We start from the raw sequence: 71,933 nt of genomic DNA, 5'->3' as shown, positions 1-71,933 counted from the left end.
AAATGTTTTTGTTAAGGCACAAGGAAGGTTCTTATATGGAGAGAAAACATGAAAAAGGGGCAATAGGGCAAAATAACGTCTGCCGGGGCAGCTAGTATTGTATATTATCTGTAATGTAGAGTAAAAAATCTAAGTCCGTTTTTTTATTTGTGGTCTGTGGTTAAAAAGTTTGTACAGTGAAGTCCTGTATGCGGGTTATGATTACAAGGTAAATGTAAGGTTTTATGTAATATAATCTGTGTAATAAGTATCAGTGAATCAGTTCACTTAAAACATCTTAGAGCAAGAATAAATCGTGTGGATGAGCCTTAAAATTTTTCATCTCTGCTCGTCCAGTGTGACCCGCGCCTAACATCTAATTTTCATTCAATAAAACATGTACGGCCAGTGTCGCTTTGTACAGAAATTTTGATCTCGAATTTATGTACCGCGGCGTTCTTGCATATTGTATAACGGACTTTACTATGTACATTTTAGAGTAGACTTTGCCGTGCGGTAGTTTTAACAATACCTTGTGTTTTATGGTTGAGGTTGTGTGGATTATATATCATATTGGTTCTGTAAATTCTATGTCTAATCCGTATTGAGTGAATCTTCAATAGTATGTAAATTAAAAGGTCAAATAATTGAGATTCCGATAGAACTGTTAATGTTTATGTACAAGATTCTGGTCTTAGGTACAGTGTGGACGATCGAAACAGCTTGTGTTATGTATTATATATTTATTTGTGTATAAATGTAGGTCTGAAACTTACTTTTATTTATATTAGTAAATTTAATTATATCTGTAAATGATATGGGTAAAAAACGTTTGTTGGTTGTTTGTCGGATAAACTGTATTTCCATAATTTTAGAAATATGTATTATCTATGCCAGAGGAACTTATCAAATATTTCATGAATTTTCACGTATAATATGTGTTGAAATAAAGATGCGAGACTTTCTCATTTAAATAAGTTCACCTTCATCATTGAATCATTTCTTATAATCTAAAAAGATAAGATTATGTATCAATATTACTATCTTCAACATAGCTATTAAATTATGGCAGGCGTTAAATTTTTGTTCATTATTATAATGAGACATGAAATATTCAGTATTCTTTTACAGTACATTTGAAAACTTTTATAAATACTATATTTAAAGATATTGCTACTATAAAATTTTATTGAATTCCAAATTCAAAAATTAAAAAAAAAATCAAAAATTAAAATATGTAGGTAAGTAGGTAGGGTTAGTGTACCACTAGCTGACCAAGCGCCAATACATGACCGAAATTCAAATATACGCGCCAATTAAGAAAATACGGCAGCCCCAGATGATAGTTTATTGTTTTTTCTGTATATCAACATCATCTATAAAAAAAAACAAATCTTGCTGCAATTGGTCAGAAATATTGACATTTTTTCAACACGAAGCTGGCGCCCCGTAAGTAATCACATTTTTTACTAAGAGATTTATATCGGGAGTTGATTGGGAAATCTTAATTAATCTTGAATGCAATCGATTACTTTTTATATCTCTTGTTATAGGCATAATGTTAAACCATTCTGTTATAGACTTTCGGCTTCATTTTTGGCATGAACAGTTTTTCATGATTTTTAGCGGCCTGGTTATCTTTTAGAGCAACGAAAACAATTTTTCGCCTATTGTTGACCAGTATGGTCAGCTCTTGGTTCTTTATATTTTGCTAAGAAAGACTTGCTTTGTTTTGTGCTTATACCTAATTTAACAAACCATATAAGCCGTAGTTCAGTCATAGCTTTATGTTGCATATTTCCAAAAGCTGACCACCGTAAGATTTTGTACCGAACTTAATTGGTCAGGTTTCGGGGCCGAGAATATTATTAACCTTGAGTTGTCCACAGTCCACTTGATTTACGTGACCAAGTGGTTTGATTTCATCAACCTATCTACAGACCTGAAGATGGTTTGTCAGCCAGCTGATGTTTCAGTATTCAAATGCCTCAAAAGCGGGTGGTCAAAAACAGTCCACCAATATAAACAGACGAGTGGAAACCGTCAAATTACTCGCGCAGGATTTGCACCTCTTTTAGTAAAAGTATTTAAGGAAAAAGTCACGACAACTGTAGTAAAAAATGGTTTTGCCAAGTGTGGAATTTATCCATTTAACATTTCTGCAATAGACTTTATGAGATGTATGGACCACGAAACTAGAAAATTTGCGCCTGTCATGCAATCTACATTGGAGACTGAAGTTGGCGTAGAATATAACATTTAATAAAAAAACCTTCAATTTAAATACAGACTTTTTTTATTCATTAAACAAAACTAATGTTCGAAGAAGGACATTTTATCCATTTTGAAAATGGTCAACTTTTAGAGTAATGATGGTCAGATATTGGTGATCAGTGGTCAGGTAATGGTATTTTTAGCAGAAGTAACTTTCAGAGTAGTTTTCATAAAACCTTTAAAGGCTATCAAATTGATACTAAGAACAATAGTTGCAGTGAGTATTCAATTATCTGTGTCCCAAAAAATAACATTGAACGTAAAACAAATAACCCGTTTTTTATATATAGCTAAAGATAAAACCGCTTAAATGGTCAACTAGTGGTACATCCACCCTACTTATTTAGGTATTAAAAATATACCCAATAACAATTTAACATGTTAAGATACAACTTTTCTTAAATAATTTAAACATTATTGAAGCGTAAATCGAAGTCTCCAATAAATGATAAACTCCAATCTCTTATGGTATTTAATTTCGCTAACCTTTCAACAGATTAGAGATAATCTGCTTATTAATCTGCTCACCTTGAGTTGTTAAGGGGAAGATTCAATACATTTATTCCAGTAATATTTACTATAAGTATGCTTTAAATCGTTATAACCAATTAGTGTGGAGACATGACGATCAATTTATTACTTTTAAGTTTTTCAGAGATAATATAGAGCATTTGTCGAGTAGACAATCCATCTTTGTGTAGTGTAGGTAGTCATTTTCACATCTGTATCACAGTATTACCATTATTTCCTACAGTAGTGCGACGAATGTACTTGTGCAGAGAAACGGAGGGGAACTGGCGGGGGTCGGGCGACGCGGGCCGCGTAAAGCAAACACGCTTAGTTCGCTTTACCTAGCGCGAAAGGATGACGCAGTCGTATTTTTTGTGTAATAATTTTATTATACATAGGTACTTACATATTCTATTATGGCGCGCACAAACTGTTCGGTTTACGGATGTAAATCTACATTGAAATCCCAGAAGGAAACAATATTTCAGAAAGATTGTATTAATTGTATCTGTTGAATTAAAATCAAAGCTATGTATATGTTGTCCTCATTATTTTCTAATCAGATTGTACATCCCAATGCGAATGCATTACTTAGTTAAATGTTATAATATACAATTAAGAACATCCAAGAGAGATATACAATTAAGAACATCCAAGAGATGCCTGGAAGAGATCACTTCTAAGTGATAAGGCCGCCTAATAAACTATACTGTTTTTTTTGTTTTGTATACTTATATTAGCAATAAGTTTTATATGTATAGTTTTATTGAAGAGTAATAAATAAAAAAATAAATAAAATCCAAAAATAAAGTGTCCACGTAATATTTAGTTTGTTTAGTGTGTTCGACAAGTTTGTTGAAACTTGTTGGAACTTGTCGGCGCCGATCAGCGCTTATAAGCGCATGTTCATATATTTTCCTGCGCGGGTTACCAGCGCTTATAAGCGCCGATATGCGCTTATAAGCGCTTATAAGTTTCAAGCTTTCTTTCTGAATACGCCCTTAAGAGTTTAAATTATATTCTTATGTTGTTAAATTAAGGAAATAGTACCTAATAACAATAGTAAATTATGAAATAAAAGGTGTCACATATAAATAATAGATAATATATCTAAATAGGCGATACAATAGATTAAAAATTTGTAAAATTAAAAGTAACGCTTCTAGAGCTTTCAAATGGTACGTATACAATTTTTATGCACAAGTAAATAATCCAATTCCTCATTTATTTAAGTCTATATTATAGAGATAAAAGTATATATATTATTTTTATCACGTAGTTCTTGTTACATTATGTTGTTTTTTACTCAAATACCTAGTACTCACACTTCACAGCTATATTTCACGTCGTAGCAGCTATTTTCTATTACCTATGTTTGGATAAAAGAAACCAACAATATATTTTAATAAAAGTGTCACGTTTCAACCGCCCATCAATCACAATATATCACCATTTTACTTTTAAGCTCCAGAGCGATCTATCATCAAAACTATTCTGGTATTAGAATACGAAATCTTTGGTATTTTATTGCTTATTTCTTAATGTTTTTTAAACAGTAGTTAATGTAAACAAGGAAATTATATGATTCAACTATCTTCTTTAATTTCATTTTCTCACTTTATTTTTATGTATGAAAATATTAAGATAAATAGCACGATATATTTTTATCGTTTCAGAATCATTTATTCACTTCAACTTTTAAAGTTAATTTTTTACAAAAAAACATTACCAAAATAAATGCTAACTCTTAAACTAATAAATTGTGTTCATTTTGCGCACGTATAATTAATAATTTAAAAGTCGACGTTTGTGAGAGAGCTTATCATAGGTTTAAAAATAAAGCCCTAAGTTTACAATTTAGTTGCCTTTCTAAGTGGTTAATCTTCAACACGCGTGATACAAGTCCATCTCTATAAAACACACACGCGCACGGTACCAGAATTAAACACTGACATTCGAAGGAAAAACTGCTTAAAGTTGTTCATTTATACATACATTCAATACATATGTTATTCATGAAACGTATCAATCGCTTCTAGCAGCACGTGGTGGGAATTTTAAGAAACTATTACAGCGGTCAAAACCGTATTTCCCTACTCGATAGTGTAATCTTATTTCAAGTGGATATAAGTGGAAATGTAACTTTCATTCCGCGTTCTATTTTAAGATTGAAAACGTTTCTAGAAGTTTCATTTTTTCTTTAGGTGTATGTGTCTTTTCCTATTATTCATGTAATGAATTCTGACTGGTCTTCAACACAAATAATTTAAATGAGATGATATAAATCGATTATCGCGATATATTTTGACCACCTACTTAATTTTTTATTATTATTATCAGAAACAATAAGGTTTACAAACATAAGTGTACAGTTGTGACCATTGAGGTTTATAATCTTGTTCGTTTACAATAATTTCAATAGTGACAATTTCTTCAGGTACTTCTTTTCTTTAATAAGATTTTGATATACCTAGGTACGTTATTGTAGCTCTGGAACCTTCTACGTATATTCAGCGCTCGATACTTAAACATAATCGCTGTAGGTTATAGACTGTCTTAACGTTCTCTATCACTACCAACTAATAGTTCGCTTCACTGACTAGAAATAGATGTAATAGATATTAATACCCTGAACCCTAGGTCCGATATTGCTGGTCATTTGAAGTTTTATACCGGCGGTTTATTAAATTCCGCATCGGAATAGATTCCTAAACGTTCGTGCATTCCGCGCCGTGTAAAGCATTTTTAAATGACCTGAAATTGCGTACCTGACGCCTACGTCATGTGAGGTACGGGAATGGCGGGAACATTATGGGAACCGAATTTATAACATAAAAATTGATATATTGCTCTAGAGTTTGTCATATATTTGTGTAGGCTGCCTATGTTCAAAGAAAAACTAAACACTTGGCATGTTGTATTCAATCGTTAGTGTTGAAGTACATCTTATAACTTTTGAGTAAGTATAACCACTCGTAAATATAACTTTCATGTTATAACCTTTGCGTAAGTTTAAACTTTGTGTTTATACTGATAATTCGGTTTAAAACTGCATTTGTCCATATATTTTAATTCCTTAAATCATAACTCGAACCTAGGTGATACGAATCTACAATAAAGAAATTGAGACTAGTAAAAGTTGAAGAAATAAGTTATGATATTTCTGACAGTTGGTAAGTAACGACATCAAACATGACATATAGGCAATTACGATGAAATGGTATTATCTAGCATCGCTTGAGTTAGTTATATTTCGTTTCCACTTGGTTTCCACAGTTCAACGTATTGTTCTATTTGTCAAATATAGTCTGTGGACACACTGGGAGCTCAAGCAAGCAAAAATCCTAGTACTCTTTATTTAATCTTCAAAATAATCAAGTACCTAGTAAAATTATCAAATTATCTCTATATAGTACTGGTAATGCATTAAAAAAATATACCTAGAGCAACGTTGAATTTGTTGTTTTTATTTTTATGGTCTTCAAATGCATTATAAATATAAATTTCTAAAAAATAAAAAGAAATTGATCACGAAGCGATAGATAGAGCAACGTTACACCATCTTTCTTAGATGACAAAACGCTATATTAATATTACACAAAGTACAAACTACATGAAAATATTATATCAATTATAACGATTTTAGAAAACCCTATGTATTAGAGATACCTAATCTAGGGACGATGCCGAAGCTTTTGCTCTGCAACTGTATATGTTATTATGTCCAAACTTTTTTATTACATTTCTCTAATTGCATCGCTTCAATGTCTTATACATAGTTAAGTCCATGATGATGTTTATATATTAAAGTGAAACTTTTATTACATCGTCTCAAACTTTTTGGTCTGTGTAGCGCATGTCGCGTGTATCGCGGCTGCCGAGTAGGTATACCTACTCGGCAGCCGACCGTCACGCGACATGCGCTACACAAAGCAGTGTTCGGAACCGTTCGAACAGTTTCACTTTTACCGTGGTTTCATAAAACCACACAACATTTTTTTAATATTATTATTAAATCTATTAAATAAAAATCCATTCAGTGTACCCACAACTTGACAAAGATGGTCCAGTATTTCTAATGGCCACGATGTATGTGATGTACGTTAGCGAAATGATGAAATATTATATTTTGATCGGGCTATTTTTCCCACTGTAACAATAATGTTTTTTTAAAACATAAATATCCTAACGATAATTGTATAAAAATAGAAAATATCAAACAATATAAAAACTGAATAAGTGAGGAATTGAATACAATTTGTTATTTATTTGAGATAGTCAATTATATTAGAAAAAAGGTTGGTCCACGGAGAGTAAATAGGTATCTAATTATTTATTCGTTTCTATGGTTGTTCATAATATGAATACTAAATAACTAAAAAAAAAGAAATAATATAAATAACTAGCTTTCTGCCCGTGGCTTCGCCCGCGTATTCATAGAAAAACCCGCATAGTTCCCGTTGCCGTCCGATTTCCGGGATAAAACCTATCCTGTGTGTTATTCCAAGTTACCCTCTATATGTGTGCTAAATTTCATTGTAATCGGTTTCGTAGTATATGTGTGAAAGAGTAACAAACATACACAAACACACAAAACAATCCTCACACACTTTCGAATTTATAATATTAGATGGAAGGATATGATTTATTTATGTATTAACATAACAAATTCATTAGAATCGGGAATCATTAACAGTAAATACCTCCCTAGATCGGCATGTTTCTATCAAAATATTGAGTGCGAATTTGATTAATGACAATATTCATTGATTAATTATTATGGATAGAGGCTAGAGCTATATTGGTTATTATTATATAATTAATCAATATAATAAATAACAAGGATTAGTTTCTTCCTTGTTAATAATTACTTTTATAAAAGCTATTGCTACTGTTGACTGGTGAGTGGTCAGTTTATTGATCAGCTATAACCTAAGAATGCAGTAAAAGCAGAGGATCATGTAGGTTCATTTTGTGAAAAATAATATTTATTATCAAATTTAACTGCATTCTCAATTTATCACGTGACTGATCATAGAATCCAGGACCCCTCGGTTCTATGATTAAGCGTTAATCACTATATCAAGGATGCGGAAAAAACATATTACGGATTAGTTTATTTATTAGGATTCATAATATAATTATTGTTTAAGTAGTATAAGCACAGACATATAATAAGCAACATGATGTTAATTAAATAATTATATTTTTTATTGCGTCTAATTTGTCTTTCCTTTATTGCCTATCCCATTGGTAGAGCAAGGCTACATTCACTCATCTTTACCAGATGAAAATTATGTTTTATAATATAAGAAATATAATAATTTCTGAACGTTTTAAAATAGGTTTGCCATTTATTATATTGGCTTATACATATTGGCTGTATATCATCACGCTAGGACTAATAGGAGCAGAGCAATGCACAACAGAGCTAGTATTATATCAAAATGGAATAAATTTAATAACAGACAAGTTTGCACGTAAATAGCATATTAGCAGCAAAATAAACCGAGCTAACTTCAGTCACATTACAGATAAGGTTGGCATCCGGTATATCGGCACCGGAACACGCCCTTATCGCCACGCGTTAACCAAGAAATAATATTTTGCACTGCATTTTAGAATATATCGGAGAATATAGGTGCTAGTCAGGTAAATGGATATAATTTGATGTGATTTTAGGCATATTTTAGCTTATATTATATTGACTGGCTCCTCGGTAAAAACTCAAAGTCAAACTTTTGTTCAATTAGGTTTTTCCTTAAAAAATGGATTCCCTAGTAAATGGATGCAATTTTGACGTGATTTTTGCTCATTTTATATTGACTATCTTCTCCGTATCAAACTTAAACTTAAATCTCGATATGGCATAACACAGAAGATATATATTAATGTTCCTTGAAAACCTTTACTTTTATAAAACATTCGTTCGCTTTAATTCGATTAATAAAAAATATTTTTTTTTTAATTTTTTAAAACATTTATAATGATAATAAAAATACTTTGTTGGTCACGTACCTTATAGGCGGATACTAACACTATACTAAACTCGACGAAAAGCACTTCTATCTATATACATACATATTTAAATAATTTTTATTCATTTATCATGCTCCGAAAATTTTTCCTCAATAAAGAGATAGAAAAATATATTTTTTGTAAGTAAAAATTTCATAATCTTTATAAGAATAGAAATATCTCAGGTGTTATTTGTATTGGATGAGTTTGGGTCCCTTGTTAACAATTTAGATATTATTACGTTATTGAAAGGTAAACGATGATATACCTACATACTTCAACGATTTTCTGTAACGTAAGTGTAAAAAAATATCAAGCCGTGCCATTGAATTAATAATAATATGTACTGCGTATTAACTCAATGAGCCATGCTAAATAATTAAATATATCTACGTTTTAACTAATTTTCTTGGTTCTTATGTTATGTCAATAGATGATAATAAAGAGATCATATTTTGATTAGTTTCAGAGGCTTAAGTGGACCCAATATTACGTATACAAGTATGCTTAATGTATAACTAAAATAATGTTAACTTATTGTAGACTAGATTTCCGCCCACGGTTTCACCCGCGTTTTTTAAGAAAAACACGCATAGTTCCCGTTCCTGTGGGATTTCCGGGATAAAAAGTAGCCTATGTTTTATTCTGGCCTTTCAGCTACCTACATACCAAATTTCATTGTAATCGGTTCAGTAGTATTTGCGTGAAAGAGTAACAAACATCCACCCATCCTCACAAACTTTTGCATTTATAATATTAATAAGTAGAATTTCGCCAGATTCTTCTTACATTAGATTTATTCCGCCAGAACTAGTTTAATAAAATATGGTCCGAAAACAACTTTAATTAACTATTTACTATCCAATTCGTGTGACAGGCGTAACAAGGGATCACTTATTATAATAGTGTTTGCGAGTGTTTGAAACTAAAGTCATTTTACCTTAATTCAGTATTCATATTACACACGACAGACAATCTCACTCTCTCATTTAACTATTGAAATAGTCACCTTAATGATGTATGATGTATGCCTGAGAAAATAAAGCCGAAAATGGACCATCAGCATTCAGCGGAAATAATTCGTGTAGTTTTAAAAATCGCTACAGTTATTCCTTGATATGTCCAAACGATCACTTACTAGTTATTATTCTGTTGTATAGCATACTTACTGTACGTATTTTTTATTCCATTCCACAAATGCCGTACAACATCAAATGACCAAATTTATCCCGGTAATTGTCGGAAAATAAAAATAAATTCCGACTTTATGGACCACCATTTTTGTACGGCATCTGTGTCATACTATTTCAATACTGCTTTTAATCCATTATTCCGCAACGCCGTACAAAAATCATGGAGACAAGGGAAAAAAATCTCTACCTGTATCTACTTTCGAATTTTCATCTGCACTCAGTTGGACAGCTTACAAGTACCTATAGTGCTAAATTTTATTATTTTATGCACTTATATCATTCTAGATAGGTCACCCGGTGGTTCAAATGACCCATAACTTTTTCAACATGGGCCTGTAGTCTACAACTTTTCGATCTTATATTTGCTAAATACAATGTGGTGCTTAATAATGGAGTATGAAATATAGGAAACATAGTAAAAGGAAAAATAAAAATCATAAATCGTATTCGAACTTATCATTTATTACTTTCAGTTTTTATACAATGATTGGTGAATAATACAAAAATTATGTTTCATAAAATCGTTACTATAATTCGTTGATAAAAGAGAAAACTATAATAAGCTTTCGCAATTATTGTGTTCTCTTTTGTGAGTTTGATGAAATAAAATTTGAATTGAAAATTTATTTGTAAACATAACATAATATTTTAAAATTTTATGCGGATAAAAAACAACAACAATATTAAATGCGATTCTTATTATAATTTATTCTTCATACAGGTTTTGTTATATAGTTGAAACATTTTATTGTAATAAATTTCAATAACAATTATTATACTATGAATTGTGGCCATGTTGCAGTCAAATTGTATTATTTTGCCGTTTACAAACGCCATAGCGCAGCCATAGTCAGTGTAGCAACGCTCAGAATTTCCATTCCTTCATTCACTCCATTGCAAAACATTCACAAGGAGCCTGTTTATTTATTTTTACAATTCATTACTTTACAATAACTTAATGTATCCTCGTAATTTTAAAGTACCACTTTAACGCAACAATAAAAAATGATGCCGAATTTTCGACGTAATACAAAATGCCGAGTCGTTTGTAAACATGGAAATGAATTGACAGGAAATTATTTTAGTTTTTAGTGCAAGTTTCATATTACAAATTCTTGAACTAATTTATGAATATTATGTGGAATTATTCTTTGATTAATTTTAATAATGAATTTATTAAAATACTAGTTATTTTATCAATTGCCCGAAAAATTATGAATTAGAAAATCAATTAAGAATACAGGTAAATGTTCTGAAATTCATAGAAGTGGGCGTAATAAATTAAAGTAAATTTCTTCTATAATATTGTATAGAGTAAAATTGATTCAATTTTTTGGTCTTGTATCACATTAAATATTCAATCTAATTCCCTATAGCTTTAATATTATGATTTATAAGAAAATTGCTCTTTGTATATACCTATTAGTATGACCTTCTTGATCTAAATACTAATAGGTTTCTGGGAACTATCGTATAGCAGTTAGGTTAACTTTTGGTATAGATATTATGCTATAATATAATATTATATACTGTTCTAGAGAATTTATTTTTTATTAGTTTTTTCATAATCGCCGTAATGGCGACAAACATGGACGATCATTTGTTGGGCCAACGCTGCCCATTGTGAGGAGGGCCCATTAGAAGTACATCATGGTCTACAATCAGGTACATTGTAATAAAACAATAATATTTTTGGGTCCAAATCATTTTAAACGATGGGGATTTTAAATAGCTAAGCTTCCTATTTACAGAAATTATTTACATAACATTATCCTAATAATACTTTGACTAGATATTATGCTAGGTTGATATTGACGCCGACGCCGTTCACGAAGTCATCCCGCAAGACTGGTAGAAGTGCTGGGTGTCTGAAACAATAGTTTTTATTATTCTTATTTTATAGATAAATTTTTGGTGATCGAAATAGTGGGTAGTGGGATCTGCACAATCCTAGCGTTTTAGGTACTTGTAATTCACTTATTTTGATGTGTTTTTCGCCGACTATCTTATTTGTATTGCACAGCGCTGTTTGTATTTCGTACTGCTTCATATTCGCGCCTTTACACTGTTTCATACGATGTGAACAGTATGAGACGGTATAAAGGCATGTACTCACGTCCGCTAGGAACGTTTGCAGATACACAGGCGCCTAACAGCTGAGCTCGTTAACAATATAAAGGCGTGCACTCACTCGTGCGCGTGCTTGTGCGTGGCGGAGCGCGCGCGCGCGAGCAGCGACAGCACGGCGCGCTTAGTCGGCGAGATGGCGCCCCGCGCGCCGCCCAGCAGCGGCCGCTTGCGGGTGCCCCCACCCGACCCAACACCTGAGCACAACAACAATATAGGAGTGAGGACTAAGCGATACAAAGGTTCTGATTATGATACGATATTGTTGGAACAATATTTTCTACAAAAAATTTAATGAAAAGAACAAAAACACATGGAGCTGCCGAAGTACAAACAAAAAAAACTTTGCAAAATGATACACAGCCATATTAATAATTGTTGGTGTTGTAATATGTGGTAATATGAAATATTACGTATGTTATTTTGTAACACATTAAGTATTTAATGACGATTCGAAAGTTCTACTAAATAGTAGTCTAATTGAATCTAATTGAATAAATGAATGTTTGAGTTTGAGTTTGAGTTTATTGAATATTAAAATTACAAACCAAAATATATTTTACTTTTGAAGTAAGAATTTCACTGTAGAAGTGATTGCAAAAGGTATAAAAGGAAATTGCTGTTGCCACAGCTTGTTTCAACTATAATTGGAATTTTTAATTTGTAAGAGAAGTGCGGTTTTTAGGTTTTTTGGCAATCGGAGCGATTGTTCAGATTCCTATAAAGAGCCGTCGTAACAGACATTTAATGAAATATCAAACAGTTTGTTTTATTTTGCTGTAAAATTTTACGGAATTCATTCACTTAAAACGTGGCTTTATAGTTATAAAGCCACGTAAAAATAGAGAAGTTTCTCTATTTTTTTAAATACATATTAGGTTTTATAAAATCAGCAAGTTAAGTAGATTATGACAGTGTATATTTAATGCAGCATAACTTGTGCAAAATAGTCTTTAGTCACGCGGGGCTGGGCCGGTACGGGTGCTGCGTGTCGGCGGGTGTAAGTAAGAGCGACGTACCGACCTTGCGAGGCGAGGTGCACGGCGGCCGGCTTGACGCCGCGCAGCGCGGGGTGCGCGTGCAGCACGCCGCCCAGCACGGGGCTACTCAGCCCCAGGATGTCGCCGCCACCTGCCCAGCGCTCTGCGTTAGTTTGTTAGAAGCAGCAATTTTAGTAATACAAAGCCTCTAATGCATTACAATTTCACAAGATCTGAAAATTTAGTTAAACCCTGGCTGAAATCAATACGAATACTTAGATCTGTTAGTTGTGTTAAATATTAAAAAAGATAAAAGAATAGTCTAAAAATACAGAATTTGCTTATATATCAGAAAAAAGAAGTCTTACCAAGTATCGAACTTTGCGTAAGAAGATGATGTGTAGGCGGTTGTTGAATAAGCCCTCCTCCTACTAATACTCCGTGGTTAGAGGGACTTGTTATCTGCAATATTTTTCATAATAACTATCATGTACTACATGTATGGGTCGGTTAAAGTACTATAATAGTATTATAAGGGATTAAATTACTTGTTTTTGTAATCGACAAAGTGTGGGAAGGAACATATTCCATTAATGTAAAACTACACCAAATAATTTTATTTTATGCCTATTTATTTAAAAAGAAAACCAGCAAGCCAAATATATTTAGGTAGAGGTAGTATTGGAATAATTTATACAATGGTCGGTAAAAGCCTCCGTTGTCAAACTTTAAAGTGCCCATTTATTCGGGTATCGGTGTACTTTGAAGCGACTTTGCATATAAAAATATCAATTCACCAAGAATCGTAAAGGAATATTACCGAAAGAAAGTTCAATCTATTGAGTCTACATTATTATTTGAAAATATTTTTATAAAGATTGTACTTATAAAGATATTTCCCAGATATTATGTAGGTACATAACACATATTATCAATGGAACCTTCACCATAATAATAAAAATAACCAACCATAGTTTTTCACACGCTGATTACGTAAAACATAACTATACAACTTTATGACGAAGCACAAACAAAATTACATAGGCATCGAACATTATACTTATCTGTAATGGTCCTTCCAGGCAGTATTTATAAGATTCGAAGAACCATTTGAACAATCAAATAATAAGGCAAGAACAATTTGGACATAATAGGGTAAGTATATGTAAGCACTATAAGTATGTATAGATACTGTAAGTACGTAGTACGTAGGTACACTTACCTGATGGTGCGGTAGATGTTCAGGTGCGGGGTTGGGCGCAGGCGGGGAGAAGTCGCGCGCGCTCGGAGCGTGCACCGGCAGCACGGGGGCACTCGCTAGTGACGGGGTTACTGGAGATACCGCTAGTACCTGTGCAAGAACACTTGATAATATAAACATGACATATAAATATCTAACGACTCATGTAGTTTGAAGTGTTTAGCGTTTGCAGCGATACCATTGGATATCATACCATAGATCGCTCATTATTGGTGGATAAGCACCCTCATTCGGGTACTCCACAATTGTATGTCTACAGTGTTGTAGACTGTAACTTGAATAGTTATAACACTATAACTTAGTTATAACACTATAACTTGAACTCGTAGCGTGATAACGCGCGTGAATTCACGGCGCTAATGTGGAGCCACCATAATGTATCATGATATATTTTATTGAACGTGAAACTGGCATATTGATGAATGTTAGTATTGAACTTGTGTTCTATAGTGTATTAATCGATTAATAAAAGCAGACGTCTATCAATAAATACGGAACAGATGAAATAATAATCACGATAAATACTTTACGTGTAACAGGCCCATAATATATGGGACGAATTTAATTGCAACAGTTATCCAAAAAATAATTATTAATTAGCATGGAATATAAAAAGAAATTAAAGACTAAATCCTTATAACAATAAGCTAAATACTATTATGTATGTAAAGGCGACGAGTGAGTTTTTGAATGGCGTGCCATATATCTTCTTAAAAGTCAATTCAATGAAAAACAATAAAAAAAAACATGAACATAATTCACAAAATGTTTGTGTAATTTGTATTAATTAACAACAACTAACAAGTTATTTCATAACTCAATTTTTAACTAACAATAATTTAATGACGTGGAAATCCAAATTAATGAAAATCATTTAATATGAAGTGCAATTAGACGATAATCCGATCGCATCACTTGATCTCATTTGCGTACCAATTAAATTGAACACCACTAATTGATTTCCATCATTATCTATGATAATAATTATGTATTACTAAATAATTTAATAATATTAGTTTGTACATACTATGTATATGCAATAACAGCAGATATTTTCTGTAGTCAAGCTGTAGTCATTTCATGACTTAACGTTATTGATATGTAACTTCTTTAGGCGCGTTGAAAGTAAAATTTCAACGTTACGTGGAGTAAATCGACGGTATGGTATCTTTGAATCTTGCCAAAGAAGTTTCACTTCTGACACGTGAGCTCGGTACACACGCTCTTTTTTACATTTATTTGTTTCATGAAATCATTACCATCATCAACAGTATTTTTCGTCTTTTCTGCAAATACATCCTTTTACGAGTATACGAGACTATAAACACAAAAGACGAAATTCGACTACCACTAAAAAATAAAGATAAATAAAGATACATGAAAATTTTGTATCATAACAAAAACGAAAACTGTTCGTCTATCTTAAAGCAATTTGGACCGTGAAAAAAGTTGTGAAATTAATTCAGTCTCCAACCAGACAATTTAAAACGTTGATTTAATAATATCTCATAGTACGGGAGCCAGGAACAGATTTTATGACCAAGTTCCTCTCAAGCGGTAATTAGTAAAATGCATCAAAGTATAGTATTATGAAGCCTCGTGAACGTCAGCTGGAGCTCGGTTGGGGGGAAGAGCGGTTGTAGCCTCCCGTATCAGCTGACGGTTTTTCCACCAAGATACAGCCAGCTGACATATATATTTATCCACAGTTACATATAAGCTATCATCAGGTAAATTTTTGTTTGAGAGGAAATAACGGAAAATAAATTTTTCCTTAAATTTAACTTTCATGTTCGAGACACCAGCTGACGTATAATACACCATGTTGTAACCAGCTGACTATTTTTTTTCGTTGAGATATTGGGTTAGCTACAATTTGACAAATTTTTAGCTGAGAGGAAATGAATGAATGAATGTATTTTTTTTCCTATGTGCGTGGGAGGCTACAACCGCTCACCCCCCCAACCGAGCGCCAGCTGACGTTCACGAGGCTTTATAATACTATACTCTGATGCTTCTGACGAATTATCTCTTGAGAGGAAATAATGAACCCAATTTGCACCTGGCTCCCTAACCATCACGCTTGTATATAAGAGTTCCAGTGAAAATGATAAACAAATATTTTATTGCATTATGAAGCGTTTTATGAACATTTCATTTTTTTCTCTTAACTTGTACCTAAAATACAGGATGTTTTAAGAATGACACAATTTGCTTCGCGTAATTTAAAGTAGGTATGCTTAACTATTCTCTGAGTCTTGTTTTTATACTTTCCCGAATATAGCTTTCTGTTTTCCTTACCTTATATTTACACCTTACCTACACCTACATACCTTACCTTATATTTTTACGGCTCATTTAGGATGTTAAAATTTTGTTTGAAATCTGTTGTAGGTATTATTAGTTATTACTAAGTACCTAAATATTATAAAACAAAGTCATCCGACACGTCTGTCTGTTCGTACTACTGCACTTAAACTACTGCACCGATTTTCATTCTTTTTTAACTAATGGATAGTTGTTCTTAAGGAAGGTTTTAGTATAAAATTTATTAGGTTTTAGACAAGCGAAGCCGCGGGCGGAAAGCTAGCTAAAAATAAACAATGATTTGTATTATTCGAAGCTCTTGCACAGCTAACGAGTTAGCCCATTTGCGCCAACTGCATTTCTAAGAACACGGTTCTAGCTATAATATTTATTATTAGAATATTTATAAGATTTAATTCCCAAAGGAACGGATATACTTCTACAAAGTCGATTCTCAGAGATAAATCTGATTTACTTCAATGACTCTATTATACTAGTAGACGCGGCATACGCCAACATCATTGCACTAAAAAACAGCGTAAATTAATACATACCTACTTAGTACTTACTAACGCATTATCACCAATAAAGTTGTTCTCTCTTTCACTCTCACGCACGAGACATAATACATGTCTCACTCATGTACTTCGTAATAACAACTGCCGATTAAAATAACGTCCAGCTACGACGCTGCATGGTGCGTGACTAAGTGAAACTCGGGCACTTAGCTGAGTTTTTTCTTGCCAAATTAGAGAGCGGGTAACGTATCTAGCTTTTTTAATTATATCATAGCTTTACTTAACTATAACGACACACCATCAATTTTGAATGTTATCTTTAGAACGCATAAGTTTGCTAAAAGGTAAGAGGAAATACATTTTGCTATATTTTAAATTTTGATTTTTCTATGTATCTTTAAGTTAAACATACAAAACCAAAATAAATTAGGCAGATATTTGTATAAAAAACACTATCCAATAATAATATGCCATCATCCTACTTATATTTATTATAAATGCGAAAGTTTGTACGTTTGTTTTTTACTGCTTCACTCAAAAACTGCTGAACCGTTTTTCATAAAATTTTGCGAACACTAGAGGATAGCTTGGATTAACATATAGGACAGTTTTTATCCCGAAAATCCCACGGAAATGGGAACTATGCGGGATTTCCTTTGACTACGCGGGCGAAAAGCTAGTACCTATACAGGGTGGAAGGTTAAGATGGGGCATGAAGGGCAGGTACCTTAACCGTTGTAGCTACATGAAAACGTTCTTAGGAGACTATCCTTAAATTCTTGAGAAATTTTAATCTGCATTCACAGATTTTTGAAAAAATGTACGGTCAGCAAGGAAATCGGCAGTTTTCAAAAAAATTTTTTTTGATGCAAATCGATCCAGTTTCTCATGGGGATCAAAACACTCTAAAAGACCAACTGAGGTATGAGTACTAGAAAAGTCAGAAATCGCGAAAAACTATTTTCATTCATGAACAAGTAAAAAGACAAAGGCACAGCAGCATAACATGCCAGCGACGCGGGGCGTGAGCTGGAGCAGCTCATGCACGAGATAAAAAATTATTTAAATTTGAATATCGAACGAACACGTCACATTTTTATGGCTTATGTAAACAATAACACATAGAAAACAAAAGTTACCAAAAGTCACTCTGTCTTCACTAAAAATGTCCTTAAATAATTTGGAACGTTTAGATCTGTTTAGAGGCTTACTTTTTAAATAATAAAAACCCAACAGTTGCATTGGAATGGTACAGGAATAAATACCCAATGCGACATGTACCGACGCGAAAGGTAATTGCGAGTCTAGTCTAGTTTAGTCTAGTCTAGTCAAGTTGCCGTCGAAGTTGGTTGTTCGCACTGGATAGTTTTAAAAACATGGAAGAAATACGGCTGCAAATGCTACCGCCATGGGCGATTAGTCCAAGCATTGCAATCTGGGGACTATGCACGCAGAGTTGCATTTTGCAGATGGTTACGAGGCAAATTTAGAATTATCAATTATTATTTAGAATTATCGGTCCCTGCGCTCAAGGCCCGCGATAGAAGCTATGCAATAGCTTAATAAATAAATAATTCTGAATATCAAGTTAAATTACCTTCTGTTTAGAGTCTCGTAGAGGTAAGGTCTCTTCGCTATTACTTCTGCAAGAATCTGTAGGAGTGGGCCGCCTTTGTTCGTTCTGTGATGACAATATCTGCATCTCCAACATCTGCTCTTGTCTTATGTCGTCATTGTAATCCTGTTCAAGGAAATATAATATTAATTAGTGAAATAATAATCTATACTAATATTATAATGCTGAAGAGTTTGTTTGTATGTTTGAACGCGCTAATCTCAGGAACTACTGGTCTTATTTGTAAAATTATTTCGGGATTAGATAGCCCATTTATCGAGGGAGGCTATATACCTATTACGCTAAGGCCAACAGGAGCGGAGCCACGCGCGTGAAACGGTGAAGATAATAAAGTTTATGCAGTAGTGGATACTGGATAATTCTAAATGTATTTATAAAAAGAGAGATTTAAAAACATCAGAGAAAGGGCATATTATCATATGTTTAATGGTGTTTTTTTTTTGTTAGACTGGGTTCACAACACAATATGTTGAATTGTACCTACATAAGTTTCTCCATTAGATTGAGTTAATACCTTAATTTTACAGTATTTTGATGTTTTTTTATAAATGCAAATTTCTACTTCTATCAAATCATTTTAGAGGCGTTGCAATACGGAATATATAAGAAATAACAACAGATATCATACAATTTACCAAACATAATTTACCTAGTGGATTTATCAATCTCTCATTATTTCCTTATCATAATCAAACAATTATAGTAGAGCCATTTTAATAGGCAACATTTGACAGTTCAACAAAATTCAACAACGTAACCTAGTAACGACGACGTAGAATAACAATATGATATTTCGTTTTGTTAGAATTGCACATTTGCTTAATTTTTTTCAATTACGATTACATATTTATAATAATAATGTCCGATACAAGTAATTTTAAGATTTGATTTTACTGATAAACCATGCTAAACATAATAAACAATTTCTGATTTAAAGAACTGACGTCGCTACAATTTTGTGTCAATAAACCTTTTTTCTTTTTAAATACCAGAGACGTTACTCTAAAAATCGAAATCTGACATCTAGAATCGAATGCATTGATTACTTGTGAATAAAAATCACCATAAATTAATAAATGTGTTGTGTTTTTTTAATTATGTATTATACTTGTCTTATTTTGCTCTTAAAATTTACGAAAGAAAGTATATTAATGGGACAGGGATTCGCCTGATGAATTTTAAAATTGACATGTGTTTCAAGTTCGATTGACAAATGTTTCAAGTGCGTATCGATTAATTCACTTTAATCGATGTTTTTAAGCAAGTTACCTCTCTTCAAAGATAAAATTGATAGACGTCAAATGTTGCCTATTAAATTGGCTCGACTATAAACCTTACACTATCCTATACACAGTGAACGTTTTTTGTCCCCCGGTTCAGCTTGAATACATAGCACAACAGTACTAAATAATGGTTGACCAACATTGAGATATACAATATACATATGAAGACGACACCGCCTACTATCACTTATGTTCCGCTCAACATACGCCATATGGCGTTTTTTATTTGTTTTAAGTTGTAAGTGAAACGCATCAAATATGCCTTCGTGTGTGTTACGATATTGCACAAATAATACGGAAAAGTGCAAAGGAATAACTTTTATCGGTAAGTACCTAACTAGATAATAATTTTTAAAACTTAGAGCAAAAAAATGGCGCACAGATTTTGTTCGTGGTGTCTCCTCCATACGTAGATAATTATCTCAATGTTGACCAATGGAATACTCCGTACACGTCACACGTGTTTCGATTAATTTATCCCGGACAATAGGCAGTATCTCAAGTCATGTTCCATACAACGGTTACACTCGAAGCATCACAGAATTGTGTGAAACAATGAGCTTAACAGACAGGGTGATTGTGGCTACATATCTATATATATAAGGTATATAAGGTCGTCAGCTGTTGATGAATAAATCATAGATAAATAATGCACTGCAAATTGTATTTAATGTTTAAAATGACTCATTAGTATAAGTTAGAAATGTAAGGGGAATTGAAAAGCCCTGCTTTTCGTGATAAACACATAATATCTTACACTCTACTTTATTATGTGTAGTAAATACGAAAACTGAAGGAAATAAAATGTTATGGATCCTATTATTATAGAATGTAGAACCTAACTTTGCGATATCTGTATCAAAGTTTGTATATTTAAGTCCTTTTAAAGTACTTTTTATGTTTCAAATTTTACTGAAAAATAATGCAATCTATAAAAATAATAAGCATTGCCAATAAAATATCATTAATGCCGACGAATATATTAAGTTTTCTAGTATTTCGTTCTCAATCACAACTAAACAGCATTAGTAAGTTAGTCGCACTCTGTTATAAACCAAACTCGCTCGATAATAATAAATAATTAACGCTAAAAGCTTTGAATTACATCAAAACATTATTCATACGGAAGTAACAATTGAAGATATTTAATTTAACCACTGTAGCTATATTAAAACAATTTTAACTGAAAAAATCTTCAATCGCTTCAGACCTTTCTCGTATAAAATACATCCGTATTTATTTAATTAAAAATAAAGGTGTGCATATTCTCATAGCACAAAAGGAATTATTATCTCGATCGCACGATCATTAGAACAAATTCAACAATATTGCAGAAAACACGTCTGATTCTCAACAATAATTTGGTAGAGAGTGGCGGCAAAATTATTAGTGTAACTTATATTTGCGGGTGAATATTCCTCGGAAATATTTCGTGATACCGTATAATTTCACGTCATCACGTAGAAAATGGTAATTGTTTTGGTTTAGAATTTACATATTTTGTCTGCAATCTAGCTCTGGATTTCTGACGGCTCAATTTAGTTTTATCACAACGAAAGAATACACAACATTTTTCGTCTCAGACGTTCTAAGAATGTTTAATTATTTTCTTTTTGATGAAACCACGATTATTAAAACACCTCGATATAGCTTGAGTAATTTATTCTTTTAGAATATGATAATATATTATAATGAGGGAATAAAATGAGTATGTATGATATGTTAAACACCATGTTGTGAGCATTTTAAAACTGTTATAACGAAGTGTCTGGTAGATTTTCCCGCAGGGATATTCGCTTGGTACTCGGGTTAAAAATAGTTTTAGCTATGGGTTAATAGGTAATTCAGGCTATAATCTATTTCCGTACCAAATTCCAAAAAGATCGGGATAGCTGTTACGTCTTATAAGTGGAATGTAAATCTATATATAAAACTTAGAGAAATATTTTTTAAATTAACTCTATCACTCTTTATTATAAAATTTAGCCTGTTGGCTAAATGAAGCCTCCTGGTTCAAGATATTTAGGTTATAACGGAATAATATATTTCTTTAGAGATGAAAACCTTGAAGAAGGACAAAGGTGACTTTTTGTCGCGACAGCAAAATTCTAATTTAATTTTATAGGCATGGGCTGTTTGTTGTACGTACTTTATCGTGAAAATATTACACGAGATATATTAGTAATTTAGTATAACACAATTTTGCTTATTTTATTTATTTATTTTATTTATCAATTCTTTATTGCACTTAAAGAGAATAAAAGAGAAATACAGACACTTAAATATAGCTTAAACTAAGTACAAATGGCGGTCTTATCGCTTTAGAGCGATTTCTTCCAGACAACCTTTGGTACAGTAGAGGAAAACGTATAAAGTATAAACTTATAAACTTAGTACTTTATTAAAATGTTAATTAGTAAGAGCTTAATTTTATATCAAAAAGAGTCTATAAAAAGGCAGAATAATCGCTCAGCATATAATGTAATAAAAGCGTCGCTTAAAATTAATTTCGCGTAGTTCCATCACCACGTATGAAGACTCATAATTTTAAGCACATGCTCCCGATTTGGTCATAAAATCATTTTATACGAAGCGCTTTACATTGTAACAAAATTGATATTAAAGTTGAATGTAAAAATAGGTTTTAAAACGAATATGTTGAACATGAAATATCTTTACGTACAGAGGAGTTAAAATAATTTATAGCATATTGGTATTAACAATTAGTTTATAAGCGAACGCGCTGATCTCCACGTGCTGCTATTTGCTGTTAAGTGCCCCTTTTTTTTAAGTGGGGAAATCTTGCATAGATAACCACGGCCTCCGGGGTAGGGGCCGTGGGTTATGTCGGATTCCTACCGACCAAAACCCTACTGTGTTCCGTCAAGCCGCATCACCGACGGGGCCTCGGGTATGGTAGAATTCGTCCGTGAGCCTATTAAGTGCCCCTGCTACAGTGTATGGAACTTACTGGCACTAGGAATCTCCTGAGCTCGGCGAGCGCGTAGGCGATGCGCGCGTGCGCCTCAGCGGGCGTCGCGAACGCGCTGATCTCCACGTGCAGCTCCTCCGACAGGTGGGAGAACTTTGGGTCACCTGACATGCGGAGCTCTTCTTCCTACAATAAATAAATAAGGTTTAATCATCTTACCGATGTGGCGTTTCAATTGAACATCGATTTGTTTATTTAACCATCCAAATGTACATTCATACATCTGTTTAATTGTTCGATAGTTAAGATACTAAACATAACTTTTAACTGGAACTACATAACTATTGTCTAGCTAGTCCAACTCATATTTCGTCTATACAAGGAAAAACCGACCCCTTTTAAGCTCGATTGGGTTATAAATATCACGTGTTTTAGTAAGACAATCCACATACAATATTTACTTTTTGTCTATCCTTCATAGATCCTCGTCCTAGAACCGCCATTTTACACATCGTATCTTCTTGTAGACGTTTCAGCGAATTGCCTTTTGGTCCCAGTAGTTTTCCAACGAAATTAAACTGCGAACAAAATAAGTGTTTAATAAATTATCAAAAACATTTAAAGTTTGTCATTAATATGTACTCGATAGAGGAATTCATAGTAACATATTCGTTTTTATATTTTAATCTTATCCTCATCCATGCTTGTGCGTACTGCGTAGGTACACATACTCATTACTTTATTTGCAACCATAGTAACCTATAAAAAAGCTGAAAAATAAACACATATTTTATTCAATCCAATCCAATCAATGAAGTAAAATATCACGAGGAAATCGGCACGTTTCAGAACGAAAAAGTTCAACGACCTGTGACATTTGTAATACGACCACGCTCATCAAATGTCAGCGTGGGTGAATATTATAACCTAACATCTCTGAGCGTTGGGTGAGTAGACGCAATCAAGATAGTGTAGAGGGCCTAAGAGCGTATACGCACTATGCGGGTAGCCGCATTGCGGGTAGCCGTCCGGCTGACCGCAAGCACAATTATGTACGTAATATTCATTTCTATGCGCACTGCGATGCGGCTACCGCAGACCGCACAGTGCGCATAGAAATGAATATTACGTACATAATTGTGCTTGCGGTCAGCCGGACGGCTACCCGCAATGCGGCTACCCGCATAGTGCGTATACGCTCTTAATGTATAGTGATCGGCCGTCATTGTAGATGTTTAATCATAATCGCCTAAATGGCGGCAAACATCAACGATCATTTGTTGAGCCAACGCTGCCCATTGTGAAGATGGCCCATCAGGAGGTTTCTAGTAAGTTTAGCGTTAGCTACTATTAAGTATTCTGCGGTAAGAGTAAGGCAATTCAATAACAGCATGATATATTTCTTCTCTTTTTAATGTGATTCCTGTAAATATGCAGCATGGATTTTCTACATGGAATACAAGTACCACATCTATTCTTAATATTATTAAGCTGAAGAGTTTGTTTGTTTGTTTGTTTGTTTGAACGCGCTAATCTTTCGGTGTTAGATAGCCCACTCATCGAGGAAGGCTATATTATATCATGACGCTAAGACCAACAGGAGCGGAGCAATGCAGGTGAAACCGCGGAGCGAAGTTAGTATGACATAAGAATCCAGAATAATCTACAGAACCACGTGCAAATGGAGGTAAAGTATAAAATAGCATAAATCATATATACGGTCGTTGGCTAGGCTAACCGCTGAGAGGAAAACAAACAGCGTGGCATGTAGCGTAATGTAGGAGAGTGGGCGGATTGTTAACTATGAAAACTGTGTTAAAATATACTAATATTGTAAAGCTGAAGAGTTTGTTTATTTGTTTGAACGCGCTAATCTCAGGAACTACTGGTCCGATTTGAAAAATTCTTTCGGTGTTAGATAGCCTATTTATCGAGGAAGGCTATAGGCTATATACCATAACGCTAAGACCAACAGGAGCGGAGCAATGTGAGTAAAACCGCAGGGAACAGCTAGTCATATAATATACGGTCGTTGGCTAGGCTAACCGCTGAGAGGAAAACAAACAGCATGGCATGTAGCGTAAATCGTAATGTACGAGAGTGGGCGGATTGTTAACTATGAAAACTGTGTTAATGGCTGAATAAGTGTATAAGCTTTCAGATTATTAGTATTTCCTTCTAGCTAACTGTGTATGAAAAATGTTATATTCATTAAAAAATAATAAGTATATAAGTTTATGTATATGGAACAGCCGTCTATGAAAAGTATATGAATGGATGTAAGAGCAGTTTGTTCTTGATCTTTTCAATGTATAAAAGTAGAAAAATGTCCAACCATCATTGTAAGTATTCCATGAAAAAGTATAACATGAGTATGACGTACTATTTAATATTTGTAAATATTTCTTTCGCATTTGAGTGAAAAGCATAACAAAAAATACAAACGTGAATTATGCTTACACGATTCTTCGAATTTTCATTTAAATAACAATGTAATGTAGAAAGTACATGGTTATAAGACAAACTCAACTCAAATTAAAAAAATGGCTTTTGGATTAAATATATTTCAAGTGCTAGTGTAAAAATATAAATATTATAAAGAGGAAAGGTTTGTAATTATGTGTGTAAGTATGTATGTATGTATGGTTTTCACGCATTTTGATGAAATTTGGCACAGACAATCTTTAGACCCTGAGAAAGAACATAGGCTACCTTTTATTGCGAAATAAAACCACCACGGGCGAAGCCGGGGCGGACCGCTAGTGTAATATAAATGTAGAGATGCAAATAAAAAGCAATGTTAAATAAAGAAGTCTGCAATCAACCGCAAATGTTAAACAAAAGAATACAATATAAAAATAGTGCTAAGAAATTCTTACATCTGAACACAAAGACTACAAGAAAATCTATTGACCTCCTCTTTAATTCGTTCGTCGCTTGTAACGCCATTTTATAGAGTTAAAACAGTTTTATTACATTTGTCATAAGTTTATTTTAAATGTTTTAATTTCTTAGCGTTAATGCGTAATAACAATAGCTTTTTCTAATTTATATGAACAAATATTTTTGATTTTATTTTTTGATTCTTTATTCTTTATTTTCCAACACAAGTAATTTACAGGTATGTATACCCAAAACATTACAAGGCAATTGATGTTGAACTTACAATCAATCCAATGCATTAAATCAATTCCACATCAAGCCAATGAATCAATTTCCACTGGCTTGATGTGGAATCAAAATATTTTTTGCAATTTAACGTGTAATGATAAAAATAAGAAATCTCTATATCCCTTGGTCACGGCATCACGCGTGAACGGCTGGACCGATTTTGATAATGACAGTAGGCCAGCTAGTATTTATATAAAAGAAATTGGTTGTCTGTAAAGTCGGTTTACTGACGATAGTTGAACGTGACAACGTCCGATTGTGCTTCTTTGTCGCTCGTTCCGCGCTCTCGCTTGCACTTCAAGCTTTACATGGAACGCCTCAGAGCGAGGTAACGCCGTATGTGTCATGTTTTTTCTTGCGTGCAGCCGGCGCTATTGAATTATAAGACGTTGTCATGTCAAAAACACCTTTGTATTAAAATGACGCATACACAAATGCAAAAAAAAAATATTCAACACACTCACTTTGGGATGGTCTCTGACGGGCACGACCACACGCACGCACACCTTCACCGGCTTGTCGCGTGTGATGTCCAGCATCCTTCTTTCGCCGCGCCATTCACCTGTGAAAAAAAGATAGATATAGGTATTCATACTTTTGAAATGATTTATCTTTTAATAATTATCACGAGACGTGTGTATATTGTTAAAATTTAAAGTTATGAAGAAGAAAAATCTAAAATAATGATGAAAACAACTCTTTTCTGTCAAACATCATCTATAAGAACTCATTGGTGAGAAAAAAAACATTCAGCCTAATAGCACAGAATACATAATAGTAGCTATACGCCTAATATTAAGCTTAATACCCGTTTGACAGCTGTCATTTTTCCCGCCTACATCAAACACCTCTCTTGGTAAATTAATTTTTCAACGCGTACCAAAGCACATAAAATGCGACGAAACAACATCCGCGGTTCGTGGATTTATGAAATTCTGAAACATGTTTAATATTAATCTTTGTTTGGATTTGTGGCGGTATTAATTGAAAAATCAGGTAGATTCGTGCGTTATTTCATAAAGCATAGAGGGATTTCAATGCATCCATTATGTTCTATTAAAAATTTCCATTTTGCGTTATTTGTTTCAGTGTTATATTAAGAGTAAAACGCAGTTTTATCAAAATTGTTGACCACTAAAGAAAGGTCGGAAGAAAAATAATAATTTTATAACCAGCTATTGCTATTGCAAGGGTAAATAAAAACCTATAACTCGAACTTTATGATTCTAATCTTCAGTAATTACCGTCGTAGAATGGAAATCCAATTCATATTATATCACATCATTATAGAAATAAAACATGAACGCAACGGATTTTTATACGGTTTGTTTTAATAGCCAGAGTGGTTCAAGAATAAATCATCACTATAGGTATTATTATTAGTCGCTTTCTATGTCCCTATATCCCTATGTGTGCTTAAATCTTTAATACGGCAACGGATTTTGATGCAGTTTTTTGCAGGTTTTAGTACATAATTTATTAAGTTTTAGAACCATAATAATTTATTTAGTTTGGACAAATCTAGTGAAGTTACGGATTCAAAACTTGTATGCTAATAAAACAGCAATTATTTCGAATGCAAATAACCCAAAGCATGTTTCAAATTAATGGGTATTTGTGTAAATCGAAGATTTAGTAAAACTGGCTCACTGAACGCAATTAGCCCGAACCGCTAATTCCTCGAGGGAATGCTAAGCTAGTTGTACATTAATCACTAAAATTGATAGTATTGCTCAGTGTAGATATAGAGATATATAATTATCGATGTAAAGAGGGACTAATAAATATTGATTGATTTGTTTAATGATTCATGTGACGAATAAGGAAGGTTACACATTTTGGTTATTACGAGAAGGCTTGGTGAAGGCATACTACGCATCTATAGCAACACATAATATATCTATCGCCGTCATCTGGTTGAATCTGCTGAATGAATCTACTTGATTGAATGACTAGCACATTCATAGGACTCCGGACTGCGACATTTCTAAGCTTGCCTTTTCTGCAATGGTATTCTAATCATTGGCAAAATTATAAGAGAAAGTCAAGTCAAGAGAAATTTTACCATAAATAAATTTCCATACACATTTACCATAAATAATTTGATAACATGGACTTCCATGACATGTTAGTATCAATATTTATGATCAAATTTGCCAAGCGGCAGATTGAATCGAACGCTACTTGCAATCAAAACCAAAATTGGAACAAATATTTAGGCAGATGAAACAAACGTAGGTCGAAACAAGACTATTTGATGGACATCGTCTTGTGTCCGGTCCCCAAGTCTACTCAAATAGCAGATCGGTTACACAATCAAATATTTAGGCCTCTTTTGTAGGTATAAGTTAGAAACGTCAGCGGAGAGATATGGTAGAACATTTTCTAGAGAATTTGTAAATAGGCAATAGGCAATTTGTAAGTGTAGGTCAGGGATGTTAGCGGATAGATATTATAGAACAATTTCTAGATATACCTACATGCAATAGGCGACGGGTTTGTCAAGAACGTCAGCGGAGATATATGAACATGTTCGATATAATAGGCGATGTTATTCAATCTAAACTGATACTAGGAACAGGTAATGTGAATTTATGAGTTTGTGACGTTGAAGGGAGATCTCTGGATATACTGAGCTGAATGCGAAATTATTATTTATTTATTTATTTACTCTTCAATAGAACTATACATAGAAAACTTATTGCTAATATACAAAACAAAAAACAGTATAGTTTATTAGGCGGCCTTATCACTTAGAAGTGATCTATTATTTTACCAATCGAAAGCCTATCTATGAGTGACATACGTAATATTTCATTTTCTTTCCAGCCCGGTCAACTCGGGTGGAGCCGGGACGAGCTGCTAGTTATTTATGTACATATTTGATATTTCGTACACAACAGGCAGCAAATCTACGTGCCCGTGACAACATATTAAGATTAAGAATTGTTATTATTGTGCCTACGGGTTTCAAAATTGTAAGTGCTCCATTTTGGATATATTTTTTAAAAGAAATTATACATATGTCCTCTAAGATAAAGTTAAATTACAGATTATTTTTCCTTTTTATTAACTTGCCTATGAAATATTCACATTCCACAAAGTCCTAACTAAATTGGGCGGCAATTCTGTTTGACATTTGAAATCAGCACAGATAACATAACTCACAGATAAAATAGGATAATTCGAATCAAGCGGGGTTAGCTCTGAATACTTCTTCACCACACAGAGGTTTATCTAGTTTCAAACTTGTTGGGAAATTTAATCAAACGATACACGCAGGGATTAACTTTCCGTGGATTTGTATTGAGTTGGCCAAATATGTTTAGAAGTAAACAAATTTATCAAACTTATTGGTCCTACGGAATATGTGACGATAAATCCTATTATTGGTTCGTTGAATGATAAGTGCTTTCAATTTACGCGTCTGTGTGACGTCTGAAATTACCATTTTTATAGGAATAACTTTTTTATATTTTATAATTTAATTAATTATAATTAAGGCCGATTTTTCAATGCTGGATAAAACTTATCCGTCCAATAAAGTATTACACAATAATATTAAAATGTCACGTAAACTGTCAAATACGGGCAATTAGAATACGTTTTTAAAATGGTAGTTTTATACATTATTCGACGAATAAGTTTTATCCAAGCATTAAAAAATCGGCCCTTAATCGAATAAGAGTTTTATTTTACTGGTGGTTGTTTTAGTTGACATCCGTACTGGTATTAGTTTAACTTTGAATAGCATTTTCGTCAATACAATTTTTGTTTATTTTGTATTATATTTAGGTCTATTTTAGAGGTATCTGTACTTAATACAAACGTAAACGAAATGGCGTGTCTCAGTGTAACAATATCAGTATGATCCATTGAGATAATATTACTACGTATGGAGGAGACACCACGAACAAAATCTGTGCGCCATTTTTTTGCTCTAACTAAGTTTTAAAAATTATCATCTAGTTAGGTACTTAACGATGAAAGTTATTCCTTTGCACTTTTCCGTATTATTTGTATTATTTGTGCAATATCGTAACACACACGAAGGCATGTTTGATGCGTTTCACTTTAAAACCATTAAAAAATACCGTATGTTGAGTGGAACATAAGTGATGTAGGCGGTGTCGTCTCCATATTATCTCAATGGTATGATCTTATATATGTTCATTGTCAGCCATTAAATCTATTGGAAACCTGCTTGCACCACTTGAAAGGTATAATATAACAGATGTAACTCTCAAATGGTGCAATAAACATACGGTTTGTTCTGTATACTTATCCGTTGGGAATAGTCAGACTTCGCTTAAGTATCTGATAACAAGAAAATATTTGTTTCTGTAAATATTATTGATATTTTTGTTCATTAAAGGAAAATGTTAACAAGCGCTATATTTTATTAGGTATATAAATTATGTTCTTTCAATCTGTACGTTTATTTTACTGTTATTTCAACATGGAAATTGCTTTGAATGCCTAACGTTGATTTTTTAAGGAATTTAGTAGGCCTAATTAATAAAGTATCAGTTTCTAGAGCTTTTGCAAACTATTTTCGTAAATTAATCCCTCTAATTTTTACTAATGTCAATGAATATGTAATGTTAATAATGCAGGATGTAAATTATGTAACGAACAAATGCTTATTTATTGAAATAGGTCCGAGAAATGTTTTTTATGTAAATATTTCTAAGAATTTGTAATCTATTTACATAAGTGCTGTTATTACCAACTTCTACACTTTCTTCCAAAAACATTAACAGTTATAATGAGATAAATTCACGTCAAAGTTTACAAAACTTGCGGGGCGTACACACAGGAAGCCATTTAAGCCGAGTGGCCACAACGTTGTAACTAGTTAGTACTAGTTACCGCCAGTTGGAGCCGGTTCAAACTGGACAAAGTTGGTACAAGTTGATGTATGCACGCCTTTATACTCGATTCGTGGATCTGCTTACTGATTATTGGCGAGCGTAGTTTTAAGTTTTTAAATGAATAAGGGAAGTTAAATTCAATTGGACTTTTCGTAGAGGAAAGGAAATCTTTTCTTTTCAACATTGATGATAATTAGAAAACTTACGAATCTGGTCAAATATACGTACGAACTCTATTATTATTAACGTGGCGTATTATTAGCTGGATTCTCGAAGGATCCTGTAGAAGAATATTATTATTATAGGCTGATGATGAATAAAAGCAGACGAGTCGTTTGCTATTGATTATGATATTATTTATTTATTTATACATAATTATATAGCTCTTGAAATTTCTAATGCAAATTAAATTGTATCGGGAAGGCACAGACTCCTGAAATACAGTGAGAGCTATATTGGGTGCCTGGGGTCTATATTTTGATTTTTGATGTAAGGAACCTTGTTCAATAAATGATTTTTGTTTATAATAAGGTACCTAGCTTTCATATTCACATTCTTTATATTATATAGTTATATACGACAAAAAAAATATACAATCTGTGAAAAAATAATTAATTTGTCCTTGTATATTCAGCCTTTGTAACAATTTTGTCGCTGCATTAATAAATTTCCATACAGTAATAAAGTGTATTTCGCAAAAATTCACTTTTAAATAAAAACAGACCAAAGTTTCCCCAGAATTTTATTGCACATTCGAAATGAAATACAAAATGAACGCGTCAGCGATTCTTGTAATGGAAAACTTTAATGAAAATTGAAATCAGATTTTATAAACGGTATTTATAACCATTTTTATACTAAAATAACGCGTTTTAAGAATGTGTTTCAAATAAAAAAAAATTTTTTGTATACCTCCTAGCTGCCCCGGTAGACGTTATTCTGCCCTATTACTCCTTTTACGGTTTTTCTCTCCCTAAGAACTTTCCTAGTCCCTTAAAAAAATCTTTAAAAAAATATTAGTCGAATTGGTCGAGCCGTTCTCAAGATTCGCGTAGCAAATTTTGGCGACGCATCTAAATTATTTAAATTATTATACAATTTCTTCCAAGCAATTTATTTATTTAATAACTTAAAAAATATTCACACAAATAAATTGAAATAACGCCTCCAAGGTCCAGATGACAATTTAGATAAATTATGCGAGACCGCCAGTCGAAATTGTGATTAATGGACCCCAAAAATATGTCTTAAGGAAACCGTTTTTCATCAACTAAACCTTTTATAATAAAACGCACGGGTTGACCTTTTTGCTCTGATTCGAAAGCAAACGAGCAGACGTGCCAAATTATGGTAAGCATTGTGGATTATAATTCACTACGCGTGTACTGCGGTTTCAATCCGACTTGTAAATCAAGAAAAACGAATGGTGGTTACTTTACTAAGAACGCATAGAACCTGCGAAGGAAGGTGGAATAAAAACGAGTAAACTCAACTAATAAAGACGGATTGGCGTGAAAGGAGTTCGCGGGTTCGAGTCCCGCCTCGTGATCGAATTTTTTCTATTAAACGTGTTAAAACAGTCTCATATATTATGTTCTTTACAGATAAGTAGGTGAGCCTTCTGCGAGACATTTATTTTTCTTCGCCCTGTCTCCGAATCGTCAAACGTTCAACCTTGATTTAATTACATATATCAAAAGTTTGCTACATTCAACTGCACTTATATCTACAGAAAACAGAAGACAATTCGTTTTACAATTTTCCACACGATTCATTGAAATAGCTCAGTGTAATGGAACGATGTTATCGAGAATCTGATCGCCAAGAAGTTGGACCTACTCCAAATTATCCAATAGCATTTATTACTTATTTGTAACTGAAACTCGATAACGCTTTTCCTTTAAATTCTTTGAGGCTATTCTTCTTTTGTGGACTTTACGGTTGTGTTAGACTTTCTTTGTCGATTTTTAGAGGCAGCAATGCTATAAGAACAATACAGTAATTGAAAAGTGGTGACTTTTAATGGTTATAACACGTAAAATTTAAACTAAGAATGCCTTTTACATTTCTTAAATATCAGGTATTTTTTTCAGCATGGGCATACAAAAAGTAATACATATATTTAATAAGGGATATCCTTTAAGTATTATATTCAATTTCTAATAGGTTTTTGGAAACCTAAAGTCTATTATGGAATACTTTTCTTTTTTAAACAAAACTTAACATTAACGTAACAACTCGTAGGAATCCAAAATAAGATGAAGTATATTAGTTAGTTATATAAAGAAAGGAATGCTTCTTATTTTAAATGATCAGCAATAACAGCAACAAATAGTATCCAGACAGCTACTAAAAATGATAATAAGAAAACTATAATATCTATCTGGATTGCAACTCCAAACTATGACATGACTCCCTCATACTTCTTCTTCAGTCTTATCATTTCATTTTCAGTTCTAAGTCTGTGTTTAACGCTAGATTCCTGCAAAACATTAGGCAAGGTTCTGTCTTTTAGACAATACTAACAAACTTCCTCTTATCTGTCTTGGCTAAGGGACTTGGGATTTCAGTATTCAAATTTACGCGGATCTTCATGGACTCGAACCTAGAGTACTGCCAATTTATGGCGCTTCTATTTGAATATCAAATTCAAAAGCTGGCAAGTTAAGGTTGGAAAATATTAGCGGGTTCTGTAGATTTATTGTATATGGTATTATTGTAAACAATGAGTGAGGATGGATGTTTGTTGTTTAACGCAAGCTGATGGTTTAACGTAGATTAAAATTTAGGACATGTTTTTGGCAAATCTGATTTTCGTTTCTAACAAACACTTCAATAGGTAATGAATTTGGAGCATCGACATTTTATTATTTATTGTTACTTAGGAAATCAAACGCTGTACTTAAATTACTTTAACTTATGAAGTAAAAGTAATATTAATAAGTATGTATTATTATAATAAATTATTTGATTCTTAAATATTTCTTATTAACAAATCTGTTCATTACAGGCTGTTGACTCCACTTATTAAATTGAATTATATTCACATATTAATTAACTTATCCCACTAAATATAAGTTACATATAACATATAAGTAGGCTCTATTAACCTATTGTTGTTTTCAAGGCAAAATTCCCAAGCTAATCGCCCTTCACACGACAGTGGAACCCCAAAACAGACTAGCAAATAGATCCTAGCGAATAGATATTTGCACAAAGCTGATCTCCCAGCAGGCTTTAAAATAAAACCGGAGTCACATTTTAAAATCGCAGTTGCACTTTTTATTTCTAACGCGTTGTAGCGTGAAGATTGGATAGCGAAAAAAATGTTTCATCGCATTTGTATTTATGAAGTGTATACTGTACACGCTAGTGCATTCGTTTGTCGTTTTAGTTATTTTATTCGTGTGTACCAATTGGTAAATGCGACAAGTTGAACAGTACGGTCTGTGAGGCTCTGTAATTAGAGCTTCTGAAATTAAAGAGCAAAGGATGTATAGAAGCGTATGATAGACACAGACAATGGTACGGAGGTATGAAACGTAACAAAATAGTAAGTATATACTAATTACGGGCTTACATATTATTATTATTATTTATTTATTTAATCATTTATTGTACCACACCATTTAATATTACAATGTACAGTATAATATATATTTGTATGGATGCGAAGTACAAAAGGTGACCTTATCGCTTAAAAGCGATTTCTTCCAGGCCACCTAAGGTAGAGGATAGATATATAATACATATAATTAATGTAACGCGGGTGGCTGAAAAAGTAAAAGAGAAAAAAAAATAATATTATTATGAGATAAAAATAAAATAGGAAGTAATATAATATATTACATAATAGAATACAATAAAGTAACTATAGTGTGTATAAAAATATAAATAAATAAAATACATAGGTACAGTTAATATCAAGGAAATGCTATATTTAAAAAATGCTGGTGTAAAAGATTTTTAAAGGACTTAAGAGAGGAGGCTCGTCTTACAGCTAATGGCAAAGAATTCCAAAGTCTGACAGCGGTTACAGCAAAGGAATTTCCGAAGTAATTAGTTTGGTGGGAAGGAAAGCTAAGGATTAGGTTATCAACAGAACGAAGGGAGTAACTATCAGAATCAAGGAATTTGAACTGGGTTTTTAAATAGGAAGGATATTTGGGATCGAAAAGGATAGAAAATAGAAGCTTCAACGTATTTGCATTCCGGCGAAGTCTTATAGGAAGCCACTTGAGTTTTTTTCGAAATTGGGAAACGTGGTCGTATTTACGAAGACCGTAAACAAAACGTACACAGAAATTTTGGAGACGCTCAAGTGTATCTAATTGGTCTTCATTTAGATCAGTGGTACAAGCATCAGCATAATCAAGGAGTGGGAGAAGAAGGGACTTAGCTAGCATAATTTTGGTGGAAATCGGTAAGAAATAACGTAAACGACGCAAAGAACTAAAAGCAGCATAAAGTTTTCGACTGGTTTCTTTCAGGTGATATGACCAAGACAAATTTGAGTCAAGAAGTATCCCCAGGTTCTTGACGTTATCTCTATATTCAATTATTGTGCCGCCAATATATACTTTAGGGAGGTATTCCCAGTCAATGCGCGATATAAAATAAGAGCTACCAATAATTATTACCTGGCTTTTGGCAGGATTGATATTTAGACCAAAACTATGGCTCCAATCCGAGATTTTTTGCAAATCGGTATTAGTAGTCTTGATAGCATCAGGTAAATTCTCAAGGGATGACTGGGTATATATCTGGAGATCGTCGGCATACATGTGATAGAGAGAAGACAAATTTTTTGTTATAGAATTAATGAATACAGAAAAAAGGAGAGGGGACAAAACGCCACCTTGCTGGACACCGGAAGTAACTGCACACCAGGAAGATTTCTTCTCCTCCAGTAAAATATGTTGCCGGCGTCCATGCAAGTAACTTTGAAACCAATCAACTACTGTAGGAGATACGTTAAGAGAATGAAGCAGTTGTAGTAGTATGTCAAAATCGACGGTGTTGAAGGCGTTACTGAAATCTAGGAGAGTAAGAACAGTCAACTGCTTCTTGTCCATTCCGTACCGTATATCATCCGTGACTTTAACGAGTGCGGTAGTCGTACTATGACCTGGACGGAAACCGGATTGCATGGGACTGAGGATATTATTGGTGTAAAGGAAGGAACAAAACTGTTGATGAATGAGGCGTTCAAGGACTTTGGAAAGGAAAGGCAGAATGGAGATAGGGCGAAAATCGGAATAAATACTAGGATTAGTTTTTTTGGGAAGTGGAATAATTTTAGCGTCTTTCCAGACATCAGGAAATTTACTGGAGGCAATGGAGGCGTTAAGAATATGGGTTATGACGGGAGCAATTATATCTAGGATAGGGACAATCATATTACGACTAACCAAGTCACAACCGACGGCATTGGACGAAATGGACAAAATATTCTTTTTAACGTCACTAGCAGTAAATCGATTAAAAAAGAACGGTGGATAAGTAGGAATTGGGGTTGATGAAAGATTTTTAAGGGTAGACCTTTTTTGATTTGGACAAATAGAAGATGATGATGCAAAATGTTTATTTAATGAGTCAATGTCAATATTGGTGGGAAATTCATTTGAGGCGCATTTACCAACTCCTAATGTTTTTAAAAATTTCCATATTTTACCCGTGTCGCCGTTCTCGACGGAGCTATGGATATGGCGTCTTTGTGCATCTCTACACAATGTATTGCAACGATTCCGGATATTTTTATACTTCTCCCGCGCAAAATCGGTTTTAGCAGATTTGAGTTTGGCTTTAGCACGATTTTTTTTATTCATTAGAATTTTTAATTCTGGAGTAAGCCAGGGCGCCGGAAGGTGCTTAACTTTAATACGTCTAAGAGGTGCATGTTTATCGAAAATCTGTATGAGCAAATTGTTGAATAGATTAATTTTATCATTTACACTACTAGTTTCGAATACCATGTCCCAGTTAGTACTGGTAGCGTCAGAGCAGAGACTCTCTAAGTCGATCCCACCAAAATTACGCCGCAGGATGTAGGTAGGTTTAGGTTTAGGAGGACGTAGGGCATAGGATAGATGGATGAGATCGTGGTACGAAAACGCATCAGCTGGGCACTGACCATGGCTTGCGACTGATTGAGGATTAGAAACAATCATGAGGTCTAAGAGGGATGGAGCGGAATTGGGATAGAAATGAGTAGGATTTAAAGGTAAGGTATGCAGGTTATAGGAATCAAGTAGAGAGAGAAGTTTTTTACTACGGGAATCATCCCTAAGTAAACAAGTATTAAAATCACCCATAAAAATTATGTGTTGGTAAAGAGGAACAAATTTATCAAGGAGAAGATGAAATGAAGGAAAAAAGTTAACGGTAAGGGAGGGGCTATAAAATACTCCAAGTAGTATTTTAGTGTTAGAAAGGAGAATTTCGAGAAGGAGATACTCGGCCGCATCAGGAGGAGGGGGTTGAGCAGATGCGCTGATAAGGGAATAAGGTATATGTGAGCGAAGATATATCGCGACTCCTCCCCCAGTCCTACTAATGCGGTCATTACGGATTAGATTGAAACCAGGAAGGGAGTAATTTGAGGATGGAAGGGATGGCTTGAGCCAGGATTCGGAAATTAGGATGGCATGGATATTATCAGAAACAATATTAATTAAGTACTTAATATCCTTTTGTATTTTACAGTGTGTTGATTATGAAATTTCATAATATTCTATGATATAACAACAAGCAGAAGTATTTATTTTATTTTATTTATATATTATTACAATTATTTATTTAATTTACGTTTAATTTAAATAGAAGAAGTTGGTTAATGTAAGCTTACAAAATACTCTTTTAATACCTAAAAATTTCCGTCTCCTTTCATGGGAAAGGTTTTTAGGAAGATAAAATAAATATAATAATGGTATCATACATAAATAATCTTAAGGAAATCAACAATTTAAATCTATACTAATATTATAAAGCTGAAGAGTTTGTTTGTTTGTTTGTTTGAACGCACTAATCTCGGAAACTACTGGTCCGATTTGAAAAATTCTTTCAGTGTTAGATAGCCCATTTATCGAGGAAGGTTATATGCTATATTTCATCACGCTACGGGCAACAGGAGTGGAGCCACGGGGGTGAAACCGCGCGGAGCAGCTAGTAAATACTATAGATTGAGTTTACTATAGGGAAACGTCAGCATAAAGCTAGTACCATAAATTCTAATATAATTAATATGAGGAAATAAATTAACTGCTTCGAAGAGGAATAGTGCAATTAAGTGTAACAAGAAGATACATTGAGTACATACACAAGGATTGGAATATTATTTTACAGTGTGAAAGCAATTTTCTTACGGAGTGTGCGTCAAGGGCGGACCGTTTTACAAAGGCGTTATCTAAAGGTCCCTTTTATTCACTATCTTTTATAAAGGACCAGAATTGAAGAGTTTTGTTAAAGCTTTATACACATTGTTGGAAATTTATTCCATGCATGTAACGTAGATCGGATTTTTCCCACTATCATTTTAACGTCCTTAGGTGTTAGTGTAAAATAGGTTATTTTGTGACACAATTTATGTATCTTCGTGTTTGATTCTTTAAATTGATTTCAATTTTGATGGAAGTGGAGCTTTTTTGTGAATAAGGGTAGTCTGTTTTTAAAGGCTTCACATATTCGATACTATATTGCACCTTTTAACCTAATGATAACAAAATGTTGTGTATTTCGGAAATATCAGCTTCAGTTTCATGTAGGTAGGGTCTTTACCTTGTACCTGTATTAAAAATGCTTTTAGTTTGTCTGTTCGTTTTAGCTCATATCTGAGACGACCGGAGCTATGTCAATGGCTAATAGGTTCGTTTAGGAATAACTTAACATTATTTGGAAAATTGGCTTTTCAAGACCTTTTAATTTACGAAGTGTTAATGTTATAAGTTGACAAAAATGTTATAAGAAAACATCAATGGACAATAATAAATACAGGAGTGTAATCACTACATTAATTATCCTACTAATATCATAAACGTAAAAGTTTGCATAGTTTATTATTCATTTACGCAAAAAAGCTGGTTTGATGTGTATGAAATTTGGTCACCTAGATAGATTATTTATATATTGCATAGCATATTTTTAACCAAGTACCACGCAAGCCTAGCCGTGATATCCAGGTAGTATAAATATATATAACAGACATCCCATGTCTCGTTATCTTGATAAAGATTGCGGGAAGCTGTAAGTTACTATCAAGTCACACTCATTTGAAACACATACAAGCCATAGAGAACAATTAGTTGCAGAGAAGCTGGCTCAATTATCAAGGGCTACAGCAGAGGAGAAGAGTAGTGAAACTAAACGATAAATAATGAAACAAAAGTTTGCTAATTATTCCATTGTGTATCTAGTTTCCTCTGGTGTAAGGAATTGTTTCAATTGTCAAAATCGGTCATAGCCTCTTTACTGTTTACCTATTCCTAAATTGATTTCATGTTCCTACTAATTTTTTTTTTCGTTCACTTGGCTGTTTCGACATCGCTTCCATATTTTCTGTAGCTTAAGATAACTTCTTTCATCCTAACCTCGAAGACAAGGTTTCTTTGAAAAATTTTATCATTTGAGCTGTTACCTAGTGTTTATACTTTCTGAATCATTATCAAAACTATTCCAAATCTAGTTTATCTTAAGTAGGTAGGAGGAAACATACAAATTTATCCTCTCAAATATCACAACCTTATTTAGTTCCTAATTAACTGTTGTAATAAACATCAATATTTATCTCTAAATGTATTAATTTACTCGACAAATTCAATAGAAATAACACGTGTATGATGCATGAGTAAGCCCTCACATCTAATTTAATGTTGACAAAAGAGCGCCAATATCCCTATTTATATGTATTATGTAATATAAGGATAATCTAATTGATAGCGCTGATGTTATAAACCTTGATAAATTAATTATACCTACATAATAAAATGTAATTCTCAAATGTGTTGGCTAAGCGTAAACCTCGAGAATGGCTCGACCAATACGGCTTTCTTAAGATGTTTGTCAAGGCATGTGGAAGGCTCTTTTAGAGAGAAAGACGCGTAAAAATTCCATGGAAAATCGAGAAAATAAGACACAACAGCGCGGCGTCTGCTGGGCAGCTAGTTATAAGATTTAATATTCAGGTAATTTTTTTTTTAAATATCAATACTTTCCTTCCTGGCATTTTTATAAGTCATATTACGAAGGAACTAATTTGGCAGTTGAATATCAACATGAAAAGTCCTCTATAATTTCCAATGAAGCATTTCTTCTTAAGTTCATAGCAGTCTTTATTTATAATGCTCACAGCATACAATAGTTAACAATCAAGTGCAACAAACAGACGATCCTATTATATTCTTAACAAACCGATTTGTCGAGGAAGTCAGTTCCCTGGCGTTTTTGTAAGCCAAGTGTCAGTCCACTGTTTACAAAACAATAGTAACAAGCGACTCGACAAATTGCTGTCACGACCTTCTGGTACAATGTATTGCAGTAATGGCTGATAAAAAGCAAGATGCAGTCTTTCCTTTGTGCTTATTAGTGATTGTTTGAATAGCTGGTTGAGTATTGTATTTTCTTTGGTGTTTAATTGCTGTGTATTAGTGGTAACTTCTGTATTTTTTGTTTGATAAGAAATGCACGTATATTATATTGAAATTTCACGTCGTAATAAGTATTGGTATCTTGTACGTTTATATGTGTTTAGTTTTAGTAAACTTTTAATTATTTATTACCAAAAATAGTACAAATTTTATGTAGATACATACAAGAACGACTACATATCTCAAATTAATACTATTTATTACAATTATGGTGCGGTAAAGATAATAATATTAATATTAACTTGTTTGAATTCTCAGAATAGATGTAAATACCCATGTTTCACAAGCCAATTTCACAAGTTATCTTGTAGTTTCGACAAGTTTACAAATTGTAATACAAATTATACATGAGTTTTATTATTGTTTTAAATCAGATGTTTCAAAAGGGACAATATTGAAAAATGAAATCAAATAGAAGAACCTTGTTTAAATATATAAAAGAGAAGTCACTGCATATTTAAACTTTTTCGACCCATTCTAAACTGCTGCAGAGGGGTAGAACTATTAACTTCACCCCACCCACACGCTCACATTTAGAAACTCAACATACATACATATTGAATCTATTCTAACATAACAAAAGTCTAGACATATCCTAATGCCTAACCCGCATCCGACCTCACAAAGGCAAGACTCGAGATAAATTTCAAATGTATTCAGCCTACAAAATGAAGGGTAAGAACCCAATACTTCATTCTTCAATTATTCCCCTGGCGTTCTTAACTCCTCACGTATATTGAAATGAATATATTAATAAGAAAACGCTGATATTAGGATATTAGGATACGTACGTCCGGGAACTGAATAAGTCTAACCTGCCCATTCATATGTAAATGACCTAACTTTTCAGCAGGCGAAAAGGTTCCACTGTTTTACAATACAAAACTGTTAAAAATATTTTATATTAATATCATCGTGGTTAATATAAAATATGGAATACAAGGAATTACTGGGAATATTTGTGACTTTTTAGAAAATAAGTATCTAATGAAATCAAGCCACGTGTAGAAGTAAATCAAACAAAACATCCCTTAATTATATGAATAAAACAACTCTGTGTATGTTTAGACTTTAGAGTTTGGAATGCGTGGATGTGCTCGGAATTATAAGTCTATTAAAAGTTGATTCTATGTTAAAGTCAGCTCAGATTTTACAGTTTCTTTTGAGTAATAATAATAAATTAAGTATATACCTACTTTAATACTTAATTACTGCTGATTTTTCAATCCTTGGTTAAAACTTATTCGTAGAATAACGTATTAAACTACCAATTATGAAATGTATTCTAATTGCCAGTATTTGACAGTTTACAGGTGACATTTTAATATTATCGAGTAATACTTTATTGGACGGGTAAGTTTTATCCAAGGATTGAAAAATCGGTCCTTAAATATGATAAATTAGAACGTTTATCCTAATGAGAACCAAGCTATACGCCTATCTTAGCAAGCAATATAAGATCTTCGATGAAGAATATTGCATACGCATTTCTATGCATGCCTTACGAAGCAGTTATTAAATACTTTTTCACAACGTGCCGTTAATATTCAAGGGTTGTTCCAATTTATCGCTCACTTGGCAGCCCTGGCGTTGTTCCAACACTAGTGCCCAAGTCTTGAAATGGAAAATTTCATAACAGGATGTTTTTTAAGTTTCTCCGCGAGTTCCGTTATTGCCTTGAAAGTTTTGGAAGTGCCCAACTTTGTGGAATTAAAAAGGAATACGTATGGAAAGGCGTAGGATTGAGATTTCTGAACTTTCACATAAATGAAGATCTGCCCTTTATGTGAAGACATTTGAGAATCAAATGACATCATGCAATACTTTTTCGATAATTTAATGCAGAGCAAATACATTTTGAACTTCAATGATCAATTCTTTTAACGGGCTATTAAAAAGTTATCAGCTTTCAGATTGAGATCGTGACTCGAAAAATTGTATTTGTTTCTATAAGTTGAATTATTGAATTTTAAAAGAACCATATAAATATGTATAAATGCATATATATTTTTAAAGGGTAAATGTTTAAATTGAAATACGGAATACATAATACATTTTAACGAGTTTATTTCCATCTTTTCAAGGAAAACTCAAGATCCTATATAAATAAAGAGCCATTCATAAGAACATAATAGAGGAATGTTTTTCATTCACACGGCATTTACCTGAACCTTTTTAGGAAAACACGAAGCTTCATAATAAATGTCATTAATAAGGCTTGACCATCTGGGGACAAAGGGAATGTGGTAAGCAAATATTATCAGGAATCTTACGGAATTTCGTATTTTGTATGAGTACATTTATTTTTGTAAGTTTTTGTGTTTTTTGTGGGATTTTGATTTGTTACTGGATGCAAGTATTAAGCGAATATTTTGGTGAATTTTATTTTTTGGTGCTTCTTTAGTGTGTTATATTTTCACTACACAGTAATTACAACTAGTATTTTATAATTCGGTATTTTTTTGTATTTACAAGGAAAATTAATTTAGTTACATTAATATCATCAAAAGCTCCACACTGTTTCAGCGCTTAAACTTCCATATTATTAACGAATTTATGTATAGATGTTAGATGTTGTTAGCTGTGATATTGATCCAAGTTTGCAAATAGCATCCAAATATTGTATTTGTATCGAATTAAGTATAGTATACTTGGACGATTTTCTTAATAGCTACTTCTATTATTTAATATTCTATGAATAAAACAAATTTCAAAACATAATAAAATTCATCAAAGTCAATCTACAGCCAAACCAATTGTTCGTTATATTAATAATTGAAGCAGCTAATTGTTCCTGTTTGATCACAAAAATGAAAAAACATACATTTCCTGAAAGTCCTTTTGTTTAGCCGAGTGCAAAAATAAAATTGTTTTTATAGTACCTGTTGTTTGAAGGCCTTTGTAGAAGCTGGACAAACAATGCATAAATATAGATAGAATTTTCTAGTCAATCGGATGTTTTAACGTTGTATTTTTTGTTTCAACTTTTATGGTGTTATTGGTGGTTTGGTAAAAATATCGAAATATGGGTTAATTTTTTCATATTATGTCCATATTAAGTTGAATAATTGTATCTTAAGCATGCTTCAGATGACATATTTTTTATTGCTATAAGTTAAAAAAATCACAAAATAAATTTCAGTCAAATTGCCTTGTTAAAAATTCCTACCCATTCATATTAGGTTCACAGATTATTTAAACTATTGCAACAAGTCACAAATAACTTTCTAATGTAATATAGCCCTTATGCGTGGTACACTGTATTAACACATTTTTTTTTAATTCGTATTTTGTATACATTGTATTAATACAGTGTATACAAAGCTTTGCTCCCATAGAGTTCTAAATAATTCTTTCAACATAGCACGCAATGTACTCAACAAAACGCGAATTTCCCGTGTATTTCAGAACGAACTGACACATTCAATGCGCAGATTATGCAGTAGGGTGGCGTTATGTAAATTGCTACAGGAACTAATTCCGCGTGTTGGTTCATTTGTCGCCTGTCGGTAATCATATTTACTGGATACTGTACGTGCGAAATGAAATTAGACTCAGTTGATAGATAATGAGAAAAATGCTTTAAAACCTTATCATAACTTTTTCTCGATATGTATAAGATCTCGTGTCATAATGTGATAGCCTAGGTATAATATGTTGACCCGACCTGTTAGTAATATTCATGCAAAATTTAAAGTAAATCCGTGCAGTACTTTTAGATTTTAGCCCGAACATATATACATATACAAAGAGACAAACCTACAAAATTTCTAAAAACTTTATTTAGATATCTAATTATAGGTACTAACCTAAGTGTAGTGACGAATGAAGCCGTGGAAGAAAACATAGTACCTAATTAATGAAAAGCATAAGTTGATAATTCTGGTTTTTAACATTGAATTGAAATTATTTTATTGTATTGTATTGTATTTTCTAAACAGCAAAGTTAAATGTAGTTTTGTCGAAAAATGTTACATTCAGCTGAAGAAGAACTTTCCGAAACTTGTCTAAGAGTTATAGATTAAAAATGCTGTGGCACTTTCAAAGGATTGTAAATTTAGAAGAGTCGGCAAATTCTGTTACCATCAATGCCCTTTTAAAAAAATAATATATCAATTATGTAAATAATTGAATAAAAAAACAATAATCCGTGTTTTCATTGAAAACTCCCCTATATGTATACTCGTATCCTGCAAAATGAAAACAATACAATAACATAAGTAATAGCTATATTGTAAAAAGTATCGAATGTAATTGGAAAAGCAACTAATGGAAGCAACCCCACAAAAACATCCCCATTCGTAATATAAATGATAGAAAATGTAACAATAATCAAACATTAATTATAACCGTAAAATTAATTAAATTCGTCCATTCGTAAGGCGTAAGCTGAAAACAATATACGTTGACCTTTTATCTAAGGGCTTTGTAACATAAAACGCGATCTTAGCACGCGACAAAGCGATAACACACTATTACAAAATAATATTGTAATACTGTGGCGATAACTTGACGCCGCGCTATGACGCCTCAATATATTGTACTACACTATATAATATTATTATGTAATACACTATAATTATAAAATTCATAAATTTGTGCGTGGGGCTAGTTACACGATAAGTATGATTAATCAGTCCAGTTTTTATTGATAAGTACGTCAATATGGAATATCCATTGGTAAGTAAAAATATTGACATCCATCAGTATGCTAGTTAAACGTTATTTATTGGCGGAACACAATACTTTACGTGTAAATGCGCCCTATGTCGCTCTGTTTGACAATTATATGTCATCGCGTAGTACAACACAACTCGGCATCAGCGCGTCAGGCTAGCGCCTTGACGCGCGCTAAGAACGCGTTCTATCTGGCAAAGCCATAAGGGCTACATTAACATACCCTCACAAATTGTACTTCCTCTTGTGATTCACAAAACCTTTTACTTAATCAGATTCCTTAAGGGTCAATGTGTCAGTGGGAAGCTTTCAATCCGTACTTTATTAGTGTATCCATTAAATTACTGGGTGATGGTGTTTTTGAATCTTATGTAATCTATATATTTTATTATTAATATTATAAAGCTGTAAGTTTGCTTGTTTGATCGCGCTAATCTCAGGAACTACTGGCCCGATTTGAAAAATTATTTCGGTTTTAGATAGCCCATTTATCGAGAAAGGCATCATCACGCTAAGACCTACAAGATCGGAGCAATGCGTGCAAAACCGCGGGGCACAGTTAGTATCATTCTATAGGATTACCTTTTAGCGAGAAGTTATTGAGATATATTAAATACCTAATAAATTTCTGCAAAATAACTAAGAGTTTATATATTTAGTAGGGGACTGATGATATTTCTAGGGATACCACGAAATCACGGACGATGTCGAATAGTCTTTTATATTACGTTTTTTACTACAAGTTTTTATTTTAGCTTCCTTCACTCTTCATTTGACTTTTGTATAGAGAAATGTTAGTATTATGTCGTCTAACTGAGCATTGTAAGTACAAAGACGTAATAAAAAAGACCTTGCGACATCTTCCGTGATTTCGTTATCTCTAGGGATTCCGTGAAATATCTGATGACCTCATTTCCCCGTTGCTCGTTAAACTCAAAATCAAATCAATCTGTTTTTATGTAAATATAACGCTGTGTAAAGATTTCTTCCTTCTGTAACACGAATAATCGATAATTGATAGAGTATTTTGAATATAATATGTTATATGTATAAATTATACTAAACCATACAAAACAAAAAAAAGTATTTAATTTATTACATACTAGCGACCCGCCCCGGCTTCGCACGGGTGCAATGCTGATACAAAATACACTACTGAAAAACTGTGAACGTTGTACCTATATAAAATTAAAAACATAGCGGCCCGCTCGACTCGCCCGATAGCCGGGCGGCGCGCCCGGCCGGTACCGCCGCAAACGCTACGTCCCGCAATTTTTAAATCTGTAATATCTTCGAAAATATTCACTTAAATCATACTGTGTAAAGGGCCATATAGATCTATATTAAATGAACAATGTATTCAAGGTATTTAATTGGTTAAGGATTAATGCTGTATTGGTTAAAATCGCATCGAAAATTAGCCATTATTTGTCGTAAAAAGTAAATGACAAAAAAAAGTTATTGTGGGTTATCCATAAGAGATAGACATATACCATCGCGGACTTTTCTGTAGACCTTTTCAATGTGTATAATACTTAGTACATTATTTTGATAAAACTCGTAGGGTTCAGCCTGCGTTTGCAATGTATGCGGAAAAAATGTAAAAATTTACGACATCACATTAGAAACCTCAAAAATAACAGTACTTCTTAATATTTAATGGATGTTATTATACATATAAACCTTCCTCTTGAATCACTCTATCTATTAAAAAAAACCGCATCAAAATCCGTTGCGTAGTTTCAAAGATTTAAGCGTACAAAGGGACATAGGGACATAGGGACAGGACAAAGTCGCTTTTCCTTTTATACTATGTAGTGATTAGATAAGATAAATCGAAGACAAAAATATCTTTGCCATTTATAACAACACACTTTCCATATTTCGCTAGTCAATAGGCATAAAAGATTTATAAAAGACTACGGTATAGTATTACCACCTGTATATTTAAAAAATTATATTCGATTGTGACTATCGATAAAGCTCGATTACTAAAAAAGAATGAAAATATAAAGTCATAATTAAAATCAAGTAAAAGATTGAGTAAAAGCGAAACATTTATAAAAGGAACAATAAATGTGTGTACATTTGTGATTGGTGTTGAGATTGCACTAGCTTCACTGATTGTTAACTGCAGATGTGGAAGAATAGTCACTATATACATGAAAATAGAGTCTATATTTGCATCTATACTGCTCAAATACATGTTGTATCATAGCTTACCAAAATAAGTACACAATAATGTATTGTTGTTATGTTACAGTGTCATAGTATGCATCGACAAACCACAAAACAACTCTAATTATTTGTGTCAAAAATGAATATTAGAATTAGATGTTTATTTCGTACTTTGCAGCATTTAATACTTTTCCTGGTTTTAACAGCTCTAGATAGATACTAGCAAAGACTATCAGGCTTCAGAGAGGTATCATTAGTGCAATTTGATCCTAATTAATACTCAAGGGAAACAATTAGTTGCACTATAATCTATATTATAGTAAGAAACATTAATCTATTTAGGATGTGTCAAAGCTCTATAGGCACGATTAACAGAGATCGTTTGATCGTTGTACATAAAATATTTATGAGTTTTTTACTTCTCTCGTGAATAAGTTTTTATGAAACAACTATTGTAGTAGGTAATAACCATAATGATGAGACTCGTCTCGGCTTAAGAGTATTTAGTAGGCTTTACAATATACATTTTTGTTATTGTTCGGGGATTTTCTTTGTATCTGGGTTGTCTATTTATACTTTCGTTATTGAAAGTAAATCAATTTTTAGCAATAACTTTCAATAAATTGACAAATAGAATATCACTGGTATTAACAGCTCCATACAGTTACTGAAACTACGTGCTCTCTTGTGCACCACGAAACCACAATCTATTTGTAGCTTCGTCCAACTTGTGCCTACAAATTTTGCGTTTTAATTTCCGATTGCGCCTGTCATTCAGTTGGTTTCGAAGCTTTGTTTCGAATCTGAACTAAGATTGGCTGAGGTGTGTTCGTTTTGTTCCAACGTATTTACAAGAGAATGTATGCGTAATAGTATAGTATTATATTATACTAGCTGCGCTTCGCGGTTTCACCCGCGTGGCTCCGTTCCTGTTGGTCTTAGCGTAATGATATAATATTATAGCCTTCCTCGATAAATGGGCTATGTAACACCGAAATAATTTTTCAAATCGGACCAGAAGTTCCTGAGATTAGCACGTTCAAACAAACAAACTTTTCAGTTTATTATAATATTAGTATAGATGTGGTATGAGCGTGCAAATGATTAAATCGTCCCATTTGTAGACGGACATTATGCGACGCTCACAGCGGGAAAGTCATTACGCTCTTCAAGGAGATTAAGTTTGGCGGTAACGTATGTTTTACGGTAATAAGCTTATTATTATTGTATGTTATGGTTGTAACAGCTCTATATAGATACAAAATACTTTATGAAATAAAACAGTAGGTAACTAAAACGATACTCTAATTCATTCGTTTACATTATAAATAAACGACACATTTATGAATATGCGAGAATAATAAGACATGAGAAAATTATGGAAAAAAGTATGAATAAAGCTTTATCAAACGGCATGTTCCAATCTATTAAAAATACATTTAGATGGTACGTAATTGCTAATTGCCCACAAAGAAAAGGCCCCTAGGGAATAATTATTTCAATTCAATTCCAATCACATAATTTTATAATCGATTCCTGATAACGCTAAAGATTGCTTCTGAAAACGACACGGACATTGAATGCCGCCATTTATCTAATCAGAACAAAGAAGGTAATGTCCCGAGACGCGATAAAACGCACCTGGGATTATTCTGTTCAATTTTACATATCTATAGGAGCTTTTACTTCTAAATATTTTTCAATGATAGCATATTGGAGTATGTTTTAAGCGTGTTTTGTGTTTTAAAATTTTATATTGTATTTCTAAATATGCTCTAATAATTATGGTTATGTTTTAAATACGTTATTATTTATGCAGTAGGAAGAACTTTATTTACCTAGAAGGAGATAACGGATGGATAATATAGATTGATGACAAATAAGCCTTTCCTAAGCATCAATGAAAATTAACGCACTACGTTGTCGTCACTACAATAGACGTTCGCGTTGTATCACAAAACTCACAATCTTTATGTCCGTTAATAACTATCTGACTACAATACACATAAGCAGGTAAATAATCTGGAGTGTTATTAATTTAATTGTCTCAAAACCATGCACTCTATGATAATTCTAAATCGACTGTAGCAAAGTCCATAATAACACAGCAAAATGACTACAAAGCTCACCATTCTTGTGCCCATAGTAGCCAGCGCCAGACGAAGAGCCGCTGCCGGTGGACGAGGCCTGCTGCGGCCTGCCCTCGTCGTCCGCCTCCAGGGGCAGAGTTATCGCCTCCATTGCTAATGCAACACTACACTCTCATCACTGCACTATCACTCTCACTTATTGTGGACCTGCAACAATAATTGGGGTACATTTTAATTAAATACAGAAATTAAACAAGTTGCGTCTGCGTATTGCGTCTATTTTTAACGTTAATTTAGTTAAAAAAGCCATATTCAGACCATACGTTTAATTAGAACTGACACACAATAAACGTATAACAACACTCGTCTCGTCGGGCGATACAATGAGTATTATAGTATGGTATTATATTATCTGTATTATACATTAAAAACAGCATTCTATGAAAAAGGTCCTAGGTACCTACTTGAGAGATTAAGGCTTATACATGCGCTAATAATCTTGACCATACTTGACGGATCTCAAACCTCTCCCGCTGCACCTTCTTTTTTCCTCGCATTTTGTATTTAAAAAGATACCAATCAGTGAAACAAAAAATCCTCGTCAGGGACTGTTGTGTAACTGATAATTTATTAAACATAAAATTTTCAGAGCTCTAAGTCAGCAGGTTACGAAGTTTATAGAGTATTTGCGGAAAAATCGATGACCACGGCACATTTTTTTTTCTAGAAATCTATTAACTTTGGAAAAAAGTCCTCGCGAGCAATTAAAGATCAAAGACCATCCTATTTTATATATTTTTTTCGGTATTGTGCTTTATGTTGTACCAGACTTTATAGAGGTTGAACATAGTCGAAATTGCCGGGTAACGCCTTAACGTCATGTTCATTCACATACAAACGAGTTAAGCTTCATAGACTTATACACAGAAGACAAAGACGACTTATACATCATAGACTTATACCATAATTTAGGGCAGGAATTTTATAATTTTCCTGTTTAAAATTTGATTAACTCAATTAAACTGCATTTGACATCGGCACCAGTTGACAGGTGGATGCACAAATCTGTCCAGAGCAAATTGGACGAGAGCCAAATGTAATTATTTACGCATGGAACTGCCAAAATATTTATTTTAACGTTAGTTGAGACACAGTTATCTAAATGCGGAATGGGTTTAATTACTTTTCAGTTTAATTTTGTATAAATTAATGGGGAAATAGAAAATAAATGACTTTCTGTATGGCTAAATAAATTCGAGAATCGAAACATGTCGTGAATTTGTTTCAAATTGGTAACGATCGTAAATAACACTTTCAATGAGTAATGATTAAGATAATTTAAAAGTTTATCTTTAGTGAAAATCCTATTTATTATTTATATTTGTTAAAAGCTCGCGTCTCATATTATGGCACTTTTTTAGATGTTAAGTGAAACATATTGATTGATTGATTTTCCTAAATATCTATCTCGGTATAATAGTTTCAGAAGGGATTATCTATCTCAAAATAACCTTCTGATTTACGCAATGAAATACCTACTTACCGTGAATACTGTATATAAGACTGTATATGTATCTACGTTAGAATTATGTCGCTACCCTTCTATGAAGATGGTATCTGTGCGAAGGAACACTCCATTTACTGCATTTAAACAGTTTAAAGACTTCATAAATCTTAGTGACGATGAAAATCTTAAGTTAAAACGATCTCATAATTTAATGCAGCATAAACACAAAAACGTACAAGAAAAGATTAAAGATGTGAGTAAATGCGGTCATAAAAGACATTAAATACGCGAGTAAAAGTTTGCTTTTTTAGAGTTCCGTACCCAAAGGGTAAAACGGGACCTTTTTACTCTGCCTCCGCTATCTATCTGTCTCCAGGCTGTATATCAGAAATCGAGATAACTAGAAAGCTGAAATTTTCATAAATGATGTATTTCCGTTGCCGCTATAACAGCAAATGCTTGAGTTTGAGTTTGAGTTTTGAGTTTGAGTCGGTTTACTGACGATAGTTGAACGTGACAACGTCCGATTGCGCTTCTTTGTCACTCGTTCTGCGCTCTCGCTTGCACTACAAGCCTTACATGGAACGCCTCAGAGCGAGGTAACGCCGCATGAGTCATGTTTTTTCGTGCGTGCAGCCGGCGCTATCGAATTATAAGACGTTGTCACGTCAAAAAATATCCTCCATACAATAAATGATTTTCTATTATAGTACGGAACCCTTCATGCGCGAATACGACTCGCTCTTGGCCGGTTTTTTTACATAATACCTTGCTCTTAGTAACATTAAGAGCTGTCAACGTTTGGCCAAACTCCAAAACATTCTGGGATTTAGATAAAGTTTTTTGTTACAAATATTCAGTGTTTCCCGATTATTTATTTCAGTTATAGCTGTTTGAAGTGGCGATTTCGTTTTTAATAAGCTTTCAAATTAATCGTATGTTATTACTTATTAGACTGTCAATTTTGACAGATCGTTAAGTATGTAATTTTACAAGAATAAAGTAAAATAAAGTTTCAGTCTGATAAATTAGTAAAACTTGTTCTATAGTATTTTGAAATTATACTAGTATAGTTTAATTTGATGCTGTATCTATTTCTAATTTTAAACAGATGGATAAATTTTAATGTCTATTATTTCAATATACCTACTTCAAACTTCTAAGTTTAAATGACTGCATTTTTTTAGTAAATTAATCGTGTTAAATAACGTAGGTCCAACAGATAATTAAGTTCATCCAAAACAAACAAAATTATCCATTCCCTTGATAATAGCACAATTTTTGCAGTCATTAAACAAACAACAAACAAAGTCCACAGACCATTAAATTAAGTACGAGTTTTTAAACACTAATTTCCAAGCGAATCTCATTAATATTTGTCAGAAGATATCCAATGAGGAATGAGCTAATCTCCTTTTTGTGGTAATGGAAAATCTATGTAATAACATAGTATAAAGAGAACAATTAGGCTGACTCCCGGCGTTTAGGAGCGCACGATACCTACACTCGCGAAGCGCAGGGACACTTGTCACGCTGATATTTTAAATAATTGTATAAACAAACATTGACCGCTCACAGCAATGGCGCCATCACGGGAACGGTCCATGAGAAGGAACCGAGCTGCGTTGTGTGCGTGGGTCAAACTTGCGTTCGTATATGACGGGGGGCGTGGCCAAGCGCTCCGCGTACTTACAAACTGCGCGATGTACCTTTGTTCGAAGATAACTTACTTATTCTCTTTATACTATGGTACTAAGCTATCAATTTCAATCTATATTTCACTATCAAGATTATTAATGAAGTTGCCTGTCGCAAATGTTTGAAAAAGTTTACGTGGTTTTGAATTTCATAATCAGATATGTTGATTGATGGTTTTCTTTATGCAAATGGTCTTTTTGTGACTTATTATTTAAGAATTAGTGTTAATTGTATGTGCTTTTATACGAATATATTGATTACCTACGTGAATTGTTCATCGTATTGAATAATATAGAGTTTATGTAACTTGATATAATTTTGAGAATATTACCTATTTTTTTAGGCTTATAGGCTAAGATTTTATTGACTTTGAAGACTTTCTTTAATTATCATCAGTTTTGTATACCACAATAATTATAACACTAATTATACCTAAGAATTATACTAATGGAAAATATTTTTTTTAAGTTTTTGGTATTTCTCTATCTGATGGGCCCTTTTCACAATTGACAGCGTTGGCCCTACAAATGATCGTTACTGTTTTATCTCGATTGTTTAATTAATTGTTAAAGCTTTATCAAGTCACAGAATATACAAATTAACAGTTAATAAGTCAACTTAGCGTTAGAAACGTTTCGTATTACGCAAATTCACAGCACGTATAAGGTTTCAACACGTACCTAGGTTCCCTAGCTATCAGATCTAGGAAGTAATTTGAAGTTCTAACAGCTTTATCTAATTTTAAGTTGTGATAGATCGAATATCAATGGGGATTGCACTAGTGATTAGATCAATGAATAGTTGGTACTAACTTGCATTGACTTCTTTTGTAGGTTCTTATCTATACTAATATTATAAAGCTGAAGAGTTTGTTTGTTTGTTTGTTTGAACGCGCTAATCTCAGGAACTACTGGTCCGATATGAAAAGTTATTTCGGTGTTAGATAGCTCACTTATCGAGGAAGGCTATAGGCTATATATCAACACGCTACGACCAACACGAGTGGAGCCACGGGGGTGAAACCGCGCGGAGCAGCTTGTATGTAATAAGCAAAGAAGCTACTAGAAACTAGAGTATTGTCGCGCTAGTACTATCTTATATTACCATGGTATTGTTATTAAATTGATAGAACATTGGTATGAAATGCTATTCGATAGATAATAAATATATTTATAATGAAAACATAGCATTTCTCAGGTTAAGATACCTACAGGCAACTTTACATAGTTGCACTGTATTTATTATTGGGTTAGTTACTCAATTATCAGTCAAAACATTGATCAGATTTATTAAATAATTTGGAAAATCCAAAAGTGCACGCCTCATAATTTTTTTTTAATAAATATTTATTAATTATTATTTTTGTTTATTTAATAACAATTAAACCACATCGAATCAGACCCTGAAAAATGAAAGGGTTCTATTCCTGAGCATACTCAAGCGTAAGAGAAAAAAAAAGACTCGATTAGTAAAGTATTTCGGTCGCTATCGTGTTAACAAGAAAAAGGATCCGCACATACAGACACACGGAGGTCCAAGACAGAACTTTTTTAAACTGTTTTTTAACTAGTTTAAATAACAAAAATGACATCAAAAATATCATGAACGTTAAAAATAGTGTTTTTTCTTAATATGTGTGTGTATGTATTATCTTACAAGTGCAATGTATGATACATAAAGACATTTTAAGTTTGAAAAATCAGATGTTTTGCGCGAAGTGACAGCTGTAGTACCCACCTCAACGCTTCGCTTATGAGGCGTGCAATAAGTGAAATATTACGTATATTATTTAAACACACATCCATTGCGTATCGCATATAACATATTTATATATAAATAAAATTCCTTTCTCATGAAAAAATGGCTACCAATTAAATTAGGCGAGGTATTCTAACAAAAATGTTCCCAATTGAATAAATTTGGGGTAAACTTTTTAGGACCTTTGAGACTTAAGGGTATTTGACTTTATGTAATAATATATTGAGGGTTAAAAGGGTTTTAATGAATAGTCTTTTTACCATTACATGTACATATTACAAAAGCAATTTCGATATATTCTTTGACTGGTTTTATGGAAGCTATCAATTATTCTAGACCGTCTCGTATCCATTTACTAGGTACCTACCTACTACATTTATATTTTTATATAACATTATCCATACTATAGGAAATAATGGTAATACTGTGCTAATATGTGCAAATATTATAAATGCGAAAGTAACTCTGTCTGTCTGTCTGTTACTCAATCACGCCTAAACCAATGAACCAATTTTCATGAAATTTGGTATGGAGATATTTTGATACCCGAGAAAGGACATATGCTACTTTTTATCCCGGGAAAATGACGCAATCCCGGAAATCCCACGGGAATGGGAACTATGCGCGTTTTTCTTTGACTGCGCGGGCGAAGCCGCGAGCGGAAACCTAGTATGTTATAAACAAGATATGATAGAAGTTTAGAAGGTACCAAAGTCAGCAGCTTAATAAACAGAAGTTAACCATAAACAATAAGACGAAGTTTCCAAGAAAACTAAGTCTAATCTATCTTAAAATCTGTTAAAACACACCTACAATACAATAATATTACCATATTGCTTCTTCCAAGACCTTCTTTTGATCATTCATCTGAATCTGCGATCTGAGCGAATCACGTTGTTATCAATTTGATTGACGGTGCGAATATTTCCCAAGTACTGTATCTAGGCCTTATAAATATTATATTATTAGTGTATCTTTTATTTGTCCTGAATTATACTGAAAAACAAGAAGTATTGGTGCATTTTTGAATGGCTAAATGTGTGGATAACATGCTACTATGTATCGTTTACAAGAATAAACAACTATGGCCATAAAAATAGTACGTAGTCCTTCATTGATGAGAAAAAACGAAAAATGTTTAGGTATTTAGAAGGAATGGTATGGGAATATAACATTTATAGCCGGTAAAGATACTCTTCAGGCAATGTGCTATTTCAATATACGATAAGATTAACTCGCCAAAAAAAAAATCTCCGCCAACGGCCTTAATTTATAATTTTGACCGTTTAATAATTCAATTTTCATCTGCTCTATAGTCTTGCACATTGTTTATAACATGTATGTCTGTGTTTATAACCTATAACATGTTCAAGGACATTATATGTACTAGTATTATATAGTTGCTATACCGAATCTTGAGTCACAGCTACCCTTATAAAAGAACCGATTCTATATATATTTGCCTATAACAAACTTCATCTTATGTACAAATAACATCGTAAGCCAATCGTAAATTCCCATGACGTAATATAAATCACTCAGCCATGATACTTGTTTTATAAAAAACGTAATCGCCTATAAATCTTTCAGACGGGCGGAATTTGAAAAGTTTGGACGAAAAAGACGTACCTATTAACAAAGCATTCCGAATACTGTGGCTAATGTTGCCAATATTTATATTTTGCGATATTTTTAAAAATCTATAATATCGCTCTAGTATAATAACCCTTTGTAATCCTTCTGTAATAATTGAATTAATATTTTTTTTCTTGTATTAGCATCTATGTAAACACTTTTACTATAATTTTTTGTTAGAAATCAGAAAACTATTTTTTACGAGAAGTTTCAAGTAAATAAACATTACATTATATGTACCTATATCTAGAAAGAAATAAGTCAAAAGTAATATTTTATAATGTATTAAGTTTCGTATGACGATGAGTTATGAAGAAATCTGGGAGTTGATAGGTTGGAATTTCTCTTGCACGCTCTACGTTTGTCTTCTCTATATTATATTTCTTTTTCAGTTTTCTAACGTTATCACATCTAATATTTACAACTACATAAACGTTGCTTGTTGTACCAAAATGCCCATTATTTCTTCAACTATAAGCTATGCAGAAAGAAAACTCTCGCATAATAATTTGGAGTTCCAACTGAAATTTACAATTATGTCATATACAGTGTAACTTGGTTAAGTGGGACCTGGATAAGTGAGAAACCTCCATAACTGGAACTCATGCTGAGGTCCCAACACTTTGGCACTGAATTACCTCTGTTAGTGGGAGGAGGTATACCTCTATATCTGGGATTTGTTCTTTCGATTTATCATCATAGTTACCTCTATAACTGAGACAGCAAGTAAATTGTATATGCATAAACCTCTGTAACTGAGATAACATTGTTTATTTACTTATTCTTATTCTACTCACAAATTCCACTAGTAATTCCAAGTACGTAAGTACTAATTTTGAGCTTCAATTACCTTCAGTTTTAGTTTCGCTTTACTATCATACAGATGTTTATTTGAAAAATGTCAAATTATTATTGGAACCCTCTGTAAATGAGACAGATATTTATTTATACCTGTATATCTGAGACACTGGGTAAGTGGAATACCTCTATAAGTGAAACGACATTGCCGGTCCCTTGGTGTCTCACTAAACCAGGTTTCACTGTATATAGTCAAGTGAATATTTCCATCCTTTATGAGCCTTTTAAATTGCTCCTAAAGCAAAGCGTTTTGAGAGCTCTAAACGGTATTTATATTATTTTTACTATAAAAGCTGTATGCATATTGTGGAAAGATTTACTGCGGGTGGGTTGCAGTTGGTTTAATTTTCTAAATGCATATTCTAGCTGTCAGTTTATATGGAACAAGTTATTTTTATACGGTTCTGAGATAAACGCTGTAGACGGTTGCAGTGTTTAGTGTTTTTTATATGTGAAAACGTTTTTAGTTGTCGGTGTCGGTAAATGTTTTGTTTTTCATAGTTTGGTATAGAGATTAGAGGTGTAGTAAGTGTTAGGTGTAAAATATGCATTGAAATAAACATTTTTGATGTCATTAGTAAGTTTAAAAAACTATGTGCTAACTCTTGATAAAGATGTCATTTCAATATTGTTTTAACATGTAGGTATGTTAATAAATGGAGCTTGTTAATATCACTTACTAGCTGACCCGATAGACGTTGTCCTGTCTCAAATTGTTGAACCCGTGAAGTTTATATGGCCGTTAGTTTTTGCATTTACTTAATTTTTGTCGCAAATTTCTTGAGATTTTTTTTTCATAAGATCGTTCTGCTGACAATAACGAACACATCAATATAATAATTATCATTTATAAGGTCAGATTGGTTATTGTAAAACGATCGTAGATTTTTTCAGCTTTTCCAGATAACATAAGAACAATAAGACCTTCCTAAAAACGGGCAGTCAAGAGGCGATATACCTGTTTGAATTTTGACTTCATATTCTAAGAAACGAAATTACATATCTCCATAAATGTAATAACCGATAAATTTAATCGCGCGTTGAAATACATTTCTAATTTTCCTCAATTATTGATATGAAAAGAAGCAATTCCTTTCAAACATTTAATTAGAAATAAGCATTGAACGTCGCATTCATTCGTTTCAGAGATTTCCAAGAGAAATCATATTGATAAATATTTACGAAATATGTTTACGTTGAATACTGACTTTCAATGTCTATTACCTACATAAATTAAAATGTTTGTGTTTTTTTTTAATCCGGACCAACACAAGACACGATTAAGGACTTATTTACCTATTAAGTTTTTTATTTATAACTTTTAGATTTATTTTGATAATTAGTTAATGTACTGTTTAACTACTGTTGATTAAATTAACTCTACATGATGATGATGAAACTGTGCAAGAATACTGATTTTAAATGAAACCGTAAAAATATGAAAATATTAAAAAGCATTGTTTTTCAATTCAAAGTCTGATATTCTATTTATCGAGGAACACAGAAATTTGAAATGAAATGATTTATTTGTATGAATTATTGTCGTTACAAAGTTATAATAAATTTTTCTTTTGGGTTCTGATAAAGCGAAATTTGTATTAAAAATAAAATCCTTTGATATTTTCATCCTAACTGATTTTTGATAAAAATCTTAAAGTTAGATCCTCTTTGATAATATAATAATATTCCTGATTAATAGGATTTCGCCGAAATTATGGCCAGTCGTAAATATATCGAGGCTGAGTGGAGGCAATTTATGAGACAGTGCCGACCACGCATTCATCATACGCAAATGTACTGCAGGACTTTGATGTGACGTTTATAATTAGGTTGGTTATTTTTACGTAAATTTATTTCCAGCTTAAGAGAATAGTAACGACTATATTGACAAGATATAATAGAGATCGATCCGCGGAGATATATTACAAAAATATGCTAAATGTGTGTATTCTGCAATCTATACTTAATATTATAAAGCTGAAGAGTTTGTTTGTTTGTTTGAACTCAGGAACTACTGGCCCGATTTGAAAAATTCTTTCGGTGTTAGATCATAGCCCATTTATCGAGGAAGGCTATAGGCTATAATATATCATTAACAACAGGAGCGGAGCCACGGGGGTGAAACCGCGAAGCGCAGCTAGTAAATAACTTTGAATGTGATAGTTACTATTACAAAATTAATTAAACAGATGTGAATTTTTCTTATATTATGACGTCATTCAGCATTGAAAATCTTTGTCTTTTTTAGGAAATTAACTGCGTAGAATGCATGCAAATACTAAAGAATTATCTGATCTACTTGGTTTTAACTGGGTTGTCTGGCAGAAATTGCTTTTACGGATGAAGTTGAGATCTGCACATATTTATTGTCTTCAAACATATTTTTGTAAAAATTACGTGTCACAATAAAGCATATTGTTTTACCTGTTACAATTGTTCCATTAAAAAGTCAACAATAACAAACATTGCTAAGTTTAACCGCATAATCTCGTTGTCTCTGTTATACAATTTCCCTTTAAATTTTTATATTTACTTAAGGTTTTCCTCCGAGGGTGAAAAGGTAAGGCAAAGTACAGTGAAAAAAAGCTCGAAACTTTGGTTAATTTAACTTAGTTAAGCTGACGTACTTAATTTGTCTTTTAGGGTCTAAAAAACGCATTTACCTTTCAAAATTAGTTAATTTTTTCGCTGTTGTGTTTTTAACTGTTTATTTCAATGTTTATCTTAATTTGAAGCCGTTGTGAAGATTTTCTGAATATTACAACATTTTTAACTTAATTTACTGATTTTTAGTTTGGTGGATTAAGAATTAATTTAAAAAAATAGAGCCTTACAATAAAAATGTCTATTCAAGTGAAACCAATTCTGCTATAATTGAATAAATACAATATAGTTGAATATAAGTGATACTCCGATAAGTATACTATACGTTTTCACGTGTAACAAACACATACGCATACACATAAACATATACGAACACATGGGAACAAGCTTTTGACTTATTATGTTTATTGCATTTCTTAATTCACTCCACACCTCTTCAACTGTAGAGATATGTTATACTAGCGGTGCTCCGCGGTTTTACCCGCAGTGTTCCGCTCCTGTTGGTCTTAGTGAGATGGAAGCCTTCCCCGATAAATGGGCTATCTAACACAGAAATAATTTTACCAATCGGACCCGTTCCCGAGATTAGCGCGTTCAAACAAACAAACTCTTTAACTTTTATTATATTAGTATAGATACAATGTCGTATATCGTCATATAGAAAATATACTTTGAAAACATCTAAATTCAATACACTTGGGTGAGTTCGTAACACATTGAATAAAATGTTTTCACGCCATATTACATAGAGCTGGCATGGCTATGGCATGGCGATTTGGTGCCAGTGCCAAGACGATATATTTATTCGTCTTTCTAACCTCTTTGTTGTCTATTCTTTAGTGAAAGAGTTACAAGTCACTACTTAGAATTTAGAAATCTTATGTGTAGTGTATAAGGTAGTTACTATAAGGGCCGATTTTTCAATGCTTGGTTAAAACTTATTCGTCGAATAATGTATAAAACTACATTTTAAAAAGTATTCTAATTGCCCGTATTTGACAGTTTAATATTATCGTGTAATACTTTATTGGACGGGTAAGTTTTATCTGTGGTTTTATCCAAGGATTAAAAAATCGGCCCTTAATATTATAAATTTGAAAGTTTAGGAGGATGGATGTATGTGTTGTATGTTTGTTATCACGCAAATACTACTGTACTGTGAGATTTCCGTGATAAATTCGGGCAAATGTCTTATTCTGGGTCTTCAGCTACCTATCGGTTCAGTAGTATTTGTGTGAAGGAGTAACAAACACTCATCCATCCATCCACACTCAAAAACTTTTGCATTTATAATATTATTACTAGCTTTCCGCCCGCGGCTTCGCCCGCGTTTTTAAAGAAAAGCCGCATAGTTCCCATTCCCGTGGGATTTCCGGGATAAAGCCTATCCTATGTGTTAACCCAAGTTACCCTATATATGTGTGCTAAATTTCATTGTAATCGGTTCAGTAGTATTTGCGTGAAAGAGTAACAAACACACACACATCCTCACAAACTTTCGCATTTATAATATATACTAGTAGGAGAGGATAGTAGTATTCTGCAACGCGAAAGGACTTACAGCTAATCTTTCTATATATACCTAATATAACAAAAGGTCAAAAAAAATATAATAAGACCATGGTTCAGAACAATCGCAAAAGACTAGAACAATCCTAAACGTAAAGAAAACTTTGAATATAATTCATAACTACTCAGACTGCACTAAGCCCAAGCATTAAAAACTTTCAGTTCTGTTTAATTTTGAACAAAACGATTAAAACTCCTTTAGAAAGGTAATTATTTTTGTTTGAGTTGAGTTTTGCGAGTTCATTAAAAAATATTTAGTATGATTAAGCATCTGTTCAATTGCATTGATATGTCATAATGGTAATTTGCTATGGTACCTACTTCTGTAAAACTAGCGGTCCGCCCCGGCTTTGTTCGTGGTATATAGCCTTCCTCAATAAATGGGCTAGTGTTAGAACACTGAAAAAGTTTCCAGTAGTTCCTGAGATTAGTGCGTTCAAACAAACAAACTCTTCAGCTTTATGATATACTATAGTATTGATATAATAAATAATTCTGATATATTATCAAACGTGATTTAATCCTAGCTTTAATTTTAAATGCAAAAATAGCTCTGGCTGTCTGTCTCTTCACGCCTAAACTACTAAACCGATTTGGATGAAATTTTTGGTATAAAGAACGTCTGCATTCCCAGAAGGTATCTGGGAAACCGCGAGGCACAACTATTATAATATTATAATAATTTAAATTCGAATAATACAATAAATATTTTATACTAATCCGTTAAATCACTATGCAAATACAAATTGCATATCATGTTGGTCATTTAATTTGGCGTAATCAACTAACTAGAAATTTCAGATTTGTTTGGATTTCGGATTAATGTTTATCTGTGGGTTTTCTAAATAACATTAAATTTATTAAGTGGTGGTTACTTCTTCTATTTAAATATTATTTGTAGTGTATTATCCATGTATTATAAAGCAAACCACCGCGTCTGTCTGTTTGTTCGCCATAAACTCGAAAACTACTGGATCGATTTTCATCCTATGCTTTTTATTAATAAAAAGCGTGGATGCGGTTTAAGTATATTATAATTTGATAAGTTTTGGAAAATAGGCAAAAATTATAGTAATTATTGTTTGCAATGAATTGGAGATCGATGCATTTTTTATTTTTATACGTGTAACACTAATTTATTCAAATACTAACTCAATGCTTAAATATTTAATATTTGAAAGCTTTTTAGTAGATTTAGTTTTTAATTAAAATTTCATATTACGTTAAGTGTTCACACTCATAAAAACTCTTTCGTTTAAAAAGTTTCTAGAGTACTCTAGTTTTGATTTACTTCACCTTAGTACTTCACCATGAAAAAATTTTCCATTGTATATCTAGTAGAAATTATTAACAGCTATTTGTAATGAATGTAAACAAAAGAAGACAATGAGCAGATGTAAGCGAGGTCGGAATCGCGTGAGCAGATTTCTATACCGCTTACAAATAATAATAATGTACGTTATACATTGTTGTATAATTTACTAGCTTTCCGCCCGCGGCTTCGCCCGCTTTGTCTAGAACATAATAAATTATATACTAAAACCTTCCTCTTGAATCACTCTATCTATAAAAAAAAAACCGCAGCAAAATCCGTTGCGTAGTTTTAAAGATCTAAGCATACATAGGGACATAGGGACAGAGAAAGCGACTTTGTTTTGTACTATGTAGTGATATGATGAAAACATTCAAAAAATAACACTCTCCTTGAATTTATATATGTACATTACATGTTATCGGATCTTCACTACATAGTATAAAACGAAGTCGCTTTCTCTGTCCCTATGTCCCTTTGTATGCTTAAATCTATCAAACTACGCAACGGATTTTGATGCGGTTTTTTTGAATACATAAAGTACATAAAGTGATTCAAGAGGAGGTTTTAGTATATAATTTACTAGCAGTCCGCCCCGGCTTCGCCCGTGGTACATATTTACGTTTTCTCTTCGTAAGAACCATCCTCGTACTTCAAGGAATATAATAAAAAAATAATTAACGAAATCGGTTCAGCCGTTCTCAAGTTATGCGCTTACCAACACATTTTGGAATTCATTTTTATATTATAGAAGATTAGGATTTAGACAAAGCGGGCGAAGCCGCGGGCGGAAAGCTAGTAATAACTATAACGATATGTAATAACATATCGTTAATTCAAACTGCTACAATACATATTATGAGCAATTATTGTGGTGTTATAACTACTGTTTTTTCGTCTATTTTCCTAAAATAATAATTTTTACCCCTATTTTAACCCTTAATTTGGCACTGTAAATCGAAAACTTTCATTTTGTCCACTGTTTTTGAAGTCCTATATTTTTGCACTATTACACTAGGGATATTTTGTAGATATAGCATTCGAAATGAGTGAGACACGCCAGGGGACGCATTAAAGGTTCAAGAGGAATGCTCGTTATTTTTGTACTTTTAAGCCTTGTGCTGTTGAAGCAACTTTGTTGCTATATTTCGAAAAATATTGCTACAGAGTTGCATTACATTGCTGTGAAATTTTAAAATATACAAACGAAAGCATGTATAAAAAATGTGTTGATATTTGTGTTGTTACTAATTGCATGAAATTTTATGGAAACAATCGAAATTTTTTGGCCCTAATATTTTTTACGACAGTTGACAAAAGCTTTTTACGCTTTTGTTTCAGTTTATTATCTTTTCTATGAGCCTAAAGTTATCTTTAGACCAAAAGTTATACGTATAGTGACATAGTAAGTTCTGCGTGAAAATACATACAAATAAACATTATGTTATTACTCATAATGCAATGAGTGACCTGCTATAATATAAATCTACTAGTACCTATTTATGGGCAGTATGTGTCCATTAGCTGACCGTGCTTTTTGTCTCTTTAATATGTAGTTATTGATTCATGCATACATCCATACTTACTAATATTATAAATGCGAAAGTAACTCTGTGTGTCTGTCTGTTACTCAATCACGCCTTAACTACTGAACCAATTTGCATGAAATTTGGTATGGAGATATTTTGATACCCGAGAAAGGACATAGGCTACTTTTTACCCCGGGACATAGGATAGGTTTTATCCCGGAAATCCCACGGGAACGGGAACTATGCGGGTTTTTCTTTGACTGCGCGGGCGAAGCCGCGGGCGGAAATTGTATTTATTGGTTTACAACGATTAAGGTTTATGTCACTTACGTTCAGAAAAAATAGAAAAACTTCATTATAAACTAGATTTAAAAACTCTTAAACACAGTTGACACGAAGATAAATTGGAAATACCTACTATCAAACAATCGTACATATTATTATTAATGTACTCATTCAGCTTAGGTACCTACCTGTCTTTAATAAATTAATTAAGGAGTATATGGAGTTAAAAAACTAACTGCAACCAAAAAAAAAAGAACGTGTGCGCCGAACACACGTGTCAGAAGTGAAACTTCTTTGGCAAGGTTCAAAGATATCAAAGTTGTCGCCTAACACACGTGACGTGACGCTGAACGCGCCTGAAGAAGTTTCACTTCACAAATATAGACATAAAGGTCAAATTTAATATTTTAATTTTTAATGATAATACAGGACTACGTAGGTATATAATATCTTAAATAATTTAAATACTGCATTGTTTTATTTCCTAGCATTTTAAAGTAAAAACATTTCAGCGACAAAAACTTTATTACTTCCAGAACAAATTTCTTCACCTAAATAAAAAAAAAAAACCTTTTATTCCTTTGTTTTCGTCTCAATAATTAATTCAACGCAAGTCCGAACGCCACTTTGTTACAATCGTTCGAACGAAAACTAAAATAAATGTGTTTTTCTGCGGTTCTCTAATAAATGGTCTAATGGAAGAGAATTTATGTGTTTCAATATATTTCAAAGACGTTAAGACATTCATATAATATAATTGGTTGGAGCATTCGTCAAAGTACGTTTTAAATATGTGATTTTCCATTATAACAAGAATTTGGTGTGAATTTATGTGGCTTTGGTCGTAATATTATACTTAAATAACATAATATTATATAAGCACCTTTTGATCTCATAAATATTGGCAATACGTGATTTATTAATTATATTATTTAATCAGAAGATTCGAGAAATTACAGCGAGCGTGGTCACGGGGAGACTCGCAGTTAAGTGTTTAATTTCTAAATCTATACTTATATTATAAAGCTGATGAGTTTATTTGTTTGTTTGTTTGAACGCGTTAATCTCGGGAACTACTGGTCCGATTTGAAAAATACTTTCGGTGTTAGCCCATTTATCGAGGAAGGCTACCTATATATATATATATCATCTTGCTAAGACCAACAGGAGCAGCAATAGTATTCGCGTTAAATCAATATCAAGAAAATATTGAAAACTAGCGGTCCGCCCCGGCTTCGCCCGTGGTACATATTTACGTTTTCTCTACATAAAAACCATCCTCGTACTTCAAGGAATATAATAAAAAAAGAATTATCGAAATCGGTTCAGCCGTTCTCGAGTTATGCGCTTACCAACACATTTTGCGATTCATTTTTATATATAAGATTACTAAAAAAATATTTGCATGTAACATTTGCATATTTCATTTTAAATAGAATATAATCTTTTCAATTGCCAGTGGCCGAAAAACTAACATCGATTAATTTAACTCTATATACGAATTTATTATTATACAGTTTTAATAAACAGCGAAATAATATTTAATAGAATTTTATAGCATATCTCTACGATTTAATTGAACATTGATGGATTATAAACAAGTTCTCAGAATTGCCGCTCTAAAGGGAAACATTAAAATTGTGACAAGCTAATGTAATTGCTCGTAATCGATTAAATTTTAAATAGGAAATAGCAGTTTAAATACTGTACGAAAATATCTACAATAATATCCGATTTGCACATCGTCCATGATTAATTTTGAAAAGAAACTGTAGGTTATCAATATCATAGAAACTTCCGTAGGTAGTAAATCTTGGCCGTGGTATTTTTTAATAATAAAATTAAGAATATTGTTACAAAATTTAATGCATTGTCTCTTCATATCCCATACTATAAAAGCTTGTATGTATGTGAACTTTGAAAATATTTTTTATCTTTCAGTAAAAAAAAAACAATATTTAATTACTTATTTCGTGTGCTACAGGGTATTCGTAATCAGGAATAACATTTAAGAACAAAGTTATAAAAACTACAGAATATCCGACTGACCGGTTAAAGGCTTAGTTGGTAGCGAGTAGCGACACTGTCTTCGAAGCCATTCGTGGATTCTATTCCTATTTCCTACCCAGGGAAAATATTTGTGCGATGAACATCGTTATGTGCTGTGTGTTAATTATCTATAGGTATAAGTTTAAATTTAAAATTATATATGCATGTCAGCCATTTGGTTTCCAAAACACAAGGGCCATCCCTTGTTATTAGAATTATTATTATTAATTATTACATTAGCTTAGTATGGGATCAGATAGTGCCGTGTGTAAAAATGTCCTGAAATATACCTAAATTTTACATACCTAAACTTTTATATACATACCTATAGATATACACACCTCTGAGTCTTTCTGGCGCAATAGCGCCTAGTTAACAATTCAAACCGAAGTGAAGCCAGAATAAAGGCCTAAACAAACTAAGGAATATTTCTTGTAAAATTGTAATAAAACCGGAAAGTGGGACAATGAACCGTTAAGCATAACAAGTGACCGCTTGAGTAATGACGACTCGACGCTCCGTGGTTTTTCTTATTTTTCCCCCTTGAAAAGCGTTTTGTAATTCTTCACTAATTTACTAACGAACTTATTGACATTAGCTATTTTTCTAATGAGACAAATGTCCCTATTTAACTATACTATGTATATCTATGCTAGTTTTCTTCCTACTGATTTTCTCGCGTAGTCAAAGAAATTCGTATGGAAAATGTGTTTATCCGCTGTAAAAAATATCCTAAATCACTCTATAGCCCTCTAACTATCTTCAGACACAAAAATCATACGATTAAAAAGCTTCGGTGTGACATGAAAGAAAGACAAACTCACAAACATACATTCACCTTGATAAGGGAGCATAAGTGTAAGACTATAACTATATAAAATCCATAGTCAGTCTGTTTAATTGCTACCATTCGGAATTGAATTCAGAACCCTCTTCGTTCGTTTCAGCCGTGGGACGTCCACTGCTGGACAAAGACCTCCCTCAAGGATTTCCAGTACGACCGGTCACCGGCGGCCTGCATCCAGCGGACCAGGTCGTCTGTCCATCTTGTGGGAGGTCCCTAAATATACGCAATTTCAGGAAATATACAGGATTTAACTTCCCAAATAGGTCCTTACCCTCTTAATAAGTCCTTAATAAACGTTTAAAAAACCTATTTGTTCTCAATTAAATAAAGAAAGACGAGACATTGATTAGTTCAAACAAAGATTAATGAACTTTAGGCAAAAAGTTGATGTAAAAAAGTTTTCGTTTGAAATTAATTGACGTACATTTAAAATTTAGAGCCTTAAAGGTTGACCTTTGTTAGCTCTTTCTCAATGATAAGAAAGACCAATTTCTCTCCCTGAGAAGGATATATTTTAAATTGATTATAGTCCACTTTTTATAATGATTATCACTACATAGTATAAAACAAAGTCGCTTTCCCTGCCCTATGTCCCTATGTCCCTTTGTACGCTTAAATCTTTGAAACTACGCAACGGATTTTGATGCGGTTTTTTTTAATAGATAGAGTGATTCAAGAGGAAGGTTTATATGTATAATAACATCCATTTAAATAGTGGAGAAGTACTGTTATTTTTGAGGTTTCTAATGTGATGTCGTAAAAAATTCCATTTTTTCCGCTTACATTGCAAACGCAGGCTGAACCCTACGAGTTTTATCAAAATAATGTACTAAGTATTATACACATTGAAAAGGTCTACAGAAAAGTCCGCGATGGTATATGTCTATCTCTTATGGATAACCCACAATAACTTTTTTTTGTCATTTAATTTTTAGGACAAATAATGGCTAATTTTCGATGCGATTTTAACCAATACAGCATTAATCCTTAACCAATTAAATACCTTGAAGACATTGTTCATTTAATATCTATATGGCCCTTTACACCGTATGATTTAAGTGAATATTTTCGAAGATATTACAGATTTAAAAATTGCGGGACGTAGCGTTTGCGGCGGTACCGGCCGCGGCCGGCCGCCCGGCTATGTATTTTTAATTTTATACCCGTGCGAAGCCGGAGCGGGCCGCTATGTTTTTATATACAACGTTCACAGTTTTTCTGTAGTGTATTTAGATTTTAGTATCAGCATTGCACCCGTGCGAAGCCGGGGCGGGTCGCTAGTAGTAACTAAACTATTTATCTCAAAATAATATTTAGTTTAGTTATAAGTTATAACGAATATAGATTCGACTATATCGATCGATCTATAGAGATAAGATATCTTAATAGATTTCAATTTATTACATATATTTTACTAATTCAACAAAATCATGCTTGAAGCTTTCGTCGTAGAATAAAACGCAAACAAATGTATGTACATAAGTATTTACTTATGATTTCATAAACATTAATTATTCATAGTAATGCAATACAATAACAATAATACAGTATAAAAGCTCTTTAAAAAAGTCATCCAAAGGTTCATCATTCGTTAAAATCATACTTAAATACACTCACAATTTCAACGCTTTGTAATTTAAATTTATAATAAAACACCATAATAATTCCACAAGCATTTAATCCCTTGGTAATGATCAATCTCTATTTGAATTCGCACCTTAAATATTCATGACAACAAAAAACAACTTTAAAAAGTGATCTTTAAAGCTCTACATAATAAATTATATTTAAAATCAATCTACAACAATTAAGCAGTAATAACTAATTTATTATATAGATTATAAAGTTACCTTCAAGGTGGATTATCATCACTTCTTCATTCACTACTAATTACGATAATATTTTGATTCGCGTAGAACCGCCCTAGACAGCTTTTACGTCCGACGCGTCGTAGCATCGGGCGGGTACTGAAGCCTGCATCTACACTTTATGCATTTACATCAATCGAGCGAATGCTCACTCTTACCCCACTATGTCAAATTATTTTAGTGTAAACAGGCGTAGAGAATTATTTCCTTGTACTTAGTGCGTTAGAAAATATTCTATGCAATGTTCTAATACTGAACACCTGAAGACGAGTGTTCGTTTACACTAAAAGATCACGAAAGAATGCTCTTGCTCTGGCTGTATGGTCGTTTGATGTAAATGCACTGTAATATGATGGAACACCGGCTGAATTTAGAAGCAATAGCACGTATATCAGGATTTCATACATTTCATTTTCGACTATATCAGCCTTGATATAAAGTTCGTTTTGATGAAACAACGATTGTAAATACAACGCTTTCAGTTTTGAAAAGTAAATATGAGTACCGAGTACACTTGGAGAAATCTAGCCTATGGGAATAATTAATTAATATTTTAATTAGCCATTACTTGTTATATTGATGTATATTTTCTAAGATTTTAAACAATATAATATGAAAGAGAAATGAAATGAGCACATTATAACATTTTGGAAGTTAAATCCTGTATATTTCCTGAAATTGCGTATATTTAGGATGGTCATCAGAGAAACACATCATGTCGAAGATATTATAAGTGTAAAGAGACTAGAGAGAAAATAATATAGTACCTTACTCTATCTATCTGTCTCTTCTTCACGCCCAATCGACTCACCCGATTCTGATGAAATTTGCTATAGAGATAGTGCATTGGTTTTATCTCTAAATTCCCACGGGATCGGGAATTCTATGGTTCCCTTGCACACGAAAACCTAGTTATAAATATTCATAAAAATGGCCGAATCTGTGCAATGGTTTATCATCAACGTTTGTAAATTTATTAAGTCAGAACCAGCGATCGACACACAGTAGTTGAATTGGCAGCGATCAGTCCGCCATTTTGTAAATATTTGGCCATCAACATCGTTACGAGGTCTGTTAATTGTTACTGCTGTTTACTCGTGGTTCGATTCTTTGGTTAGTTTTCGATATAAATAGGTCAATCTATTTTTTTTTACTGTATATAAGGAAGCGCTTGACCAGAACATCGCCTGATGGAAAGCTAAGATGTGGTCTAAGATGGTACGCATGTCCCTACTAGGTACCCGTTCACTTTACGCTCGAAGACCCCCATATTGGGGGTATAATTAATAATCTGCATGAGATTTAAAAAGTTAACTAAATTGAGAATAATTTATTTCGATTTCTGAATTATCTTGATGTATAAATTTATAAAGAATAGAAAAAATTCGATCACGAGGCGGGACTCGAACCCGCATCCTTCGCGCCATTCCGGGGCGGAGTCCCGCCTCGTGATCGAATTTTTTCTATTCTTTATAAATTTATATTTATAAAAGCATTTGAATGCCATAAAACCAAAAATATAATTATCTTGATGTGTTCATCTATGTTTAGTTTAATTTTTCCTTTTTACTTAGGCGAAAACTTCTTCTAGAAGCACTTTTGAATCATCACATCATTTAACACTGATTCGTATTATCTGTGGAGATTTAGAATATTTAAGCGCTTTAAAAGAAGTCGAGTTGCATAAATGTTTGAGTTTGAATGTTGCTAAGATACTCTATTGCTATGATTGTTTGAGAATACGAAACTTCTTCGTCTACAATGAACTACCAATTTCCAAGGAAGAGTTAACTAACTTCGTGTAACAAATCATCTCATAACAAATTTAGTATTCACGGGGAGGTAATGCAACTAAAACACGTAGTCCTCGTGTCTATAAAGTTGAATTAGATTATGTAATATTAATGCAGTCTTTCAAACTTGGTCGGGTTGGATTTTAGGGTATATCGCGCTGTGCAGATTATAGAGAATATTTTTGTTGTTGTTATGTAGCTGCAAACACGTTTAATGTGCTTTAAGGGTTGGTGTCTATATTTGAAAAGTACAAGAGCGGTATCACACGCAGATATAACCACGAGCAAAAACTATGTCAAACTATTAGGACGGCAGGGTTTGATTTTTACGAATAAACGTAGCCTATGTTTGTCCATCTTTTATTTATATTTAAAATTTCATCCTGAACGGTAGATATAACACGAAAGCGTAGCAACTTGATAAAGTTTCAAATTTATAATAGAGCGCTGTGTGTCCCGGCATCATAAATTTAAATTAAATCCTGTAAAAAAAGAACTGATGACGATAAAGCCAATAAATCGAAGTCAAGGCGAAGCTTTTAAAATTTATGAATTGATTCGTATACTTAACCCTTTTTAAAATGCTCCGCTGTATACTTTTGGATAACTCAATGTAATTCGAAGTGAAGAAGGTTGTTAATTCTAGTCGATTCGTTGCTTTTTATTAAAACCAGATGATTTATTGAGCATATTTTGCTTTTTTATATATTATAAGCTAGCTGTCCCGGCAAACGTTGTTCTGCCTTACTCTTTTCATTTAGGGGTATGAAAAATACATATTGGCTGATTCTCAGACCTACCCGATATGCACATAAAATTTCATGAGATTCGGTCCAGCCGTTTTGGAGGAGTGTGGTAACTAACATTGTGACACGGGAATTTTATATCTATACATATAATAAATCTGTAGAAGGGTCAATTCTGTACATTGAAAATATGGAAAAAATAAATAGCAGGGGGTGTTACTGGATC

At 32.9% G+C, this 71,933-nt stretch overlaps 1 protein-coding gene across 2 annotated transcripts; it reads right to left on the bottom strand.

Moving 5' to 3' along the window:
* Positions 1 to 11,533: 11,533 nt before the first annotated feature.
* On the bottom strand, positions 11,534 to 69,248 carry LOC149477311 (uncharacterized). 2 transcript variants are annotated; one of them, XM_089710807.1, is made up of 11 exons: positions 69,151 to 69,248; positions 49,689 to 49,856; positions 26,654 to 26,751; positions 23,480 to 23,596; positions 23,058 to 23,204; positions 18,765 to 18,908; positions 14,304 to 14,432; positions 13,450 to 13,543; positions 13,125 to 13,232; positions 12,166 to 12,298; positions 11,534 to 11,842 (listed from the first exon to the last, which is right to left on the bottom strand). In XM_089710807.1, the coding sequence occupies exons 2-11, from the start codon at positions 49,798 to 49,800 to the stop codon at positions 11,770 to 11,772; spliced, it is 1,155 nt and encodes a 384-aa protein (XP_089566933.1). In that variant the 5' UTR covers positions 49,801 to 49,856; positions 69,151 to 69,248; the 3' UTR covers positions 11,534 to 11,769. The 2 variants fall into 2 exon arrangements, with proteins under 2 accessions (XP_089566933.1, XP_089566932.1); XM_089710806.1 differs by lacking the exon at positions 13,125 to 13,232.
* Between the last annotated feature and the right edge of the window lie 2,685 nt (positions 69,249 to 71,933).

Source organism: Colias philodice, chromosome 25 (assembly GCF_061535455.1).
Source record: "Colias philodice isolate Cphi_HAF_F1 chromosome 25, ilColPhil1 Martin Lab GWU primary, whole genome shotgun sequence".
NCBI lineage: Eukaryota > Metazoa > Arthropoda > Insecta > Lepidoptera > Pieridae > Colias > Colias philodice.
This window is presented reverse-complemented; position numbering and strand designations above follow the sequence as displayed.

What these genes read in the sequence shown, in the direction of transcription:
- LOC149477311 (XM_089710807.1), bottom strand. Translation starts at nt 49,800, where the DNA reads ATGGAGGCGATAACTCTGCCCCTGGAGGCGGACGACGAGGGCAGGCCG. An exon ending in AACATCTACCGCACCATCAG is followed by an intron (nt 13,544 to 14,303) that starts GTAAGTGTACCT and finishes AAAATATTGCAG; the next exon opens with ATAACAAGTCCCTCTAACCA. An exon ending in TACGCAAAGTTCGATACTTG is followed by an intron (nt 13,233 to 13,449) that starts GTAAGACTTCTT and finishes AGCGCTGGGCAG; the next exon opens with GTGGCGGCGACATCCTGGGG.